Raw genomic sequence first — 72089 nt, forward strand, 5'->3', positions numbered from 1 at the left:
GACTTGCGAACATTCGACTTACGAATTTCGCTAGATACGAACTATCTGTACAGCACAGTATGATGTGATGCTATGGCATTACATCATACTGTGCAGGGACCGGACAGGCTTCTATCAAGCCTGATAGAAGCCTGTCCGGTCAGATCGCGGTTGCTGGGCAGCCAGGGGCCTTCCGAAAGGCAAAACAATCCAATTGCAGGAATACAGCTTATTGTGGAAAAACTTGCTTTTTATTTTCTTTTTGGTGCTTGAATAATACAGAGAACGCGTTTCGGTTATGAAACCTTGTTCACCTCTGACGTGTATTCCTGCAATTGGATTGTTTTGCGTTTATTCAGAGCCAGAAGTAGCCGGATGGCAACAGCTTGTGAGTATACTTGCTTGCGGAACTGAGGCTTGCAGCACATGAAGATAAGGTGGGACTTTTGTTTTTTGCCTTCCGAAAGGCCCTAGGGCTGTCTATGCAGAGCGCCTAGCAAGCCGTGCGCTCAATAGGCACTCTGCATAGGCAGCCCTGGGGCCTTTCAGGAGGTCCCCGGCTGCCTAGCAACCGCACAGCGTCCCGCGATCTCATCAGGGGACGCTGTACGGGCCCCCTGAACGTCGGGTGCAGGCTGTTTCTTACAGCGGGCACCCGGCGGCAGCAGTTCCGACGAGCCGCGCCGCTCGTCAGAACTGTTAACACTTTAAATACCGCTGTCAGAGCGGTATTTAAAGTGTTAACAGTTCCGACAAGCACCACGGCTCGTCGGAACTGCTGCCGCCGGGTGCCCGCTGTAAGAACAGCCGACACCCGATGTTGTATGGAGCGGGATCCACCCGCGATCCCCTCCATACTACCATTTGTTCGACTTGCGAACAAAACGGACTTGCGAACGGGCTCCCGGAACGGAACCTGTTCGCAAGTCGGGGACTAACTGTATTGTCCTAACGGTACTGACTAGACATGAGCGAGCATGCTCGTCCGAGCTTGATGCTCATTCGAGCTTTAGCACACTCGAAAGTACTCGGTACTCCAGCGAGCACCACGCGGTGTTCGAGAAAATTTAACCCTCTCCTCCTCACATGTTTAGTGGCTTTTTTAGCCAATGAAAATTCAGGGAAGGCTTTGGCACCTCCTGCTATGATGTGCCAACCCTGTGCATGTCTATAGCAGTGATTGGCTGGCCGGTTCAGGTGACCTAGGATCATAAAAACTCAGGTCACCTGATGCTCTCCTCACGCAGAGGCTGGATTAGCTGAGGGACAGAGATGCTGGGAATGAGGGAAAGCGTTAGTGTAGGTTACCTTAGAAGGAGCGTTTAGGCAGGGATCCATCTTCAAAGAACCCCACAGGCCTTTTTAGGACTACAACTCCACTTTAGTGCATTATCAGTTTGGCTGCTGGGACCAGTAGTGCACACAAAGCATTCACAAGCACCCCGACTGTATACTGCATATTGTCACCGGTTCTATACAGTATATTGCTACTGATGTATACAGGCTTATAGGAGCTAACAAAACTCCTCTCATTTCTCATTTTTTATTTGTTTTTGGCTGAAAGCATTTGCATAATAGGCCCCAGTGTGTGTCCTGTCGATCCGCACTATATAACAAGACTGTGCACATTTTACACTGTCTATTTTTGGCGTAAAGCATTGTAGGCAGGTAAAGGGTGAGGTTGTGGATGGAGTATATCTCCCTCCCAGGCTCTTAGTCTGGACAGGGTGGAGATCCAGTCCATAACTTCACCCTGGCTCTCGACTTAGCTGTAGGCACTGACCCCGTTACTGGGGCATAAAAGGCTGCAGGTCCATGGGGTCAGTGTCGGTCAAGCTGAGGAGGGAGCAACAGCCTGACAGCCTGAGGAGTAAATCCTCTGAGCACCCTGCCTGGTGGAGCATTTCGTTTTGTTATATCGCATGGACTTTTGTGTTACTGCTTTGTTGCCTGGAGGCATACATCAAAATAAAGACTGCTGTAAGGACTTCTGTGTCCTCGGTGTTGTTGCCGCCCCCACCCCCATGGAGAAAGACGGTTACAGCATACGCAAAATACCTCGCAGTTTGCATAGCATTTTGCCGCAGAGCATTATACAACATGATGAACTCTAGGGGTAAGGGTCGAGGATGAGGACGTGGGCGTCCGAATGAGGGTGTGGGCAGAGGCCAAGGTCCTTGGCAGTGTGAAGCGGTGCCTGCTGCTGAGGGAGAAATAGAACGCTGCGTATCTCTTCTCCCTAGCTTCATCTCACATTTTGCAGGTCCGCGTGGTAGACCATTATAAAAACCATAACAGTGTGATCAGGTGATGATGTGGATAGCGGATAACTCCTCCAGTAATTTATCCACCACCCAGTCTTCCACGCAGTCCACTCACGCTAGCCAAGGGACCAGACCTGTGAATCCTCACGCTGATCCTCCTTTCCTCGCAGCCTGGTCACTCCCGGAAAAGGAGAGATTCAGAACAGGCAGACTCTCAGGAACTGTTCTCGGGTCCCTTTCCTGAGTCGCAAACAACGGTCCATGAGCCACCTGAGGAGTTTGTCGTGACCTTTCACAGTCTCAGGGTGATGAGGGTGGGGACTTCCAAGTAGTGTCTCAAGCGGTATTTGTTGTTGTTGATGATGATGATGATGATAAGACAGTTGTCTGTCAGTTAGGTTGTTGTTAGGGCAGTAAGTCTGAGGGAGGAGCAGACTGAGGAGTCAGAGGAAGAGCAGCTGGACGATGAGGTGACTGACCTAACCTGGGTTAGTAAGCCTACTGAAGACAGCACTTTAAAGGGGGAGGCAAGTGCAGCAGCAGGACAGGTTGGAAGAGGCAGTGGGCTGGCCAGAGGGAGAAGCAGGGCCAGAGCAAGTAATCCCCCAACTGTTCCCCACAGCACCTCCTCGCAGCAAGCTCCCATGCAGAGGGCTAGGTGTTCGAAGGTTTGTAGGTTTTTCAATGAGAGCGCGGACAACCGACGAACACTACCAGCCTGACCACCACCAGCATGTGCAGGCATATGATAGCTAAGCACCCGACGAGGTGGAACGAAGGCCATTCACCGCCTGCGGGTTACACCACTGACTCCTCCCAGGACGCAGGCACGAACGTCTCCCGTCCTGCATCCACCCCTTCACCTGAACGGTCCTCCACTGCCTCCACCAATGTGTCCCAACACAGCATTCAGCTGTCCATAACACAAACATTAGAGCGCCAGCGCAAATATGCAGCCACCCACTCGCATGCACAATTGCTAAACGTGCATATCTCCAAACTGCTGAGCCTGGAGATGCTGCCATATAGGCTGGTAGAAACTGAGGCTTTCCACAACCTAATGGCGGCGGCCGTCCCTTGCTACTCGGTCCCCAGGCGCCACTATTTTTCCTGCTGTGCCGTCCCCGCCCTACACCAGCACATGTCACAGAATATCAACCGTGGCCTCACCAACACGGTTACTGGGAAGGTCCACTTAACCACCGACACGTGGACAAGTGCTGGTGGGCAGGGACACTACATCTCGCTGATGGCACATTGGGTTAACCTGGTGGAGGCTGGGACAGAGTCTGACCCTGGGTCCACTCATGTGATACCCACACCAAGGATTGCGGGTCCTACCTCGGTCATGGTTTCTCCGGCTTATTATGCCACCTCCTCCAACCCCCCTCCTCCTACTCCTCCACCTCTCAATTGCCATCTGTGAGCACATCGCCTTCAGTCGGTAGCTCGAGGCGCTGCAGCACTGCCGCGGGGAAGCGTCAACAGGCTGTGCTGAAACTCCTGAGCTTAGGTGACAAGAGGCACACCGCCCAAGAAATGTTACAGGGTTTGACAGCAGACAGATCTGTGGCTTTCGCTGCTGAACCTCCAACCAGGCATGGTCGTGTGTGACAATGGGAGTAACCTGGTGGCGGCTCTGCAGCTTGGCAGACTAACACACGTGCCATGCATAGCCCACGTGTTCAATCTGGTAGTTCAGTGCTTTCTTAAAAATTTCCCCCATTTGTCTAACCTGCTCAGCAAGGTGCGTCGTGTGTGCGCACATTTCTGATAGTCCACCACAGATGCTGCCACCCTCAGGACACTGCAACAGCACTTCCAGCTGCCAGTTCACTGACTGTTGTGCGACGTGCCCACACGCTGGAGTTCAACTTTGCACATGTTGGCCAGGGTTTACGAGCAGCGTAGAGCCATTGTTGAATACCAGCTGCAACATGCCTGTCAGAGTGGTAGCCTGCGCAATGCTTCACAGAGGAGTGGGCATGGATGTCTGACATCTCTCAGGTGTTAGGAAACTTTGAGGAGTCAACACAAATGGTTAGTGTCGATGCCGCCATTATCAGCATAACCATCCCACTGCTTTTCCTGCTGAGAAGGTCGCTGCTAAGCATTAAGGCCGACGCTTTGCAGATAGAACAGCAGATGGGGGTGACAATAAGTCGCTTGATAGCCAGACCACCCTCAGGTCTGGTTCTCAGCGCATTTTGAAGGAGGGGGAAGAGACTGCTGCCCACACTGCAGAGGGTACCCATGCTACTTCCTTCACATCTGTTCAGCGTGTATGGGCCGAAGAGGAGGAGGAGGAGAGTGAGAGTTATCTAGTGAGGACAGCGATGTGTTGCGTACTGGGACTCTGGCACACATGGCTGACTTCATGTTATGTTGCCTTTCCCGTGACCCTCGCGTTAGATGCATTCTGGCCAACACGGATTACTGGGTGTTCACCCTTCTCGACCCACGGTATAAGGAGAACCTTTCCACTCTCATTCCCAAAGAGGAAAGGAGTGCGAGAGTGATGCAATACCACAGGACCCTGGTGGAAAAGCTGATACTAAACTGCCCATCTGACAACGCTAGCGGTCAGATGGATGTAGTTCAGTGGGCCAACTAGCAGGGGAGATGGGGAAAACAGGCAGCATGTCCAGAGCAGGCAGGGGAACACTCTCCAAGGCCTTTGCCAGTTTTATGGTACCCCAACCAGACTGTGTCACCACCCCCCACTCTAGGCTGAGTAGGAGGGAACAGTGTAAAAAGATGGTGAGGGAGTACATAGCCGACCGTACCACTGTCCTCATGATCTCTCTGCTCCATACAACTATTGGGTGTCAAAGCTGGACACGTGGCACAATCTTGTGCTGTACTCTTAGGATGTGCTGGCCTGCCCTGCCCCTAGTGTGTTATCAGAGAGGGTGTTTAGTGCGGCTGGGGGAATCATCACGGATAAGCGTACCCGCCTGTCAACTAACAGCGCTGACAGGCTTACACTCATTAAGATGAACAAATTCTGGATTTCCCTAGACTTCTCTTCTCCACCGGTGGATAGCAGCGTAACATAAAGTATCTTTAAGCTTGAACTGGAGAACCATGCATCCTCTATCACCCCAAAAAAGGGGAGAACGTAGCTTGGTCTATCCTCTGATCTTTCTCCTCCTAAATCAGCATGTCAGGATGCTGAACAACCAATTCTTCAGAGGGTCAAAAGGCTCTGTTAAAACAATTTTTTTTCTGAGGGCCGCCTCCAGGTTCTCACCTCCAATTTTGAAGGGGTTCACCACTAGAATTCAGCAATTGTGCTGGTTCCAGCATCATACGCCCACAGAGTCCACAAATGTATCCCATCGCAGTGTCCAGCTATCTGACACCTAGACAGAATGAATTGTCCTGGTTTGGCCACTCTAATTTCTTCATAGTACATGCTGTCTATCCCTGGAGCATTGGTTAAAAAACCCCTCGGGGAGAGGCAGGGGCTGGGACAGGCGATAGCTTGCCTGTCAGTGGACCGCCATCTGGATCCCATTAAGCAAGTACGAGCTCTATGTTAAAAAAATATTTCAGGGGTTCACCTGTACTCTTGGTACACAAATTTTTCAGGGGTTCGCCCACACTCTGGGTAAAAAATGTTTTATTTTAGAATGGGTTGTTGAATTGTGGAGATGTGTAGAAGTACTGGCATCACGTTTGTGGCTCATGAAATTTTGTGCGGAGGTGGCACGGGATTGGAATTATGATCATATATTAATTTATCAGCAATTCTTATTAGCATTGTGGGCTATCACCCAGAATTTCAAAGGGTCGCTGCCTGGCCCTGCCAACCCTCTGCAGTGTGTGCCTCCGGTTCCTCCTTATCGCAGACATACTTATAAATAGACATGAGGGTGGTGTGGCTATCAATCGACCGTGTGGCATGAGGGCAGCTGAACACTGCGCAGGGAATATTTTGTGTGCGCTGTGGACGCAGGGTCGTGCGGGGGGGGGGTTGGGCAGCAATGCCTGCATGTAACCCAGGAGAAGAGGCAGCGGTGTCACCCGCAGGCAGTGATTGTCCTTGGTTGCAGGTAGTGTGGTGCTTAGCTAAGATGTGCCAGTGCGTGGGCCTTGCTAATGAGGGTTTGTCCCAAGTAAATTGTTAGGCGGGTGACGCCAGACTCTTGCCCCCAATTTGGCTTAATAGTGGGATCTGGGAGCCTCAGATGCAGCCATGCATGCTGCCCCTGCCCTTCCCTATCCGTTTCTGTGGTGTTTGCATGACTTTCTGATGTTTTCAGGTGTTTCACACAACCTCCCCTATGCGGAGCATCGGTCAGCTTGAAAAATGCTCGACTCTCATTGACTGCAATGAGGTTCGTTACTCGAAACGAGCTCTTGAGCATTACGAAAAGCTCAACTCGAGTAAACAGCTCCCGAGCATTTTGGTGCTCGCTCATCTCTAATACTGACTCATAGAAAGAACTTAGTATCACACTGTGAACACCGCCAAAGCAAAACCCCCTCAAAAATGGCACCTTCACTTATTTTTTTCGACATTTCACCCCACTTAAAATTTTTTACAAATTTTGCCATACATTAAATGGCGCCATTATAGAATGCAACTGCAAAAAACAAGCCCTCATAGGTCCATGTCATACGGAAAAATAAAATAGTTCTGGCTCTCGGAATGTGGGATGAAAAATATGGAAACAAAGACCTGAGAAATGGCTGGTAGTTAAAGGGTTAATGTTAAATGTTCTCAAACATGATAAATGTCTGCACAGTGAAGGAAAACCCCATTCCTTTCTTCTGACATTAGGATGAGAGTAACAAAAGGACATGGAAGCCTTTGATTCAGTCTTGTGAGGAAGTTATAAGCATCCGTCAGGGCGGCGTGATAACCGCCGGCGGCTGATGAGTCTAGGTAGTTGTGGTGATGGAAGTCCTGCCTGGGATTAGTAGTATTACCCATCATCATGACAGCAGGAAGCCACTTGGTGAGGAGCGGCGTCATCGCTCCGCTCCTCTCTGGAGCCAGGCAGTGGCTGGGAAGTCTCCACCGAGACGACTTATTGTCTGTTTCTCGGTTTCCTTGTTTTCTTTTGCTTTAAACTCCAACTGCTGTAAACAAGATGGATAAGAAAGCGCAGAGCGAATGTATCCTGTAGTCCTGCCAGACGCCAACGTCAAGAATGCCACCAGAGCACCAGAAAATAGATTTATTTAGGCCAAAGATAAATATATAAGACTATGTACAATTTAACTTAATATCAAATATAAAGCATCTTCAGGATAACAAACACTACAAACACTACCAGTCGTCCATGGTTCCAGCACTTGCATCCATTAGTGGTCCCCATGCTATGGAGTGGAGGGGACCTCTATGCGGGCCGCGCATCATCTGTATCCCAGGCCGGTGCACAGAGACCTGACAAGAGTTTTATACTTTCCAACTAAAAAGTTTTTGTAAACAGTGTAGAATTGTTGTAGAGTCGTCACAGTGAGAGTCCGAGCGTCCTCCAAGGGGTGCGGGTCGATCTAAAGGAAAAGAGCGAGCATTACTAAGGGGGTCTTATCCCATCGGCACGGCCTTCTGAGGGCCTGCTTGTAACACAGCAAAGTGGAGTCTATCCATACGATTTTAGGGTACCGGTACATGCCAATGGAAAGCGGAGCGCCGGCGTGTTTTAAGCTGTTCACCATGCCTGATAAATGATACGATGTTTTATAGTCATTCCAAATGCAGCCAGACCTTGTACCTGTTTTATTTTTCATTAAAAAAGAGTTTTGTGGGGGAAAACTATTTTTTTTACTCTACTTTGTTTATTACATTTTATTTATTTTTTTCCCATAATTTTCAGCCATTACTCCTTTCCAATCCAGTGTCAGGCATCGCCCAACACTGAGATCTCCCTGCATAGCTCCCATGTTGGGTGACACACGTTCCTAAGGCCTCGTTCACGCAAGGCTTTAGCCTATACTGCGCTAAAAATCACATGAACAGGTAGCTAAGCAGCTGCGCTTAGTCATGTGCCACTGTGTGGTGACACAAAGTCCCGATATCTCCATGAGACAATGCCACAATATCGCACAGAACATAGATGCAATATTGCTACGATATTCTCGCTGCGATATCATGTCACCCATGTGGAAACCCAGGTCCAGGCGTTGCGTATTTGCCGCACTTGGTCCTTAAGGGCTTAATTTTTTTAAATATTGCTACTAAAATCATCGTGACGGGTCATTTTTATGTCTTTCTGTTGAGTTATTCCAAGGAACCCGCAATAAATAATAGTTGGGGAGTGTGCGGCGGCAGGGAAACTAGATTGGAAAGGGTTAAAGCCCCACCTCTTCCCAGCATACGATTCCAGTGCTGATGTTAGACTAGGCTAAGGCCCTTTAGTGACCCCAGTAGTATCATGGAGGATCCTTAGGATAGGCCGTCAATATCAGCTCAGTGGGGTTGTGACTGCAAACACCCCACCGATCAGTGATTGAAGGGCTCACTGAGCTCTTCTTACCGTACAGCTCAGTCCCAGTCACTTACATAGAAGAGAGCTGAGGCTGACCCAAGCTGCCCATCAGTGTGGGTGCTGAGCGTAGGACACCACCCATCTGATATTTATGGTCTATCAATACTAGAATTTCTCCTTTAAGGCCTTTCTGCAGCAGTCTCGTCTCGGTGTGTCACGGATATTGCTGCGCACTAACATCGGCTCTGACACTCGGGAGGAGGCCGACCAGGTAGGTATGGCTCTATATGTATGTACTGTTCTGTAGCTTCAGGGGTCCACGTGGGGCCTTGTTGTCTCCATGCCGGAGACAGATCATATTGTGCCGTACCTTCTGCTATAATTCGGGATGTACGGAGGATCTTCTGTCCTGTACATGCTGGACTATTCCTACGCTGCAGGTGGAGAACACGTCAGAGTCCTGAAAAGGATGTTGTATATGTGTCCTCTGTGTCTGCAGCAATAAGCCCAATGGGCGCACAGCCTTAGTAAAGTGATGCGGAGTAAATGTAGCCCTTCAGATAGTACTAACGTGGGGCAGTCCGGTCCTTGGCCGCTCACGGAGGTTTGTAGCCGCAGCCCGGCTGATTGGCGCAGCTTTTACTCTCCTGCCCCAGGTTCCCCGTATCATTAGATTCGGTTCCCAGCACTCTGAATGTGTCATCTGAGCGATCTCCATGTTGTTCATTAACCCCTTAGTGACGCCGCCTGTTTTGGGCTTGAGGGGGCAACGATTTTTGGTGGATTTTCATTTCCATTTTTCAAACGTCATAAGTTTTTTACTTTTCCGTTGACGCCGCCATATGAGGGCTTGTTTTTTGCATGGCGATCTGTCGTTTTTATTGTTGCTGTTTTTGGGTCCGTAGACTATATTGTAAAACTTATATTAATTTTTTTATGATAGCAGGGAGAGAAAACACATCAATTCTGCTATATTTTTTTTTTTTACAGCGTTAATCATGCAGCATAAGGGCTTATTCAGACGTGACCGTATATTCACGCCGACCGATATACAGCGTCCCTCTCTGCAGGGGGAGGAGGCTAGAAGAGCCGGGAGCAGTGCACTGAGCTCTCGCCCCCTCTCCACCCCTCTGCACTATTTGCAATGAGAGAGGGCGGGGCAGTGGCGGAGCTAAGTTCTGTGACTTAGGTCCATCCCCGTCCAGCCTCCTCCCATTGTAAATAGTGCCGAGGGGTGGAGAGGGGGCGGGAGCTCAGTGCACTGCTCCCGGCTCTTCCAGCCTCCTCCCCCTGCAGAGAGGGACGCCGATATACGGTCGTCTGAATAAGCCCTGAATGACACAATACATTTTTTCTGCGGGTCGGTACGATTACAATGATACCAAAATTCTTACTTTATTTTTTGGGTAACAATGGAGGTCGTTGTCCCGATACACCCAGAGAGCCCGGCTATTGGTGACAGATAGAGCGGCATCTCTTCTGATCTCACACTATCCTCAGGGCGTAAGTGTACATCCTACTGCGCTAAATACCTCCCCGCCAGGACGTACAGTTATGCCCTGTGACAGGAAGGGGTTAGGAGCGAGTGGGGGAGACTGCCAAATATAACAGGATGAGGTAAGGTAGACCGGGGCTGGGAGTAGAGAGAAGAGAAAGCTGTGAAGAGCCAATGGGGCATGGCTCAGTGCTGCTGGTATGTAGCTTATTAAAGGGATATTCCCATGAACTACAGCTCTGGGGGCTCCACTCCAAGGATTCTCATTGATCACTAGACCGAGATCTTGAGCTTTCTGCTACAGTTAGAGGGTCTCACACAGACGGATTCTAATTCCCTCCCATTCGTGTGAGTCTGCCCAAAGGAGTTTAAATGGCTCAATAGCAAAGCATTCACAGCACCACTCTGATGAAAACCTACAGCCCTGTAGATGGTCCATGAACCGCAGCACCCGTGTGTGCCCGCCACCCCTCCCTCAATTCATCATCCGGGTATTCGGGTAAAATCCTTCAGTAGCAAAAACACTCCTCTGTCTCCCCAAAACGAAGTGTAGATGCTGCCAGCGAAGTGTGATCCCAGCATGTGGGTGTGTGCAGTGGGTACAGACCATGGCCAGTTATCATTCCAGGTTAGCGCACCTTCTTATTGACTTGTTGCAGGATGTTGCCCATGGTCCGGATGTTGCTGGAGAACCTTTGTAAAGGCACGTTTAACTTGCATTGTGAGATGAATGTTGTCACTTCTGGAACAGAATTAAGAAGTAGTGTAAATCCATGCCGAATTTCAGCTTCCTGCCGAGATGTCTGCAAGAAAACAATGGCGCTTGTCATGAATCTATATCATGTGAATACAGGGCTTTCCATTGTAGCTTTACAAGTTAATGTGATTAGGATCAGGTTGTAAGGTTGGATGGCACTGAGCGCAGGCCTGCTGGAGACATGGAGGGGGATGGCACCGAGCGCAGGCCTGCTGGAGACACCGAGGGGGGTGGCACCGAGCGCAGGCCTGCTGGAGACACGGAGGGGGATGGCACTGAGCGCAGGCCTGCTGTAGACACGAGGGGGATGGCACTGAGCGCAGGCCTGCTGGAGACATGAGGGGGATGGCACTGAGTGCAGGCCTGCTGGAGACACGAGGGGGATGGCACTGAGCGCAGGCCTGCTGTAGACACGAGGGGGATGGCACTGAGCGCAGGCCTGCTGGAGACATGAGGGGGATGGCACTGAGCGCAGGCCTGCTGGAGACACGGAGGGGGATGGCACTGAGCGCAGGCCTGCTGGAGACACGGAGGGGGATGGCACTGAGCGCAGGCCTGCTGGAAACACGGAGGGGGATGGCACTGAGCGCAGGCCTGCTGGAGACACGGAGGGGGATGGCACTGAGCGCAGGCCTGCTGGAGACACGAGGGGTAAGGGGCTACTACTCTCTTATCTAACAGACTATTTTTGTGATGCACTGCTTGGCCAGTCTTGACTTTGATGACCACGTCAAAGCCCTTCCTGTCACTGTCATCTGAGGAAGTGATCTGTTGTGGTCACCCCATCATCATCATCATCATCATCAGCATTTGTTTCTTTCCAAGGTAGTTGCATCTTTCTAGTTATCGTGTAATATTGTATGTCATTTTGGCCTGATGGATACTCACCACTATACTAACGAGGAAAAACCAGGTCTGTCAAATAGTCATGCTCCGCAGATTACCACTCAGTTGTTCGCCTTTTTGTAATAATATCATATAAAGTAAGACTGTTGCATGTTTTGGCTGCAGTCAAGAAGTGGAGCGGGGGTGATGTCAGTCCAGTCCACGTGATTGCAGCTTTGGCGCATGCGGCCTGTCTCTTTCCTGCTGCTGCAGAAGTTGCCTTAGGCCTCATGTCCACGGGGAAAATCAGGCCCGCCGCGGATTCTCCATGGAGAATCCGTAGCGGGTCCCTCCTGCGCCGCGGACATGAGGCATTAAAATAACAATTCCTCACCTCTCGCACGCTCCTGATCTTCCCTTCTTCGCGCCTTGATCTTCTCTCCGTCGCGACCGGATCTTCTTTCTTCGGCCCGGCGGATGTGCTCGACACGCCAGCTGTGTGCCGCGCGCATGCGCCGGGCACATCCGCCCGGCCGAAGAAAGAAGATCCAGCCGTGAAGAAGGAAGATCAGGCCGCGAAGGAAGGAAAATCTGCATCGCCCGGAGCAGGTGAGTGTAATTCAGGCGCGGGTCTCCCGCGGACCCGGACGGCTTCCATAGGCTTCAATAGAAACCTGCGGGAGCTGTCCCCGCGGGAGACCCGCACTAAAATGGAGCATGTCCATTTTTTTTCATGTTCCATGATTTTTAAAATTCACTTTTATTGACCATCCGCGGGTATTTATCTACCCGCGGGTGGTCAATGGAGTCTTATGGGGCCGCGGATCCGCGTGCGGGAAAAACGCTGCGGATTTTAATTCTTTTGCCAGTGGACATGAGGCCTTAGGTGTCATCTGTCAGGAATGTCTTAGTATTTTATGTCCGCCTCTGCTCTGTTTGCATCAGCATCTCCTGTGGCGTATGCGCTGATTGGTCCACAGGGAGGTGTTCCCACTGGCCAGCCAATCAGCCATCGTGGGGATGTTCTTATTCTGGAGCTGCACCCTTGTTGGTGCCAGTTATGCTTCCCGGCTGAAGTGTTTGGTGAGGCAGCGAACTTCTGTCAGCTAAGTTACTAATTTCCTTCTACATTATACTGTGTAGTATACTTAGCTTTTCCATCAGCATTGTGCATCTGCCCTATCCTTCATCTAGGGACAGGCTAGATCCACTGGGCTCTTGACATGGGGCTGCTGACCTGCTTCTAGACAGGCTTCCCCAAACCAAAGATCCCGTCTCCCTATTTCTGTTGCCATTACTTTTTGTGTTCCCCACATTTTGCTGTCACACTTGTCCATATTTGCCCATTGTGGACATTGGTTACGTCTAGGCGTGAGCGGCACTGTATTTGTGCCCTGCATCAAACCCTTTCTGAAACCATCAGAATTAGAGATCATATTTGCTGAGCATAATCAATACACACGACCCAAACTAATTACAAAGTAAGTCAAAGGTGGCAGGGCTGGCATATGTTCTATGCTTCAGCACACAAGAAGCTGAGTCACTTTGTAAGTACATCATTTATCACTAATGTCTAATGGAAAGACGGGCATATGGCAACCAATCATGGCAACCAATCACAATGCAGCTCCTCCTAAACTGCTCTACAAAAGCTGCACTATGATTGATCGCTACGACTGCCAAGTATCTCCTGACGGCAAAGTCTAGCATCTAGACAAACTATCATTAGCTACATCTGTGCCACAGCAGTGTGAGATACAAGCAGGGGGCTCATTACTGCTGCTGACATCTAGCTAAACCAAACAACGGAGCGACTGTGGGAGGGGGCAATGTGGGGCAGTGTGGGCTCGGGTTTAAGTTCAAACAGATTTTATGTAGTCCTACATCCAACTGATGTGAACAATTGCATCGTGGTAACAAAATATTCTAAACAAATAGGTATAAAGAAAGCTTCAGAGATTAGAAGATGAAGGTAAAGAAGAAATGTGGAAGAGTTAGATAAGAAGATCTCCACTGCATCTTAGGTGGGAATATCCCCTTTAAGGAGCCATTCCTTAAAGGGGTTGTCCTGCGGCAGCAAGTGGGGTTATACACTTCTGTATGGCCATATTAATGCACTTTGTAATGTACATCGTGCATTAATTATGAGCCATACAGAAGTTATACACTTACCCCCTCCGGTGCTGGCGTCCCTGTCTCCATGGCGACGACTGAAGCCTTCTTCTCCTTCCATTAGACGCGCTTGCACTGTGCGGTCTTCTGCTCTGTTCAATGGGGCCGCTCCGGCATGCTCGTGCCGCACAGGTCTTCTGCGCATGCGCAGACCAGCTCTCCAGCGCGAGCACGCCGGAGCGGCCCCATTCAACAGAACAGAAGACCAGACAGCGCAAGCGCGTCTAATCGAAGGAGAAGGCAGCTTCGGTTGGCGCCATGGAGACGAGGACGGCAGCATCGGAGGGGGTAAGTGTATAACTTCTGTATGGCCAATATTTAATGCACGATGTATATTACAAAGTGCATTAATATGGCCATACAGAAGTGTATAACCCCACTTGCTTTCGCGGGACAACCCCTTTAAGTTGATTCAATGGCCGTAATATCAACCATGCCGTCCAAGTCGCATTGAGCTTCTGAAGCCTATTGTCATCTCTGGCAATGGTCTCTTCCAATTGTCTTAAATTGTCCATGTTCTAAAGGGAGGCGCTTCTGGTTGGGGACATTGTTTGGATTCCATAACTTTGGGATGACCTGCCTCATGGCCAAAATGAAGAATCTAAGTAGACCTTTTTTTGCCCTTGATATGAAACCTGGGAAAATTAACAACAGGGCCAATTCCGGGGAGAAGGTGATCCTAGCATGAGTCAGAGCATTGTATAGCTTATTGACATCCTCCCACAAGTTCTGAATCCCAGGGAACGACCACCATAAGTGAAGGAAATTCCCTTTGTACACTAAGCACCTCCAGCATCTGTCTGATAGCTGGGGATATATCTGGGCTAATTTGAATGGTGTTTTATACCACTGAGAAACCAACTTGTAATTTATTTCCTGAAATTTTCTGGAGATGGACAACTTATGTGTCAGGATTAGGGCCTTTGTCGTATCTCCGTCTGGGATTGGTGTCCCCAGTTCCCTTTCCCAATGTGCCTTGAACCCCACTACCTCGTCTTTTGTCTGCTAGCAGGAAAGGGTGTTTGTTTTAAATGTGTGTCAAGTGGTCTTATATCTTATAGATCCGAAAATAAATCTCTGAAAGCTGCACGGCTATCCCCGATCCCGGTCTCCTCAGCACTGCATCCAGCACCTACTCACTTTCTATGTTAGAACCAACGACAGAGGAAGAAGTCTCCAGATTGTTTTCCGCTGCTCGCCTCTTACCTCCTCCGATTCCTTTCCCCAGCTGTCATTACTCACCTCACCACCATCTGCAACCTCTCCCTAACCTCTGGCACTTTCCCCTCCTCATTCAAACACTCCATCATATCCCTTCTGCTAAAACAAAACAACCCTTAACCCGACCGTTGCTGCCAATTACTGACCCATCTCAAACCTTCCCTTCATCTCCAAAAGTATCAAATGACCCAATGGCAGTATAGTCAAGAAGTGACTACTCCCTACTGATCCTCCTTGACCTGTCCGCTGCATTTGACACTGTCGACCATGACCTCCTCCTCAGTATACTTCACTCTATCGGCCTAAAGGACACTGCGCTCTCCTGGTTCTCCTCCTACCACTCTGACCATTCTTTCAGTGTCTCCTTCACTGGCTCTACCTCTCCTCCACTTCCTCTCACTGTCAGGGTCCCCCAGGGCTCAGTCATTGGTCCTCGTCTCTTCTCTATCTACAAAACCCCAATTGGAAAAACCATCTGCAAATTCGGCCTCCAATACCATCTCTATGCTGACGACACCCAGCTATACACCTCTTCCCCAGACATCTCAGCACCATGACTGCAAAATCTCACAGACTTTCTGTCTGCTGTCTTTAACCCCATGTCCTCCCTCTTTCTCAAACTTTACCTCTCAAAAACTGACCTCGTCTTTCCGCCCTTAACCAGCTGACCCCTCCAATATCTTCATATCAGCTTGATGCCATCCACAAACCCCTCTCCATGACAGAGAAAGAGGCACCGCTCAGAGAATTCATGCCTGTATTGTGGGGCTCAGGACACTATGCTTTGAACTGTCCCAATAAGTTCCAGTGCCTGCCATCAACTGGGGATCATGAACTATTACCTTCCCCTCAGAGTATTATAAGGCGAATTGTTGATCAAAACTGTCCGCATCCAGTCAGGGGCAAGACTCCAAGAGGAGTCATCTAGAAAATAAGAAGTTGCCATCACAGTACTAGCCATTCAATGATGTCTGCAGCAAGAAGAAAACCGCCCCCCTCATTGGCCGTATGACTACCCAATTCAGCTACTTCCTGGAACCTCTCTTCCGTTTTGGCGTATCTATAATCTTTCAGAACCAGAGTTGAAGGTCCTCCGGGAATATTTGCATGAAAATCTAAATAAGGGTTTATTTAGCCCTCTTCCTCAATATTCTTCATAGAGAAGAAAGACTCCAGTATTTGACCATGCATAGATTACCGTAAACTAAATAAACTTACTATTACGAATCGCTACCCTTTCCTTTATTCCCGGAACTGCTGGAGAGGCTCCATGCAGGTAAATCTTTGCCAAATTGGATCTCAGAGGAGCATATAATCTTATAAGGATCTGCCCTAGGGATGATTTGAAGACCGTTTTCAGATCAAGATATGGATACTTTGAATATCTTGTCATGCTGTTTGGCCTCTTCAATGCTCCTGCCACTTTTCAACATTTTATTAACGATGTGTTTCAAGATCTGTTGGATCAGTTTGTGGTGGCCTTCCTCGATGGCATCCCTATTTTTTCTGATAACTTGGAGAAAAATTGTAGCCACGTCCGATTGGTCTTGAAATGACTCCGTAAGAACCGTCTCTATATCAAATTAGATGAAATGTAAATTTGAGCAGTCCTGTATGCAATTTCTGGGGTATATCATCTCTCCAAACAGTTTGAATATGGATCCTAGCAAGATTAAGGCTGTTGGGGATTGGCCTGCTCCGAAAAACTTAAAAGATGTCCAACACTGTCGAATTTGCACATTTTTACAGAAAATTCATAAAGGACTTCTCAAAAAACATCTTGCCTATTACCACTCTTACAAAAAAAAAAAACCCACAAGTATTTTCATGGTCCCCAGAGATGCAGGTCACCTTCAACAGATTAAAGACACTCTTTATCTCTATACCAATACTGGTTCACCTGAACCCTGAATTTCCCTTTTTTTCCCTATCATCTCCACAACAGCACACCTGATGTCGCCTCCTCCTGATAGGACAGAACACATAGAGTGGGTTAGGGCATCCCCCCTTTCCCACCTTCCTCAGTGTTTTTCCTGTCCTGCAAGGAGGCAGGTATCCTTGAGTAGTGCTGGGAGCTGAAACTCCTAGCTGCAAGAGGAAACATATGCCGGGATCAAAGTCAGCAGGCGCTGTTCTTTCTTCCAGACCTTCACCCAGGACACTGCAGGCGCGATTCACCTGGGCCAGATTCTACCCCACCGCGGTCCAGGTGGGCTTTACGTGGGGTCTGCTGGCTGTGCTCTCTTCCCCGCTGTCGGCATAATTGCTGTAGTCCTGCATAGGGCAGGCGTGGCACTCTGTTGTTCTCCTTATCAGGGCTGCTGGGAGCGGAGACCATGTGACCGGGCGTCAGGGGGGCTTAGTGGCACGTTCAAAAAATATGAAGGAATCTGAGAGAAGCAAAACAAATAGACACCACTGTTTGGATCCTGCAGTGTCAGGACCTTTTATCCAACATATCTGCAGTACCTCATGCCATGAGTACTCCAGTATTGGACGTAACCGACTCGGCTACTACCTTGGGGGTCGTAAGTAGCCCGTTGGGTAAAAAGTTGCTGCATAAAATGTATGTGTGGAAAGTCTATGCATTTATAGGGCCTCTTTTTCCCTGTTGTCAGGGGGGAAACAAGGAAGCAACAACAAAGGCCCATTTGAAAAAATGCGTGGCTTGCATAAGGAAGCTGTCGTCCGTATATGACAAATCCCTCTGTAAATTCTGTATTGCTAAAATTATTAAGGAAGAGTCGGGCGGATTTATGAACGATATTACATCCTTGATTAGGGAAGAAGTCCACTCGACCTTGCAAGAGGCACGTCCAGCTGTGGCCTCTTCTCAGAAACGACAGAGGAAACCAATGGGTTCTCTGACTCCAAGAAAAGTTCCTTAAACTTGACCTCAGATGAACAAGCAGACCCTGCAGAATCCATTGATGAGGATGACTATAAAACATTTTTATTTAACTCCGAAGATATTGCATAGTTAATTAAGGCTACATTAATATGGAGGAGCCCAGAAAGAAACGCACAACACAGGATGAAGTATTTGGTAACCTGGTGGAGAGGCACAGGTATACTTTTCATGTTCATGTCAACGTGCAATAAATGATTAAAAAATAATTGTGCAATCCAGACAAAGGCTCTTTTTCTTCCAGGGGTATCAAGAGGTGCTACCTCTTTGCACAAGAGGTCTGTGCACACTGGTAAGAAATCCCTAGGGTAGACGTACCTGTGGCTAATGTGGCCGGGAGGCAGCCTCCAATATACTGAGGCCAGGAATAGCAACCACTTGTGTTGCCAGAACACTAAATGTGTGGCTAAACCAGTTAGGGGTACACCTACTAAACAAGACCCCTAGAGATCAGGTACTGGAGTCCCTCCCGGTCTTAAAGATGGTGACCACCTTCTTGGCCGATGCATCAGCAGGGACAATCAAGTTTTCTGCTCACATAGTGGTGCTTTCAAATTCAACTAGGAGAGTGTTATGGTGGAAGTCGTGGTCAGGGGATCTGGCATTCAAGAGCAAGCTATGTTCCCTGCCCTTCCATGGCCAATTCCTGTTCGGACCTGATTAGGACAAGATATTGGAGAAGGCCGCTGATAAAACGAAGGGGTTTCCCAAAGAAAAACCGCCAAGGAAAAAAAACGTTTTTGCACACCATTTTAGCATGCAGAGCCCTATAGGGGTAAAGGGAAGATGAATTGTTGGAGCTATCCCAAAGGGTGTAAGGGAAGAGGCTTCTTCTCTAATCCTCACCATGGGGAGGCCTCTAAGCCCAGGCCCCCACGTCATCTCTGTGGGAGCGAGACTAGGGGCCTTTACGAACTGGTGGGCCCATATCTCCGGGGATACCTGGATTCCCAGAATCCTAAAACGTTGCTATCATATAGGATTAATGTCTCGCCCGAGAGAAAGTTCACTAACAACAATAGGCTAAGTCAGTCAATCAATACAGCTTCAACAGTAGAACTACAAATAGGGGCAGTAATACCGGTTTCTCAAAAACAAGGACCAGGCCAGTCCAGTACTCCCGTCTATTTTTAGTAAAGAAACCATGCTGAAAATCACGAATGATAATAATTTGACACCTTTGAATATCCATATAAAGTACAGAAAACTCAAGATGGAGTCGATAAATACAGTTACAAAGCTAATAAAGAAGTGGGCGTTCATGGCGTCAATAGATCTAAAAGAAGCATATTTTCACGTGCCGATCCACGAGGACTCCCAAAAGTATCTAAGGTTCGCATTATGCATGAAGGGAAAGATAAGCCCTTTCCAGTTTTCCTGTCTCCCATTCGGGATATCCCCTGCTCCCCGTATCTTCACCAAAATCATGGGAGAACTAGTAGCCAGCTTGAGGGAAAATTATTCTTGATCATACCATATCTAGACAATATATTGGTAGTGGCAGACTCCAAGGAGCGTCTAGAACATCATCTGACAACAGTAATCCACTTCTTACAATATCTAGGGTGGATAATCAACTGGGAAAAAATCAGATACGACTCCCAGTCAGAAGAAGGTGTTTCTCTGAGTTCTGCTGGACACAGAAAAGCAATGCTCCTTCCTTCCCATAACAAAAGCACAGGAATTACGCTGTCTAGTCAGAATATTCCTGAAATACAAAACTTACATCATCACATCAGCAATGAGGTTGTTGGGGAAACTCATGTCATGCATCCTGGTGGTGGCGAGGGCCCAAGCCCAGTTAAAAATCCTGCAGGAAGAAATCCTGGTGTCATGGGACAGGAAACAATCAGGCAGACAGGCGGATGCATATAACCAATGCAGTAAGAGTCTCTTTGACCTGGTGGCTCTCAACTCAGAACCTTTTGCGAGGCGTTCACTGGTCACAGGATCCAGTGCAAGTGGCTGGAGAGCACATATAGGAGAACTGTATCTTCAGGGGGTATGATCTCAAGGGGTAAGATTGCAGTCCTCAAACGTCAGAGAACTTTTAGCGATCCTAAAGGCCATTCAGAAGATCGAACGGGTAGTCCGGGGCAGGTATCTGAAGATTCTATCGGTCAACACGACAGCAGTAGCCTACATCAGACGTCAGGGAGGGACAAGATGTGGGGCTCTACGGAATGTAGCAGAAAAGATCTTCCTGTGGGCAGAAAGAAATGTCTTGTCAATCTCAACAGTCCATCTAAAGGGAGTCCTAAACCGGGAGACGGACTTCTTAAGCAGACAACAAGTTCATCGAGGCAAATGGTCCCTTTCACAGGAGGTCTTCAATGCACTAACAACCAGGTGGGGAATGCCGCACACAGACCTCTTCATGACAAGGAAGAATCACAAAGTAAAAAGATTATCACCCAGTCCAGGAGACCACCCGGTGGCAGTAGATGCCCTGACACAAGACTGGGGTCAAGGACTGGTCTACGCTTTCCCCCCAATTCCATTGATTCCGAGGGTTCTTCAGAAGTTTCAGTCGCAGAAGTGCACCCTGATATTAATAGCTCCCTTTTGGCCAAGAAGGAGCTAGTTCGGGCTTCTAAAGAGTCTAAGTTGTCAGGTTCCTGTCCCACTGCCAGTACATCCAAACCTCTTAATTTAAGGTCCTCTAAGGCACCTTGACCTGACAAGCCTTCACGTATCAGCCTGAATTTTGAGAAATCCATGTTACAAGGATGAGGTTTCTCCTCAGAGGTAGTGAGCATGTTACTACTCAGTAGGAGGGAGTCGACAAACAAAATTTACCAAAAAACCTGATGCAACTTTGTAGCTTAGTGTAGGGAAAGGGAAATCAGTTTTTCCTCTCCCAACATCCCCAAAATCTTGGAGTTCCTTTAGGGGGATCTGGACAAGAATCTCTCTACCAACATCCTGAGGGTACATTCTTTGACAATAGGCTTTCAGAAAACTCCTGAAGAGTAAGATTCTTTAGGGCAGTGGCAGACCCCAGTGGAACTTAAATTGGCTCCTTAGGGGGTCTGCCGTGTCTCCGTTTGAACCCATAGATTCAATATCCATTAGAAATCTAACCATAAAAACCATATTCTTTGTGGCCATTAACTCAGTGATGAGAATAAGCGAGCTACAGGCCCTGTCCATCCGTTACCCATTTTACAGAGTGACAGATAGTAAAATAATTTCCAACTAGATCTGTCCGTCCTTCCAAAAGTCGTATCCTCCTTCCATAGATCTCAGGATATAGTTATCCCCTCGTTTTACGGTAACCCTAAAAAGGAGGAGTCTCACTTTCTAGATGTCAGAAGGGTAGTACTCAAGAAAGTACGATAATCTTTTTGTCCAAATTTTTTCCCCAAATAAAGGGAAGAAAGCAGTGAAAAACTCCATAGCTAGGTGGATTAAACTAGCTATCGCAGAATCCTACGCTGCAATAGATAGGACAGCCCCGAGAAATCTTAGAGCTCACTCGCCGAGGGCCGTGTCCACATCCTGGGTGGAGGGAGCATCCTCATCGGTAGAACAGATTTGTAGAGCAGCCATTTGTAAGAAAATGCATACACATACCAAACATTATAGATTAGAGGTCCAAGTGGACGATGATCTGACTGGTAAAGTTCTTTTGGCCGTGGTCCCACCCTAACAATTTAGTTGGTACATCTCAAGTGTGCTGTCGTGGAGGCGATAGGGAAAAGGTAGATTATATTTACCAATAATCAAGTTTTTAGGGAGTCTCCACGACAGCACCGATACAATTCCCCCCTCCCACCCCTGAAAAAAGGGAAATATGTTTTGTATTTCTGTTTTAATATCGATTTAGGTAGTTAATTTAGTTAAGGTTCCTACCCCTGGTGGTTTCGTTATAAAGCACTAAGGAAGGTGGGAAGGGGGGGGGGGGGTGCTTTAACCCTCTCAGTGTATTCCTGTCCTATCAGGAGGAGGTGATCTCAGGTGTGCTGTCGTGGAGACTCCCTAAAAACCTGATTATCGGTAAGTATAATCTACCTTTCATCGAAGTTGACGCCTCTGATTTGACAGTAGAAACTATCTTGTCACAATGAGAAGGAGATAAAATGCAGCTGCATCCTTGTGGGTTTCTATCGTATATATTGTCATCTGCAGAAAGAAACTATGACATCAGGAATAAAGAACTTTTAGCCATTAAGGTAGCCTCTGACTGGAGACATCTTCTTGAGGGAGCTTATCATCCGGTGACTGTTCTTACGAACTATAAGAATTTAGAATTTCTCCATATAGCCAAAAGATTATCAGCTAGACAAACACAATGGGACTTATTCTTTTCAAGGTTTAACATTATAGTCTCATACCAGCCTGCCTCCAGGAATGGTAAGGCCAATGCCTTGTCAAGAATTCTTGTTGAATCAGGGAAATACACTAATATGGACTTCATATTACTCTGGTTCCTAGAAATTCCTGTTGATCTTCAACCCAAAAGAACTAACAAGGTTTAAAGAAGGGTATGAAAATGATTTTTCCTCAATTTGCCTTCCAAGGAGGTTAACTTTTTGTTTAAGAGGGGGTTCTGAATACAGGGAAATACACTGTACGTTCCAGACACAGGTCGACTTAAAGTTTTAAAACAGATCCATGACACTAAACTTGCTGGTTATCTTGGGATCACAAAGACTTTGGAGCTCCTGCTTTGTTTCTTCCAGTAGCCCAAGTGCAAAGGTCATAGAAAAAATATATTGACTCCTGTGATACATGTGCATGAAATAAGATTCCCTAAGCTCGACCTTTGGGTCTGCTGCAGCCTATTCCAGTTCCATCTAGACCTTGGGGATCCATATCTATATACTTTACCACCATCCTCGTCGTGGCAGCCCGGCTTACAATGATGGATCATTGTATTTCCGCCAAAGGAATTCCAAAAACTGAGTATACTTCGGAACTGGTGACCAAGGAAATATTTAGACTACATGGAATCCCTGATGATGTATTTTCTGGGGGGTTCAGGAAGAGTTTTTGCATGGCCCTGGATATGACTATCTAGATTCTGCTTTTCACCCGCAGTCCAATGCTCAGACCAAGAGAACAAATCAGGCTTTAGAACAAGATCTCTGATGTTTCATCTCCCACCTCCAGGATGATTTGGTGGATTGTCTACCGACGCCAGAATTCACCTATAACAATGTCAAACATTATTCAACACTCAGAGTCCTTTTTTTGCGAATTATGAGCTACATCGGTTCTTCATTCCTGGCCTCCCTGTCCAGTCTCCCGTCCCCACTGTCACGCACAGACTTGTAACATTGTAGGGAGTTAAAAAGAAGTACTACGGGAGGCTCGGGGAAGTTCCAAGCAAGCCGCGAATAAACATCGCAAAGGCTTCCCTACCTTTGAGGTGGGGGATAAAGTATGGCTATCAACCAAAAATCTTAAAAACCATGTTCATTCCCCCAAGCTCGGGCAAATATTTTTGGGGCCTTTCCCAATCACAACAAAAGTAGTCCAAGTGGCATTTTGTCTGGACCTGCCTGGCGAATTGAGAATCCATCCAGTTTTTCACATATCTCTCCTCAAAACCTTTAAAGAAAATCCCTTTCCCGGAAGGACTCAACCACTCTCCTCACCAGTAGAAGTCCAAGGAGAGGAGCAATATGAAATCAAGAAGATTCTGGACTCCAGAATATATAGAAAGAAATTACTGCATGTGGTCCAATGGAAGGGATATGGCCCTGGGGAGAATTCCTGGGAGCTCGCCTCCAATGTCCATGCCCCTAAACTGACGAGAGAGTTCCATTGCAGGTATCCAGAGAAAACGGCCCCTGGGATGTCCAGAGGCCGTCCTGGAAGGAGGAGGCGAGCTCCATAAACCTGGCTTCATGTTCCTTACCCCTATAATCCAGTTCCTGTTTCCCTGTCTGGCTCTGCCCCATTCTCTTGATTAGGTACTGTAAAAGCCTGGCCCTGCCACTCCCTCAGCCTTTAAAGCAGCTCCTACCTCTACCTACTGCCTTTAAAAGAAGGTTGTCCTTTGCGTACTGATCACTGTTTTGTTCCTGACAATTACTCTGCTAAATTTTCTGTACTGCACCACCCTATCCATTTGCCAATCCCCGGCTTGCCTAACCACATTGCCTGCCTTTGCTGACTACCACCTGAGACTCCAGTCCCGTGCCAGAATCGTGATAATGAGTTTCTGTCAATAACTATAGTTAATTACCTTATCCAACTTGCACAGGACCCAACTAGAGGAAGGGCCATTTTGGATTTAATATGAGCCAATAGACCGTACAGAATAATAGAGGTGCAAGTAGGAGGGCACCTGGAAAATAGTGACAAGAACATAATAAATCTCCATTTGTCTATCAATATGGAGTCTTATCGGGGGGAGCTACAAAAAAACTAAAGTTTAGACAAAGTTCAATCAGCTTAGAGGTGTCCTAAACCATATTGACTGGGATAATGTCCTCAAAAATAAGAGTACAGACAGTAAATGAGAAATGTTTAAGAACATCCTAAATACTTACTGTGAGAGATTCATATCTTACAGGAATAAAAAGGTTAGTAGTATGAGAAAAACCGATGTGGCTTAATAAAGATGTAAGAAGAATGTAAAGCAATTTGGGCATCTGTGCTCAAGAAGGACATATGAGAGCTTGAGTGGGTACAATGGGGACAACTAAAGTAATAAACGGAATGGGTGAACTACAATACCCAGAGAGGCTATCAAAATTGTGACCATTTTGTTTGGAAAAAAGACGGGTGAGGGGCGCTCTAATAACTATAATATATCAGAGGTCAAAACAGAGATCTCTCCCATCATCTATTATACCCAGGACCGTAACAAGGGGGCGCTTCAAAAACTATGTATAATATATCAGGGGTCAGTACAGAGATCTCTTCCATCATCTGTTATACCCAGGACCGTAACAAGGGGGCGCTCTAATAAGTATGTATAGATATATCAGGGGTCAGTACAGAGATCACTCCCATCATCTGTTATACCCCAGACCGTAACAAGGGGGCGCTCTAATAACTATGTATAGATATATTAGGGGTCAGTACAGAGATCTCTCCCATCATCGATTATATGCAGGACTGTAACAAGGGGGCACTCTAATAACTATGTATAATTTATCAGGGGTCAGTACAGAGATCACTCCCATCCATCTGTTATACCCTGGACCGTAATAAGGAGGCGCTCTAATAACTATGTATAATTTATCAGGGGTCAGTAGAGAGATCTCTCTCATCATCTATTATACCCAGGAGTGTAACAAGGGGGCGCTCTAATAACTTTGTATAATATATGATGGGTCAGTACAGAGATCTCTCCCATCATCTGTTATACCCAGGACTGTAACAAGGGGGCGCTCTAATAACTATGTATAATATATGAGGGATCAGTACAGAGATCTCTCCCATCATCTGTTATACCCAGGACGGTAACAAGGGGGCACTCAGATAACTATGTATAACATATGAGGGGTCAGTACAGAGATCTCTCCCATTATCTATTATACCCAGGGCTGTAACAAGTGGGGCGCTCTAATAACTATGCATAGATACATCAGGGGGTCAGTACAGAGATCTCTTTCATCATCTATTATACACAGGACTGTAACAAGGGGGCACTCTAACCGTATATACCGGCGTATAAGACGACTTTTGAACCCCGAAAAATCTGCTCTGCAGTCGGGGGTCGTCTTATGCGCCGGTAATACAAAAAAAAAAAAAGTGTAAAAAAAAAAAATTCATTACTCACCTCCCACGGCGTTCTGTCGCGCTCCGGCAGGATGTCGCTCGCTCCGGCAGGCTGTCGCTCGCTCCTCGTCCCGGCGCAGCATAGCTTTCTGAATGCGGGGCTTGAAATCCCCGCTTCTAGAAAGCTAATACACACGCCGGCAGCCATGACAGCATTGAATGGCTGTGATTGGCTAAAGCACACGTGGCTTCAGCCAATCACACTATTCAATGACATCATTGAATGGCTGTGATTGGCTGAAGGCGCACGTGTTAGCAATCACACCCATTCAATGATGTCATTGAATAGTGTGATTGGCTGAAGCCACGTGTGCTTTAGCCAATCACAGCCATTCAATGATGTCATGGCTGCCGGCGTGTGTATTAGCTTTCTGGAAGCGGGGATTTCAAGCCCCGCATTCAGAAAGCTATGCTGCGCCGGGGACGAGGAGCGAGCGACAGCCTGCCGGAGCGAGCGACATCCCGCCGGAGCGCGACAGAACGCCGTGGGAGGTGAGTAATGAATTATTATTTTTTTCTCCACTGTATACCGGCGTATAAGGTGACAGTTGGGGGGTCGTCTTATACGCCCCGTCGCCTTATACGCCGGTATATACGGTAACTATGTATATATATATATATATATATATATATATATATATCAGGGATCAGTACAGAGATCTCTTCCATCATCTATTTATACCCAGGACTTTAGCAAAGGGGCGCTCTAATAACAATGTATAATATATTAGAGGTCAGTACAGAGGTCTCTTCCATCATCTATTATACCCAGGACTGTAACAAGGAGGCGCTCTAATAACTATGTATAGATATATCAGGGGCCAGTGCAGAGATCTCTCCCATCATCTATTATACCCAGCACTGTAACAAGGGGGCACTCTAATAACTATGTGTAATATATCAGGAGTCAGTACAGAGATCTCTTCCATCATCTATTATACCCAGGACTGTAACAAGGGGGCACTCTAATAACTATGTATTAATATATCGGGGGTCAGTACAGAGATCTCTCCCATCATCTACTATACCCAGGACTGTAACAAGGAGGCGCTCTAGTAACTATGTATAGATATATCGGGGGTCAGTACAGAGATCTCTTCCATCATCTATTATACCCAGGACTGTAATAAGGGGACGCTCTAATAACTATGTGTAATATATCAGGGGTCAGTACAGAGATCTCTTCCATCATCTATTATACCCAGGACTGTAACAAGGGGGCGCTCTAATAACTATGTATAGATATATCAGGGGTCCGTACAGAGATCTCTCCCATCATCTATTATACCCAGGACTGTAACAAGGGGGCGCTCTAATAACTATGTATAGATATATCAGGTGTCAGTACAGAGATCTCTCCCATCATCTATTATACCCAGGACTGTAACAAGAGGGGGCACTCTAATAACTATGTACAGATATATCAGGGGTCAGTACAGAGATCTCTGCCATCATCTATTATACGCAGGACTGTAACAAGGAGGCGCTCTAATAACTATGTATAGATATATCAGCGGACAGTACAGAGATCTCTCTCATCATCTATTATACCCAGGACTGTAACAAGGGGGTGCTCTAATAACTTTGTATATTAGGGGTCAGTAGAGAGATACCTCCCATCATCTATTATACCCAGGACTGTAACAAGGAGGCGCTCTCTACCTCTAGGGGAAAGAAGGTTTTAACACGACATAGAAGGCGATTCTTTAGTGTAAGAGCAGTGAGACTGTGGAACTCTCTCCTGAGGATGTGGTGATGGAGAACTCAATAAAAGAGTATAAGAGGTTTTGGACGTCTTTCATGAGTGTTACAGTATTACATTTCACAATAGTGAGTGCAGCTCTGGGGTATAATACAGGCTGTAACTCAGGAGCAGTACAGGATAAGTAATGTATGTACACAGTGACTCCACCAGCAGAATCGTGAGTGCAGCTCTGGAGTATAATACAGGATGTAACTCAGGAGCAGTACAGGATAAGTAATGTATGTACACAGTGACTCCACCAGCAGAATAGGGAGCACAGCTCTGGGGTATAATACAGGGTGTAACTCAGGAGCAGTACAGGATAAGTAATATATGTACACAGTGACTCCACCAGCAGAATAGTGAGCACAGCTCTGGGGTATAATACAAGATGTAACTCAGGATCAGTAATGGATGTACACAGTGACTGTGTAATGGGCATGACTTTTTTGCTACCGGAATTCTCCCCATCAACAGATAGGACTTGTCTTTTGCTGTCACAACGCCGTCAGCTCCATAGACTCCTATGGAAGACTATGCTAGCCAGCCAGCAAAAGGAGATGAAGGGAACTCTCTGTTGTGGTTATGAAGGAAGGGCCCCGCCACGGAGAATTTCCTTAATCCCTGTGAGGACTGCCTTCACCCCTGCGGCGGGAGACTCCCTTCATCTCCACGGTGGCGGATGCCTTGCACTGTTCTGGTGGCCGAGGGATTTTGGGGCTGGTGCATTAGTGTACTGCAAGACGCATGTAAACTCATGGAGCATAGCCACGACTTGGTAGCGGCCATTCTTCGTTCACGCAATTTAGCACTCCAATAGCACAGCTATTTGAGCGCTAAAATGACGCTCATGTGAAAGAGGCCGAAGGCCACCTTCACACTGGCAGGATTTGCTGTGGAGATTCTGCAGCGTTCACAGTACAAGCCGTGTGTAGAGGAATTAAATATCACCCTCACATAGAATGGAGAATTACAGCAACGACTTTGCAGCAGCTTTATAAAACTGCGGATTATTATTCCACAGCATGGCTACTTATGCTGCAGACTCATGCTGCGGACCTCGAAAGATAAGGGTTAATTCCGCAGCTGCTCTGCAAAACATGTGGCCAAATCCACACTATTTAGGTGCAGATTTGGCCACGGCAGAATTCCTGTGGAATTAGTGCAGTGATGCCGACATATCCCTTTACATAGTACAAGATAACGGTGTCTCATACCTGGAGCGCACGCCATTCCGCATTCAGGCTTGGTTGTGGGACGGTGACATTCCTTGAGAACTGACATGAAACATTCTATAGAGGAGAAGAAGGAGGAACCTATAACAGCCAATTCAGACATCGATTTAAATAAAGTCATACCTTTAAAGTTAAACACAGCAGAGCAAAACTAACATTTGGTGGCTCGTCTGTAGAGACAGTTGTCCCTGGCTTGCTTTTTTTGTTTTTCTGTGTTTAACCCTTGCTGAATATATAGTAACATCAGTCCCCTGATGAGCCCCTGAGATGGTGTAAAACAACGAGGGTATGCTTGTTTGGGGGACCATTTAGGTTGTTTTAGGGTCTCCACAACGGTGAGTGTGGAGCCGTCCTTTTCTGGGCAATGGCCCTGCCCTTCTCACTGGCTGTGATGAGGACAATCCAATTTTATTGTTCCCTCCACTGATTAGCTGTGGTATCTTTTGTTATTCACACTGTATTGATATTGCATATTTGCCTTGCCTACATATATTGATAAAGGTAAATTCTTCAAACTCTTGCTGGTTTCTTACGACAGGTCGTCGTGTTTTTGATAAATTGACCCTTTACTGTAGTTCACCATTGATTTTAATACTTATTATTAAGCTATGTTTTAGTTAGCTGATATCTCCCTCTCATATCTCATCTCACCCCCTCCTGTTTCAGTACAGATTGTGGCGGTTGTTTAACTACTTAACTTCCATATTGCTATTAGTGGACCTAAATCCAGCGTGCTTCTGTGTGTCCGGTGAGTCCCCTCCGGGGTCCCCTGTACCCAGCGCTCTGCAGGTGTATAATAACAACTAGATTTTGCTGCAAGACGCAGCGGTCTTGATCTTCGGGTGCTTTCACATGGGCGACTGTGACATTGGCCCAAGAAACTCAAACCCATATCACGCTCCTAAACTTACAATGTTTGCCCGCAATTGGGATGCATTTTGTGGCGTCTCTGCACTTGGGATTTTCACAAAATTGCATGTTTTTTCATAGAAAATAATTGCACTCGCATGAAACTCACATTTATATGTAGATTTTTTTTTTTTTGCCTGTCATTGGAAATAATGAAGGACTCTTAAAAAATTGCCAAAAAAATAGAACATACAGACCTCTGTGAAGTCAGCACCCCATCTTTCAAAAAAGTAAATTTTTTCATAAGTTGTGGATGCACCCCAAAGAGTTCTAGAGTTCCCAATTATTTTTAAAAATAGTTCTAGCGAATTAAGCAAAAAAAAAAAAAATCAACAAATGTATCTCTGGGTGCTAACTTCCAAAAATGATATTACTGAATCAGCGAGAACTTTGTAAATATTGGTTCTAGAGCTTTGAGCAATAAGAGTTCTCTTCAGAACTCTTGAGGTGCTACCCAGAACTCTTATAAAATCGCGGGATTTCCCAAAAAATTATTTACACATAATAGCTAAAAAATTTCAAAGTTATGTGTAAATACTCTTTGGGGAAATTCTGTGATTTTGTAAGAGTTCTGGGTAGCACCTCAAGAGAAAACTCTTAATGCTTGAGGCTCTAGAACCAATATTTACAATGTTCTCGCTGATTTTTAGATGCCGGATCTAAAAATGTGTGTAAATAAATTTTTTGGGAAATCGCGCGATTTTATAAGAGTTCTGGGTAGCACCTCAAGAGTTCTGAAGAAAACTCTTAATGCTCGAAGCTCTAGAACCCAAATGTACAAAGTTCTCGCTGATTTAGTAATATAATTTTTGGAAGTCAGCACCGCAGAGATACATTTGTTGATTTTTTTGCTTAATTCGCTAGAACTATTTTTAAAATTAATTGGGAACTCTAGAACTCTTTGGGGTGCATCCAGAACTTATGAAAAAATTAACTTTTTTGAAAGATGGGGTGCTGACTTCACAGAGGTAACATACAGTGGTTTTTGTATCGCAGACCTTCGGTCCAAGAGTCAAATTGCTCATGTGAATAAAAACCATGAAATTCGTGTGTTCTTTTCACTCGTGAGTTCCGTATGACAGTCGTACTGAGCCCATGCGTGTACCGCCCCCATGTCACTTGCAGTAGGTTCACACCCGCAGGTTCTCATGTGCTTTTCTGTGGTAGGGTTTCATTTGGAGGAGCACCACGGCCTCTTGTCCGATGGGTGCCTGGTTCACTACCTGTATTCCCTTATGTCTGACATGCCTACAGCGGCTTCGTGTTGGAGGGACTCGTCTGAATAATTACTGCAAATACAGGGTGATGAGCGATAATTTGCTGACTTGTCATTTCGTTTCAGCTCACTGGTTGATCGAAAGTCATGTGATGTAATCATGCCATTGTTCGTATTTAAACATTTGCATGGAGAATCCCTCTATGAATGGAATCTTGGTGAACAACCAATGAGCAATAAGTGCTGCATGTAAGGCGACAGCGATATCACCGCCATATTGCATCTGTGTTCTGTGCGATATCGCGATTTCGTGTTGCTACAAAGTCGTAGTGCTCTTTGTAGTGCTCTTTTGCCCAGATTTTCGATCCTTTGATTTGTTCATTGATGGCTGTGATTGGTTCATCAAGCGCTGCAGTGATTAGCTGAGCCGTGGCGCCCAAGAACCAATCAGAGCCAGAACTTCCTAGAGGTGGGGATTTTTAACCTCTAAACCAGGAACCGCTGGCTGAAAACTACAGACAAGTGTGCCGGAGCTTCAGAAGGAGACGTGCGGCGGAACGGAGAGCGTCTGTTAGGTGATGTATTGCTTTTCTTTTGTTTTTTATGGAGCTAGGGCTTATTTAAGAGCTCGAACAGCAGGATTTACTGCTATAAAATTGCATCGCACCGCTCAAAAAACACGTTTTCATGCAATGCAACACAAAGGGGGACATGGGCTACAGAACATAGCAAATCACGGCAATTCAGCATGCTGTGATTTTTTTTTTTCTTTCTTGCAATTTTGCAGCCTACAAAATATCGCTCATGTGAAAGAACCCACTGGAACCCATGGGCTTCACATACATGTGATTTGTAGCGCCTTCACATTGCGAGATTTTGTCGCCTGTGGGAAAGGCCTTCAAACAGCTATCGCACATCTGCGTCAGCGGATTTACTGAGTGACTATCTGAAGTATATTTGCTCAGTGTAAGGTGGCCTTAGCTTGCTGTAAGCCATATATGTTTAACATAGGGTACCATAGCTTGGCACATAAGGCGCTGGTAGAACCCACCCCAAGGAAGACTTTACAACATACAAACAACTCACTATCAACTTCAAGGCTGCACTCACTTCTATCAAACAGGATGAATTTGCTACTCTTAGGGATTAAGCAAATTGCTGGAGGCAATGCTCGGCGGTATGGAGCATGGCTGCGCCAGAATGAGGGGGATTTCTCCAGAGTTTCGCCAGAGCGCAGGAGTTTGAAAATTACCATGGGAAGACAGGTGCTGCCCGATCTTCCCCGTATCTAGTATTCACTACCTGCGGGGAACACAGGGCAGGTCCTATCTGTTCTCTGCCGTAGTATTCACTACCTGCGGGGAACACATAGCAGGTCCTATCTGTTCTTGGCCATAGTATTCACTACCTGCGGGGAACACAGGGCAGGTCCTATCTGTGGCTAGATCTTGGGGCTAGATCTGAGGGCTGCACTTGGAGATCACCGTTTTTCACCCTTTGACCCCATCATTCAGGAACAGCACACTGCTGCTTCGGATAGTATCTGTCAGGCGGCTGCTGATGCCACTTGGTCAGGATTACCGTAACGCAGGGTCGGTGGATGCAGAAAAAATCTTAGACTAAAAGGAGCTGAGATCAGGACTGTTACAATTTGTAACTAACGCAGTACAGGAAGGTGTAGACAGTCCTGTCGAGGAACAGACCTAAGGTCACAACAGGTGGATTTCTTGTGTAGTCAAGAAGCAGGTCAAGGGTCAGGCAGAGTGGCAAAATAATTGTGGTCAGTAAACTAGCAGAAGTCTGGAAAGTAGAAACCAGGAAATCAGGAGATCAGACATGTCAGCACCATGCACAATAGAAAACTAACCACTCAGGCCACGCTGTGCCTTACATAGACTGGAGCCAATCTGGATTGGCTGGGGGTCTGAAAGCTGGGTACACACGCTAGCCCTTTAAGAGGCAAACCAGACGCATGCACTCGCCCTTTGGTAGAAGAGACAGACAGAGTGGAGAGCTTGCATCGTCTGCCAGAAGTGACACATGGAACAAAAAACACAGCTGCGGTATCACGGTACACGCAGAAACACGTGGCAGCCGTGCTGGTGCACATTCATTATCTGAAAAAATGCAGAACTCTTGTGTATACCAGCCACGTAAAGATGCAAGGCTTCTAGTATATAGCTTCATCATAGTATATATGCCCTTTACATGGCTTGTATACACAAGAGTTCTGCATTTTCTTAGATAATAAATATGTATGAGTGTTGCTACCATGTGTTTCTGCGTGTACACAAGTCACACATGGGACATGGCACAAGCCAGGGCTGACAATAGGAGGAGATATGAGACACTGGCAGCCATAGCAGTGGCCTATCCTCAGACTAGTTCATCAACAGTTGATTGGCGGCCACCCAGGACCCCTGCGGTCAGATTCTTGCCATAAGTGTGTCGTGTATGAAACAGGAAGCACACAGCTCGGTAGACACCCCGCCATAACCTGGGTTCACATTGGAGGCCCTGTTCTCATTGAATTCCAATGCATATTGTATGGACCCCTGTGCTTCTGACACCATGCGGTTGTGCTGTATGCCATACAATATAGCATACTACCATGACAACCTCACAGCAAGCATGATATTCCCATGACTGCAGTAGCGAGATCAAGAGAATAAAATCTAAGCTTTGAAAGGCTCTACCTTTGCTGGCTCTACCTTCCCTCCTCTTCCCCTTGCTTTGGGGGCCCCCAGGGCTCAATTCTCGACCCCCTCCCCTCCTCTTCCCCTCGCTGTTAGGGTCCCCCAGGGCTCGGTCCTTAGCACCCTCCTTTTCTCCTTCTACACAGCCCCTATTGGACAGACCATCAGTAGTTTTGCCCTCCAATACCACCTCTACACTGACGACACCCAGCTATGCACCCCCTCCCATGACATCACAGCGCTGGGCCTTCAGAACGCCACTGACTGTCTGTCCGCTGTCTCTAACACTATGTCCTCTCTCTACCTAAAACTCTCTAAAACTGACCTGCTGGTGTTTCCACCCTCCACTAACCGCCCTCATCCTGACATCTCCATCTCACTGCCTTGGGGTTATATTCTACTCCGATCTCTCCTTCACCCCCTACATCCAATCTCTCCCCTGAACATGTCAGCTGCACCTCAAGAACATCGCAAGAATCTGCTCCTTTTTTACCATGAACACACTAAAAAAAACTCAGTCGCCCTCATCCACACTCGGCTCGATTATTGCATGTCACCCGCACCAGACTCTTCCACCTTCAATCACTGCACTGGCAAATACAGAATGTAATTCACACTCACTACCTTCATCCATAAAGCTCTCGACAGCACCGCGCCGCCCTACATTGCGTCCCTCATCTCAATCCACCACCCAGCCCGAGCCCTCTGCTTCGCTAATGAAATTAGATTAAGCGAACCTTTAATTTGAACCTCTCATTCCCATCTCCAAGACTTCTCAAGAGCAGCACCAGTCCTCTGGAACATGCTACCCTAAACTATCCGGGCAATCCCCGATGCACAAAACTTCTGGCGTGCCCTAAAAGCGCCCCATTTCAGAGAGGCATACCATATCCCCTAAACCAAACCCCTCTGTACTCCCCTGATAACATGCTCCCTGACCTACCGACTGCAATCCCTGCTAGCTGCAATCAACCATCTCCTGCAGTCATACCGATTAGAATTGCTCCTTTCAGAAGTGGAATTTGTCCAGTCATAAGCTGGTATTCAGATTTCTCATTGATGACCTGTCAGGGTACCCAGAGTGACATGAACCCCTTGGGGCAGAAATAATGGTGCAGACACTATTAAGGACTAGTAGTGGTGCGGATGCTCGAATGCAAGATGCATTTCTGTAACAAAACATCTTCACTTTGTTCCTGCTTTGCACACAGTTTCCTGTTCTTGGACAAGACTTAAAATCTTCATGCAACTTTTTTAAAGACTCTGACCATTGAGGTGGTGGGGGCTTGTACAACCATGTTGTCATAGGACCTAGTGGGGCAGTGTTCAAAGCAGACTGCAGTAGAAGCGCCCAGTCCACATTCATGTTATACACACAACCTCTTTTATAATGCTGCACAGCAGCCCTTATAAAGTCTCCTCCGAGGTCACATGACCGCCACAAGAAGCCTTTAAAGGTGTGACGCTTCACTAACATTCCTGTGGCTCACCATTTCTTTGTCTTCTTTAATGATGGATCTGATGTAATGATCGAGAAATGTTTGGTCGCAGAACGGCACGGAAGTAACGGGCCACACATCAATAAGTAACATCTGTAGCAGGATAAGTAAACCTGGAAAACAGCAGAGAGGAAACATGAGTCATTTCTGACAGCTCTTATGGAGTGAGAAGCAGCTTACGGCAGAGCTGAAGGTCACACAGATCCTTGGTCCTCTCTGGAGCATCCTGCTGTTTTGGGGTCATTCCATGCCAAATCTCCACAGCTCAGATTTTCATGGTACTTTGTAGGATAACAACAAAAGCCGTATAACTTTGTTACTAATTCTGGTAGAACTTTCATCTCGGCTCACAGTGACGCTAATGGAGGACATGTTTTGTTGCAAAGGGTTTTTTTTTAATGAAATATTACATTCTTTGTTTCAAGGTCACATAATGTAAGCTTTGACCTTAAATAGCTAAAAAAAAAAGTGTACATTTAATTCTTGGGTGAATAAAGTATGTAATAGAGGTAATTGCAGTCCCTCCTGGTGCAAACTTCATTTTGGAATGGTTTTGAGAACAGGAATAAAAATTTGTATGCATGAAAGTATATGTCCCATTCAATGAGATAGGCCGCCTGCAGACGAGCGGGTCGGATCCGGCGGCGAGAATCCTCGCCGCGGGACCCGACCCGAGAGCCTGCAGTGACGAGCGCGTACTCACCCGCGCCTGGCGGCTACGGCTCTTTCATGTGCCGGCTGCCACGCAGCCGGCGCATGCGCAGACCGGAGCCGGCGGCCGGGTGAGTGCGAGCCCCGCACAAAAATAGGACATGCCGCGGTTTGTTTGCCGTGCGAGATTTCACGCGGCCAAACCGCGGCTGTCTGCATAGGAGTGCGTATTGTAATGCACTCCTATGCAGACTTTCAGTGGCAGAAATCCCACGGGAAATACCGCCGCGGGATTTCCGCCCGTGTGCACTTGTTTAGGAAGTTACTTTATTATAAATATAATGCTATACATCATTTTGAGGAAAAGATACGTCAGAGTCCTCTCATCGAGGCTTCTTCTGTGCGTTGGGTGTTTATTACCTCGTGTAGGTTCACCCGGTTGCAGTCCGTGGATCAACCTTAGGCTTTTTTCCCACGAGCGTATATCGGCCCGCTGTTTTCACGGTCAGCCTATATACGCCACGATCTGATGCATTGGCCGGGCCAATATAGTGCCGGGCGTTTTTACGTCTGGCCCAAAAGATAGTCCTGGGCCAGAATACGTAGGCCGCTGCATGGGCTCCTATTCTCTCCTCCCCTCCGGCTGTTTGCAATGGGAGGGGGTGGGACGGTGGCGGCCAATATACGCTACAATCGGAGGAGTTAAAACTTGTGAACAGGCGCACAAATCTAATGTTTGTGCGCCCGTTTAGATGGTATGGGCCCTGGCGCATGTACTCCGAGGCTGCAAATGCTATTGTTCCTTCCCCTTCTTTCGCCCTCGCCAGTTCACCTCCTCCCTCCTCCCCTCCGGATGATTCCAATGGAAGTGGGCAGTACAGGGCAGAGCTAAGCACCGCCTCATCCTGCCTCCTTCCATTACCCTCTGCGGACAAGGTGGGGAGGGTGCGGGAGCTTGGCTAGAAATCACCAATAACTGTTATGAGCGACGCACACTGAGTTCTCAATGGGATACCGCTGATGGCATTCTTTCAGCTGGTTTACCGCTGACAGTTCTCCAAAAACAAAGCAGCCATTTGCATATACAAAGCAGCTGGTGTTCTCAGAGCTGTCAGCGGTGTCCCTCTCTGGAAGACCTGAGATAACTCAGACCTCAGAGTTGGATTTCAGAAAGATCTTAAAGATTTTAATGACCTCAGAAAGAGGAGAGGAAGGATCCAATGGCTGGATGTTCTTAAGGACAGAAATGTCCAAGAAGGTTGGGAAATATTGTAACATGAGATTCTCAAAGCACAATTGTTACCAATCCCTAAAAGAATGAAGAATGGGAAGCATTTAAAGAGACCCGGATGGATGAACACAGAACTTGTACACATGTTACAAAGGAAGAAAAATATGTTTATCAAATGGAAAGAGAGGGGAATATCTAAAGAAGAATATAATGCCGTCTGCAGAAACTGTAGGGCAAGTGTCAGAACATCTAAAGCTGATAATGAATTGAGGCGTGTAAATTGGGGATTGTAAGAGTGGCCAAAAGCCATAAAAAGGATTTGGGGGTCAAAAGCAAAAGAAAAGTCAAAGCTGCTATTGGATGCTTACAAAATGAAAATGGTGAATTGGTTAAGAATGATGTAGAGAATGATGAACTTTTTAATTCTTATTTTGTATCTGTTTTTTTTTTTCTCAGAAAGTAGATGTACCATCAGCTGATGTTCCCTGTGCTATTGGGGGAATACAAGAATGCAGGCTATCTGTAAGCAGAGAGATGGTGAGGGAACACTTAGCTAACTTACATGAATCCAAGTCTCAAGGTCCAGATGAATTACATCCGAGGACACTAAAGGAAGCAGCAGAGGTAATTACTGAACCACTCACCATAATCTTTGAAAAATCCTGGAGAACAGGAGAAGTCCCAGAAGATTGGAAAAGGGCAAATGTACCTATCTTCAAAAAAACAAAGAAGGTGGACCCAGGAAACTACAAGCCTGTGAGCCTGACTTCTATACCAGGAAAGATCTTTGAACAAATTTTTAAACAGCATGTATGCAAGTACTTGGATGAGAATGGAGTAATTAACCAGAGCCAGCATGGGTTTGTAACAAACAAGTCATGCCAGACGGATCTAATTTCCTTCTATGATAGTATCACTGACTGGGTTGATCAGGGAAATGCGGTGGATATAGTATATCTTGACTTTAGTAAAGCATCTGACAAAGTATCTCATACCATACTTTAAAAAAAAATTACCACATGTGAGATTGACAAGGCAACTGTTAGGTTGGTTCACAACTGGATGAGTGATCATACTCAAAGAGTGGTCATAAATGGCTGCACATCCAAGTGGAAGAATGTATCAAGTGGGGACCACAAGGCTCTGTCCTGGGCCCAGTGTTGGCCAACATTGTAATAAATGATCTGGAGGAGGGAATTGATGAGAAACTGATCAAATTTGCCAACAACACAAAGCTAGGAGGATTAGCTAACACTAGGGAAGAGAGAGTATTCAAAAAGATCTAGAAAAGCTTAAACAGTCTGCGACTAACAGAATGGTATTTACCAAGAAGAAATGCAAAGCCCTACATCTGCGCTAGAAAAATGAAAAAAGCAGATACAAAATGGGAGGAATTGTGCTAAGCAGCAGCACACATAAAAAAAGACTTGGTTATACTAATAGACCATAGACTGAACATGAGTCAACAATGTGATGCAGCAGCCAAAAAGGCAAACACGATTCTGAGATGTATTAAGAGAAGCATAGTGTTAGGAGGAGGCTCACCGCTGGGGGCATTGGTTCCCGGCGTGGGCGTGCTGGCCTTCCCGAATCCGTCGGCAGTCATGCGAGCGTCGCTGCTCGGGATTCCACCGTGCTGGTCGGCGCTCGGGCTGGTCGGCGGTGTGGACCCCTTCGCATTGGCCAGGCTTGGGGGAGGCCAGGTTTATTGCATCACCTGCTGGCCCATCATCATGGCCTGCCCCGCCTTAGGCGGGGACTCCTGTATTTAGCTCAGCTGACACTGGAGCCCAGTGCCAGTGTTTGTTTTGGTCCAGCTAACACCCGCTACAGCAGTTCTGTCTCCAGTTGTCTGATTCGGCTATTCCTTGATTCTGAGCTTGTCTTTTCCCTCGGTCTGATGTTCCTGTTTGGTTTTACCCTTTGTGTTCCTTACTCTTAGGTTTTGTGTTTTGTCAGTTGTTTGTGGTTAGTTGGTATTCTCTGTCCCATCTGTCACGGGGTCCTCCTTAATGCACAGTAGGGACCACCGCCCAGTTGTCGCTCTGTGGTTTAGCCCAGAGGGGCAAGTAGGCAGGGACAGGGGAGAGGGCTGGTGTAGGGACTTCCGTCCCCCCTGGTTCCTACCCAGTCCTGACTGAAACACTGGCCATACAATTTTCGAATTTGCATTCTCTGGCCCTAAGTAATCCCGGCTATGGAGGCTGTGTCTGCATTGGTTAACCAGGTGCAAAGTCTGACCGAGGTGGTACAAGATTTTCCGGCCCGCCTCCTGCACCAGGAGCAAGTGGTAGCTGGTGCTCCGGTGATGGTTTCCCATGGTCCTGTATCAGTATGTGAACCCAAAGCTACACTCCCTGGTTTCTTTTCTGGTGACCGAAAAGCGTTTTTCGCGTTTCGTGAAAGATGTAGATTATACTTTAGTTTGCGTCCACACTCTTCTGGGTCTGATTACCAGAAGGTGGGTATTGTTATCTCTCGATTAAGGGGTGATCCACAAAGTTGGGCCGTTTCATTGCCACCCGATTCACCCTCTCGTCACTCCGTGAATGCTTTCTTTGCAGCTTTGCGTCAGATATATGATGAACCAGACCATGCAGGCTATGCTGTGTCTAAATTGTTAAGTCTTTGGCAGGGCAAGGGTGCTGCCGAAGATTTTTGTTCTCAGTTCTGACAGTTCTGTGTTGATTCTGGATGGAATGACCGGGCCTTAAAGGATTTATTTCTCACCAGGTTGTCAAAGTCAGTTAAGGACCTGCTGTTGTCTCATCCTGAGCCTAAGACATTAGAGACTGCCATGACTTTAGCAGTTCGGGCTAATCGTCGTCTTAGGGACAGATGTAAGCCTAGATCTGGTAGTTTCTCCCCCGCACTGAAGGAGCAGGATTCCGTCCTACCCAGCAACCATACTGAAGCCATGGAACTGGGGTATATGTCACCTCCAGATCGCAAGACATTCCGCTTAAAGAACGGGCTGTGTTTCTACTGCGGCGATCCTGGACATCGGGTCGCCACCTGTGACAAGAGACAGCCGCAGGAAAACTTCCGCTCCTAGGTGATGTCCGGAGGGATCACCTAGGAGCTCAGGTACTTCCGGGTATTTCTAAGTTGCTTCTGCCTTGTTCCATTAGGTTTGGTTCTTGTCTTATTTATGGTCATGCATTTATGGACTCAGGGGCGGCTGCTAATTTTGTAAATTTGGAGTTTGTTAAGTCATTTGCATCTAAATTGCGGGAATTGATTCCTCCCATACAGGTCTCTGGAATTGACTCCACCCCATTGACTGCGGGGCTAGTTAAGAAGATTACACCCGAACTAAAGTTCTCCGTGGGAGCCCTACATACAGCGACATGTACGTTCCTAGCCATGAAGAATATATCAGTCGATATTCTTTTGGGGTTACCATGGTTACGTCTTTACAACCCCGTTATTGATTGGGCAGCCTCTGAGTTGATACAGTGGAGAGCGGGCTGTGGAGATCATTTAACATCTGTCCAACTGCATTCTTCCAATTGTGAGGTTACTGGCCTGCCTAAATACTTAAAGGAGTTCGCTGATGTATTTTCTAAGCAACTTTCAGAAGTGTTGCCCCCTCATAGGGAATGGGATTGCAAAATTGATCTTGTTTCTGGGGGTAAGATTCCCAAGGGGGGAATTTACAATGTTACAGTCCCTGAACGGGAGGCCATGAAGGAGTATGTAACTGAGAGTTTGGCCAAGGGGTATATCCGCCCCTCTGAGTCCCCTGCGGGGGCCGGGCTCTTCTTTGTGGAAAAGAAGGATGGCGGTCTCCGGCCTTGTATTGATTATCGAGCATTAAACAAGATTACGGTTAAGAATCAATACTCGCTTCTGCTGATCCCTGATCTCCTTAATCAGGTTATTGGTGCCAGATGGTTCTCTAAACTCGATCTCAGGGGAGCATACAACCTGATTAGGATTAGAGAAGGGGATGAATGGAAGACTGCATTTATTACTCCATTGGGCATTTCGATTGTTTAGTGATGCCATTTGGTTTATGCAAAGCTCCAGCTGTTTTTCAGGGCTTCATGAACGCCATATTTCATTATATTCTGGGTACTTTTGTGGTAGTGTATTTGGATGATATTTTGATTTTCTCCCCCGATTGGGAGACGCATCTGAGTCACAGTTGTTTGTGGTTAGTTGGTCTTCTCTGTCCCATTTGTCATGGGGTCCTCCTTAGTGCAGAGTAGGGACTGCCGCCCAGTTGTCGCCCTGGGGTTTAGCCCAGGGGGGCAAGTAGGCAGTGACAGGGGAGAGGGCTGGTGTAGGGACCCCCTGGTTCCTAACCAGTCCTGACACAGAGTCTAGATCACGTGAGGTCATTATCCCCCTCTACTCTTCCTTAGTCAGACCTCATCTGGAATACTGGGTCCAGTTCTGGGCACCCCACTTTATAAAAGACATAGACAAACTGGAGCAAGTTCAGAGAAGAGTCACCAAGATGGTGAGCGTTCTGCAAATCATGTCCTATGAGGAACGGTTAAAGGATCTGGGAATGTTTAGCAGAAGAGAAGGCTGAGAGGAGACTTAATAGCAGTCCACAAATATCTGAAGGGCTGTCACAGTGCAGAGGTATCAGCCCTATTCTCATCTGTACAAGGAAAGACTAGAAGCAATGGGATGAAACTGAAAGGGAGGAGACACAGATTAGATATTAGGCAGTGGGGGGGATCCATGAGTGGAACAGGTTACCACGGGAGGTGGGGAGTTCTTCAATGGAAGTGTTCAAACAAAGGCTGGACAAATATCTGTCTGGGATGATTTAGTAAATCCTGCACTGAGCAGGGGGTTGGACCTGATGATCCTGGAGGTCCCTTCCAACTCTACCAGTCAGTGATACTAACAGTGCCTGGTATTGGAACTGAGCTGTACATAAGCCATGTGATTAATGGACGTGGCATCACAGGGCTGAGAGGAAGCTGTAGCATTCACCCAAGCACCACCGCCCCTTCAACTAGCTGATTTTTGGGGTGCGAGGTGTCAGACCCACTGATTTGATATCTATTGTCAACCCTGAGGATAGATTATCAATCCATCATGGGAAAGCCCCTTAACTGTAATGCCGGGTTTTTAGTAATTACCACTAGCTTTCCCTGTTGCTTCAAACACTTCTCCAGAACTCCAAAAGAAAATAATGGGAATAAAAAATAACTTTTATTACATCAAGATTATAAATAAAAAATAAATCTTGTTATTTGTATAGCGCCGACTAATCCTGCAGCACTTTCAAGTAATTTATTATTCCCCCCAAGCTGGGTACTCATTTTACTGACCCTGGAAGGATGGAAGTCTGAGTCGACCTTGAGCCAGCTACCTGAACCACGTGGGGATCGAACCCGCAACCCTCAGGTTGTGAGCCTGAGCTTAGGACTGTATACTGCTGGCTTAGCAATGTGGAGAAATAAACAATAAAAACCAAGAGGGACCCCCTTATGCGTTTCAAGCCCACTGATCCTGACTCTTACTCATAGCTGGCTATAAGTTGGCTCGAAACACTTAACCAGGTGCCTCGTGTTTTGAGATTTCATTCCTTCACATTGTTTTAAATTGTGCTGTAATAAAAGAGATTTTATTGAAATGATTTTCTTTTGGCGTGCTGGAGAGATGGTAGACAATGTGGAAGGAGGTCCCAACACCTCCTAACACTCTACGGCTGGTTGAGAGTACGGAACAATGAACGAGCTAATAATGCCTTCTTCTGAGGTATACTGTGCTGTAGAGTCCCGGGTTGGCCAAGTGCCAGGTGGCATCAGCCCAAGAGCCTTTAATGAGCGCGGTTCCTAAATAGTCTACTATTTGTGATCTCCGGGCACTTTACATCCGCTGGCGCTGCTCTGAAAACACAATCCAGTATAATCGCCATAAAAATAAGAGAAGACACTTTGAGGAATGACAACTCTGAATGGAAGTGACGTGATCCCAGCGTGGGAATACATATATTTTGGGATTAGTAGATGTGGGAGGATTGTATGGTTTAGACAACCTGTTTCCTCTAAGGGCACATTTACACAACTGTATGAGTAACATGCTGCCCGTTGGTGACCGGCGGAGGCCGCGCGTGGCAGCGTATCTCACGCACATGGCCAATGTGACTTGTTTCTGTCATTAATTCCCTGCTTATTGGGGTGGGTGAGGGTCGGAAGACCACCTGAGTCCAACACTCGGCTATAAGGAAAGACCCATACGTGTCCCCCTGGACGTGTGATATCACTGGGGATACAAGGCACAGGACATAAAGAGGAAAGACATGGCTGGTGGCGCCTGAGAGAACTCAGTAACATCCTGAGGACCGGAGAGGCTTTCCCTCCCAACACTTGTGGTGTGTCATAAGGGGTCAGTCACAGGCGACTTTCCTGTGTGCGTTTTGTGCATCATGACATCAGACAAAACTCACGGAAATAGACCCATTAAAAACAATGGCTTCAATTTACATGAACATCTTCTCCCTTGCAGCATCGAGAACAGTGCAGTGTGTCCTATTTTGGGTGATTCTGTTCAAGAATTGCCTATTCTACCCCGAGGGAGAGAAAAATAGAAACATTTGCCCCTCGCTCACATGTAAAGTTCCTGAGAGTGCGATGTGCAGCCTCCTCGCCCCTGCTAAAAGGGTCCTAGTACTGGGACCCCCAGCAGAATGTGTAGCATATATGGCTGTTGGGTGGGGAAACCCCTTATTGCAGTGGCTTGGACAGTTGCCGGAGGTGAATAGAGCTGAACTTGTGATGACTTGTAGAAGTCCCGTCACAAGCGATCTCAGCAGGCATATCAGCGTGAATCAGCACAAGCTGCGAGAAACTGAGGCTGAAGATGGGAACGGGCCGTACAATGACAGGGCTCCTTATATACTCAGGGCCTGGGAACGGGCCGTACAATGACAGGGCTCCTTATATACTCAGGGCCTGGGAACGGGCCGTACAATGACAGGGCTCCTTATATACTCAGGGCCTGGGAACGGGCCGTACAATGACAGGGCTCCTTATATACTCAGGGCCTGGGAACGGGCCGTACAATGACAGGGCTCCTTATATACTCAGGGTCTGGGAATGGGCCGTACAATGACAGGGCTCCTTATAAAAGACATAGACAAACTGGAGCAAGTTCAGAGAAGAGTTACCGAGATGGTGAGCGGTCTGCAAATCATGTCCTATGAGGAACGGTTAAAGGATCTGGGAATGTTTAGCAGAAGAGAAGGCTGAGAGGAGACTTAATAGCTGTCTACAAATATCTGAAGGGCTGTCACAGTGCAGAGGGATCAGCCCTATTCTCATCTGTACAAGGAAAGACTAGAAGCAATGGAATGAAACTGAAAGGGAGGAGAGACCGATTAGATATTAGACAGTGAGGGGGATCAATGAGTGGAACAGGTTGCCACGGGAGGTGGGGGGGAGTTCTCCTTCTATGGAAGTCTTCAGAGGCCGGACAGACTGGGATGATTTAGTGATCCTGCACTGAGCAGGGGGTTGGACCCAATGACCCTGGAGGCCCCTCCAACTCTACCATTCTATGATTTTAAGAAGTATTTTCAGTGTAAAGAAGAACAAGGATTCCTGGAAGTGATGATATGGCCCCAGAGCCCGGAACTCACATCATCCAATCTGTTTGGGGTTACATAAAAAGACAGAAGGTTTGGAGTGAGCCGACATCCACAGAAGATCTGTGCTTAGTTCTCCAAGATGTCTGGAACATCCTATCTGCCGAATGCCTTCAAAAACTGTGTGCAAGTGTACCAAATGGAAGTGATGAAGGTGAAAGGCATTACACCAAAGATTGATAGGATTGCACTTCTCTCTTGTTCAGTCACTTTGCATTTTTTTAATTGACAAAAATAAATTATTAACCCTTCTATTTTTAAAAGCATTCTATAATGATACTGATAATGATCACATGACTCTATAATAATACTGATAATGATCACATGACACTATAATAATACTGATAATGATCACATGACTCTATAATAATACTGATAATGATCACATGACACTATAATAATACTGATAATGATCACATGACTCTATAATAATACTGATAATGATCACATGACTATAATAATACTGATAATGATCACATGACACTATAATAATACTGATAATGATCACATGACTCTATAATAATACTGATAATGATCACATGACTCTATAATAATACTGATAATGATCACATGACACTAATGATACTGATAATGATCACATGACACTATAATAATACTGATAATGATCACATGACTCTATAATAATACTGATAATGATCACATGACACTATAATAATACTGATAATGATCACATGACTATAATAATACTGATAATGATCACATGACACTATAATAATACTGATAATGATCACATGACTCTATAATAATACTGATAATGATCACATGACTCTATAATAATACTGATAATGATCACATGACTCTATAATAATACTGATAATGATCACATGACTCTATAATAATACTGATAATGATCACATGACACTAATGATACTGATAATGATCACATGACACTATAATAATACTGATAATGATCACATGACTATAATAATACTGATAATGATCACATGACACTATAATAATACTGATAATGATCACATGACACTAATGATACTGATAATGATCACATGACACTATAATAATACTGATAATGATCACATGACACTAATGATACTGATAATGATCACATGACACTATTATAATACTGATAATGATCACATGACTCTATAATAATACTGATAATGATCACATGACACTATAATAATACTGATAATGATCACATGACTCTATAATAATACTGATAATGATCACATGACACTATAATAATACTGATAATGATCACATGACTCTATAATAATACTGATAATGATCACATGACTCTATAATAATACTGATAATGATCACATGACACTATAATAATACTGATAATGATCACATGACACTAATGATACTGATAATGATCACATGACACTATAATAATACTGATAATGATCACATGACTATAATAATACTGATAATGATCACATGACACTATAATAATACTGATAATGATCACATGACACTAATAATACTGATAATGATCACATGACACTATAATAATACTGATAATGATCACATGACTCTATAATAATACTGATAATGATCACATGACACTAATGATACTGATAATGATCACATGACACTATAATAATACTGATAATGATCACATGACTCTATAATAATACTGATAATGATCACATGACTATAATAATACTGATAATGATCACATGACACTATAATAATACTGATAATGATCACATGACACTATAATAATACTGATAATGATCACATGACTCTATAATAATACTGATAATGATCACATGACACTATAATAATACTGATAATGATCACATGACACTATAATAATACTGATAATGATCACATGACTCTATAATAATACTGATAATGATCACATGACTATATAATGATACTGATAATGATCACATGACTCTATAATGATACTGATAATGATCACATGACACTAATGATACTGATAATGATCACATGACTCTATAATAATACTGATAATGATCACATGACTCTATAATAATACTGATAATGATCACATGACTCTATAATAATACTGATAATGATCACATGACACTATAATGATACTGATAATGATCACATGACTCTATAATAATACTGATAATGATCACATGACACTAATGATACTGATAATGATCACATGACACTATAATAATACTGATAATGATCACATGACTCTATAATAATACTGATAATGATCACATGACTCTAATAATACTGATAATGATCACATGACTCTAATAATACTGATAATGATCACATGACTCTATAATAATACTGATAATGATCACATGACACTATAATAATACTGATAATGATCACATGACACTAATGATACTGATAATGATCACATGACACTATAATAATACTGATAATGATCACATGACTCTATAATAATACTGATAATGATCACATGACTCTATAATAATACTGATAATGATCACATGACACTATAATAATACTGATAATGATCACATGACACTATAATAATACTGATAATGATCACATGACACTAATGATACTGATAATGATCACATGACACTATAATAATACTGATAATGATCACATGACTCTATAATAATACTGATAATGATCACATGACACTATAATAATACTGATAATGATCACATGACACTATAATAATACTGATAATGATCACATGACTCTATAATAATACTGATAATGATCACATGACTATATAATGATACTGATAATGATCACATGACTCTATAATGATACTGATAATGATCACATGACACTAATGATACTGATAATGATCACATGACTCTATAATAATACTGATAATGATCACATGACTCTATAATAATACTGATAATGATCACATGACTCTATAATAATACTGATAATGATCACATGACACTATAATGATACTGATAATGATCACATGACTCTATAATAATACTGATAATGATCACATGACTCTATAATGATACTGATAATGATCACATGACTCTATAATAATACTGATAATGATCACATGACTCTATAATGATACTGATAATGATCACATGACACTATAATGATACTGATAATGATCACATGACTATAATAATACTGATAATGATCACATGACACTATAATGATACTGATAATGATCACATGACTCTATAATAATACTGATAATGATCACATGACTCTATAATGATACTGATAATGATCACATGACTCTATAATAATACTGATAATGATCACATGACTCTATAATAATACTGATAATGATCACATGACTATATAATGATACTGATAATGATCACATGACTCTATAATGATACTGATAATGATCACATGACACTATAATGATACTGATAATGATCACATGACTCTATAATAATACTGATAATGATCACATGACACTATAATGATACTGATAATGATCACATGACTCTATAATAATACTGATAATGATCACATGACTCTATAATGATACTGATAATGATCACATGACTCTATAATAATACTGATAATGATCACATGACTCTATAATAATACTGATAATGATCACATGACTCTATAATAATACTGATAATGATCACATGACTATATAATGATACTGATAATGATCACATGACTCTATAATAATACTGATAATGATCACATGACACTATAATAATACTGATAATGATCACATGACTCTATATTATCCACTGGTAATGATCACATGACTCTATAATAATACTGATAATGATCACATGACACTATAATAATACTGATAATGATCACATGACTCTATATTATCCACTGGTAATGATCACATGACTCTATAATAATACTGATAATGATCACATGACTCTATAATAATACTGATAATGATCACATGACACTATAATAAGGGCTCCCACCCACTGGCAATTTTTTTTCCTTTGCGTTTTGCGTTTTTTCTCAAGAGCAATTAGTATTGAATGTGTTCCTGTCCACTTGCGTTTTTTTTTTCAGTCCGTTGCAATTTTTAACATAGGAACTGTCAGTTGTATATGTGTCCTTATTTTTCTCTTAATGCACCCATGAATGTCAATGGAAATTACCGAAAAAGCCGCGAAAAACGCGCGGAAAACGCTGCGTTTTTCACGCACGAAAATCGCAAATGCCAGTGGGTGGGCGCCCTAATACTGATAATGATCACATGACTATAATAATACTGATAATGGTCACATGACTCTATAATGATACTGATAATGATCACATGACTCTATATTATCCACTGGTAATGAACAATATGCATGAGGCCAGCACACTGGTGGACACATGCTAATCTCATTACTTACTATCATTGATGTTTGCCTCTCATTGCCTGTAGCATCAGACTGGTAAGAGTAGCCTGCAAGCCAGTGCATCATATATCTGTCAGTCATGCCAGCCAGTGTTTGGCATTTTATAGACCGGTCTCATGCCAAAGCTTTACACAATCATACTGTAATAATTACCTACCAGTCACACCCATATCCAAATCTTCACATGTAGGGCGCCCGCATTTTCCATCTCAGTAGATGGGGATTCACTTTCAAACAGAAAGAAGCAGAGATGATATTCCTGGGGTTTAGGTCCACGGCGGGCAGGTATCCCCTTCTCATAGCCAAGTTGTGGGGTGCAGAGGGTTTCCTTCCAGTTATGATGGTGCTTAAGTTCTTCGGAGGGTGCAAGTTCCTGGCTTTGAAGGGGGAATGCAGCGTGCAGGACAGACAGTCGCGGTTAATATTTCACCAGCAGTTGGAACTGGGAGAAAGGTACTGAGGGGATGGGATTTAGAATCCTTTTCCAATTCATATATGTGTCTGTAAGGGAGGATTTCCTGAACAAAGAAAAAACGGAGTATCCAGAAGGAAGTAGGCAATGCAGAAGTCCTCACGTCAGCTCCCCCGGGAGACCTGTCAGTCTATATATATGCAGGCATTATGGAACTCCTAGGGATGGGGGCAACATCAATGCACATCTGACCTCTCGTGAACCCGTTGTATACAGGAACAGACACTGCAGCAAAAAACCTACATGGATGGGAGAAAAGTCTGTGTGCCATACTACAGCAAGAGGTGGCCACTGCCTACATACACTGTAGCTTAATGCTGCGATGGGCAGAATATCTCCAGATACCCCCATGTATAGATCAAGAAATAACCCCAAACCTCCTCGGATGTAGTACAGACCCCAACATTTACATGTCTGGTAGCAGGTTGGACCTTCTTTGGTGTTTAGAACCCCAGCTTGTCTCGTGGACTTGAAAGCTTGGAATGGTTCTGCATGAATATCAACCCCTGCGGACAGCAGTGGGCTTTTAGTATTTGCTGTAGATTAGATGGAAATTCAACATGTTCTGACCGGCTGACAGGAAGGGGTCAGCGATTCATGCTGCTCGCGCCAAATTCTGCCCTCCCATCAGCAGCAGACATCTGGCTCCATCTGACCAGGAGATGTTTTCCCGCTGCTCAGTGATACAAGTTTTGCGCTCTTTTACCCGCTGGGGTCTTTCCGTTTATTGTAGACACAATGGCGCTGGAACTGGCCGCCTGCTGTTAGTTGTAGCACCAACATTAGATGGCAAGCGCAATATCGGGCCTTGATTCACTGCTATGGCACTCGCCCGTGTGAAGTTAGCCGAAGTGTAAGAAAAAGTGCTTACAGGCGCACTCCCTTCTCTTAAAGAGGCACGAGATGTACTGTATCATTATCAATAATACATCTAGCATACAGTAAACATGTTTCGGGGCCACTGCACCCTTTCTTCAGTATGGGGACAAGCAGTGGGGCTGGTGTGGTCTCTTTGCAGAAGACTGAAGGAAAATGTTTTTAAAATTTGGGATTTTTTTCTAAATAAACATAAAACATACCAACCAAAATTTACCAAAATGTGTCATGGGAAACAATCTCAAAGTCACTTGAATAAGTAATTGGATTCCAAGTTATAGCCACATAAAGCCAAACATGTCGGATTTGAAGAATTGGGCTTGGGTGGCCAGAAGTTAAAGGGTAAAGAGATAATTCCAGAAGGAGAGACACATGCCCTTAAGAGCTTAGAATGGGCGAGGTTGGGTAGGGGCATGGGTATGGTGGAGAGCAGGTTATGGTATGTTTTACGCTTGTCTGAAGAGTTGCGGTTTTCGGTTATGTGGGGGGGGGGGGGGGGGGAGAAATTTTGTGATGTAGAATCCAGAGAAAATATTCATGAATGTGAGGAGCGGAGAGAAGAGCCCTGCAGGTCTTGTGAAGAGCGGAGGTTATGTGTGGGGTGGTATTTGGAGATGAGGCCAGAGACGTATGGAGGGAACAGTTGTGAAGTGCTCTTTAGGTCGTGGTGTGTCTGCTGGACAGTGGGTAACGGGTGAAAGAGGGGAGAGGCGGTGGAAGAACGAAAGAAGGAATGTATTCCTTGGAAGACTCAGGATCAATTGGAGGGCTGCAAGTCTTCCCCAGGGCAAGCCACAGACGAACCATGTAGACCAGTGTTTCACAACTCCAGTCCTCAGGGACCACCAACAGGTCATGTTTTCAGGATATCCTATAGTAAGACCACCTGTGGCAATGTCTGAGGAACGACAATAATTACATCACCTGTGCAACACTGAGGAAATCCTGAAAACATGACCTGTTGGGGGTCCCTGAGGACTGGAGAGAGGAAACACTGATGTAGACCACCGTGAAAAGGCATTGCTGAAGACATGAGGAGAAGTATTTGCACATGGTCACTCCTTCATAGTTAGATGGAGTGGGGTTCTTGTTAACCCATAAGTAACCAGCCGATTTTGTGCCTTAAAGGCCAAGCAATTTTCATCATTGCATTGCAAAGGCCTTAGGCCGGTCTCACACGACCGGACTTGAATTTCGGATTCCACAGTCAGCATTCACAGGGACTTCCTGCAGTAAAACACGGGCAAAGAAAGGCAATTTTACATCTTCCTTCACAGGTGCGGATACGAATTGCGTATTCAACAAGTGGAAGAAAAATCACAGCATGCTCTATTTCCAACAGAATCCACCGACGGCCTCCTTGAACATTGTGTATGGGCTGTGGGTATCCACACAATCGCTTAGCAATGATGCGGGTATGCACAGTCCATACACAATGTTACACATACAAACTACTGCGTATGACTGCCTGCGTGCCTCTGCGGTCATACACCATTCAGTACTGTGCCATACGCAGGGTCACCGGCCAGGCTCACAGCCATAATCCACTGCGGGCCTCCTGCATGTGCAGTCCGACCTGCTGGTGTGAGCCTGGCCTAAGGCTGCCTTCACACTGATGAGGAAATTCTGTGAGATTTGCATGTTGCACAAATATGAACCCCAATCTTTTGAATGGGGTCATACAATGAGCGCTGTTTTCCTGCACGGTACTGCGATGCGATGCTGTGCAGGAGACAAATTGCTGCATGTTGTATCTACCTGCATTCTCTCACATCACTACGCCCATTGTTTTCAATGGGGCCGGCGGCAGCAGCGCACTACATGCTAGATGCACGCGATGCAATGCGAGGTCTCCCAGCAAAACCATGTGAGAAACTCTGTGATCCTTCATCACAGCTGAGACACGGCCGAGGATTGTGTCTGCCCCGAAACCATGCGACGCTGTTCTGAAATGAAAATGCCTCGCAGCCATAAGAAAATTCACATGGTGGGCAGTACAATATGGGGGCGCGATTCACGGACCCATATCACGCTCGTCAGTGTGAAGTTAGCCTTACTCTAAACCAGCAGGACCAAGGCAGTAGCTTGCATAGCTCTGGAAAATGGTGGGATGATGCCAAGGTCATGCTGCCTCAGTCCTCATATGCCTTTGAGGAACCCACATAACATACAGTTCACCCTGCAATCACCAAGTAATAACCATATGCTGCTTAATTATATTGTATGGTTTGAGTTTGTTTCTCAGGTTCCTGATAAATGGGGGTGAACCTGAGCAATTGTCCAGTTGGCAGCCCCAAACATGGGTCCTGAATGTACTGCACAGTTCTGAATTTACAGTTTTTGTCAGAAAAAAAATCAAGTACCTAGGAGTTCCATCTCAGGCAGATCTGTAAATGATGGGAGTTATGGTGATTAGGTGAACGGTCTTTTCACTGGAAGCCCTAAAAGTGGTTCCCTATAAGAGGCTCCTTGTGTGCAGTGACCTCTTCTTCCGCTTGTAGAGCTTGTTGGCCACTAGACGCCTCTACGACGCAGAGAAGAGATTTCACCCGTTACCAGAGTCTGAGAGGGGTGTATTATTTAGATGTGAGAAGCTGGATGGTCGTATCGATGAATTGTCCCCCACTGGGCCGTTCTAATCTGACTTTTGGAGGTGTTAATACCAGTGAATGGGAGCACACAAGGTGACCGGGCTCCAGACCCCGACAGACCACCGGTAGAGAGGAGCGTCTGACCAGACTGTTAAGAGGTTATAGCACCAGTGGATGGGGGCACACAAGGTGACCAGGCTCGGGACTTCCCCTACAGACCACCAGTAGAGAGGAGCATCTGACCTGACTGTTAGGAGGTGTTGGGAACAGTGGATCTCTGAGGGCATACAAGATGACTGGGCTCAGGACACCCCCTACAGACCACAACTATAGAGGAGCATCTGATCAGACTGTTAGGAGGTGTTGGGACCAGTGGATTGGGGCACACAAGGTGACTGGGCTCAGAATGCCTCTACAGACCACCAGTAGAGGGAAGTGTCTGATCAGACTGCTAGGAGGTGTTGGGACCAGTGGATGGGGGCACACAAGGTGACTGGGCTCAGGACGCCCGCCTACAGACCACCAGTAGAGAGGAGCGTCTGACCAGACTGTTAGGAGGTGTTGGGACCAGTGGATTGGGGCACACAAGGTAACTGGGCTCAGGACGCCCCCTACAGACCACCAGTAGAGAGGAGCATCTGACCAGACTGTTAGGAGGTGTTGGGACCAGTGGATGAGGACACACAAGGTGACTGGGCTCAGAATGCCTCTACAGACCACCAGTCATGAGGAGCATCTGACCAAACTGTTAGGAGGTGTTGGGACCAGTGGATGTGTAAGAGCACACAAGGTAACTGGGCTCAGGACGCCCCCTACAGACCACCAGTACAAAGAACGTCTGATCATCCGACAAGCACCAGCAGCTCTAACTGTTTTATTGTCTGCTATCCAGAGACAGGAGGCGCCATTGTTACATACTGTGTCTGTCTGAACCATTTCCAGGCGCTTTGCTAAAGGACATTTGGTCTTGCGGTACTCAATACATGTACGGCCTCTGACACCCAACATCGCCTCTGTTTGCAGTGATGTCATGGATGATAAAACTGGACACTACGGAGGGGAACCGGGTTGTATTCAGCGGTGAATCCAGGTTTAGCTTGGGCGCTGATAACGGCTGTGTTCTTGTCTGGAGACCTCGAGTTGAGCACCTCAATCCTGCCCTTGCTGTGAAGCGACACACTGCTCCCTGCTGGTGTGATGGTCTGGGGGTCATCACATACAACAGTCGGACCCCCTAGTAGTGGTACGAGGGACAATGACCGCTCTGCGATGTGTTCAGGACGTCCTGCAGCCACATGTGTTCCTCTCATGGCAGCTTCCAGTATCAGGATAATGCTCGTCCGCACACACAAGGGGGTCACAGGAAGCCCCACAACATTGTCACACTTCTGTGGCTGCCTGATCACCAGATTTATCACCAATAGAACATGTATGGGACCATCTGGGATGCCAACTGCAACAACCTATGAGTTTACATGATCTAATGGCTCAGTTACATGTGGAGTGATATGCGGCAGTATGCCATACAGAACCTGTACGCCTTAATGCCCGCCTGTATCACATCATGTATCCAAGCTAGAGGCGGTACAACAGGCTACTAGAGCCTCCATGCTCAACCACATCACATCTTGTATCCAAGCTAGAGGCGGTACAACAGGGTACTACAGCCTCCTTGCCCTCCTGTATCATATCTTGTACCACCTCTAGGTTGGATACAACAGGGTACTAGAGCTTCCATGCCCACCCGTATCATATATATATATATATATATATATATATATACACTCCTTCTAGGGGAGTGATGTTACTGACAAAGAGTGTGTAATACAGTAGAATGTTTGATCTTATAAAGCAGTCACTAAGTAGCAATAGACAATGTATGATGTGCAGTCTTGGGCCTTGTTCACACGGGCGACACGTCATTGCTGTGAGAAAATCACAGAGATATTGCTGCGGTTTCTTGCGATGATACCACAACTTTGTAGGGGGAAGTTGAAATATAAGTCCTACCCTGAAAATAAGCCGTAGCTGAAGAAAAAAATAAGTATACATCACCTTGAAGCGCTGTCGGTGCCTCTGCTACAGCTTCTCCTGGAATCACCGACACTGGTTTTCTTCTCTTCTGGCTGGGGATTGAAAAATCCCCGTCTCCTGGAAGTGGTGGCTGTGATTAGCTGACGCTTAGCCAATCACAGTCGGCACTTGATGAATGGCTGTAATTGGTTCATCGAGCGCTGGCTGCGATTGGCTAAGCGTAAGCCAATCACAGCCAACGCTTCCAAGAGGCGGGGATTTTTCAATCCTCGGCCAGAAGAGATGAAGAGAAACAGTGAAGTGGACCCAGAGAGAAGATGTGGCCGGCTTACAGCTCTTCTGTTTTTTTCCTGTAGTCGGGGCTTAGATTAGGGCTTTGACAATAGAATTTCCTACTGTCAAAGTTGTATCACACCGACGCTCTGATGCGATGGAACAGACAGGAAGGCTCCATAGGGAAGCATGGGCTACAAGACCTCACGAGTCGCAGGCTTATCGGAGGACCCGTGAGGTTTTTGTCGGGTTGTCACATCCTACAAAACATCTCCCCCATAGCAAAGCATGGGCTTCACATACATGCGAATTGTAGCAACGAAATCGAGTGACTTTGTCACCCGTGTGATGGAGGCCTTAAAGTCCCATTACATGCCCCATGTTGCAGGCTCTGTGCTAAACTAGGTCCTTTAATCCTATTCCCCTCTTCAGATATGATGTTGTATGTCATCTACCTTTGTTTTACTTCGTCTATTCTCTGTCTTTCTCCAGACAATAGTGGCGTCTGTGCCCCGCAGTTCGTTTCCAACTCAAAATACTTCTTCGGAGTGATGTGTTTACTGCAGGAAGTAATAACAATTAGTAAATGAGAGCCTCTTACTGCAGAGGATCTGATCTCAAACGTTTGGAGACAGGCAGGCCGGGATTCATGGAGAGGTGACATTGCTGAACGTGCGCTTTCACTACGTGGTCCTTTTATTGTTTTCCGCTTTCTTTCTGGAGGTGAATACAATGTCCTGAGTCATTTCAGGGCCATTCTGACACATTGTGGAGTTGTCACTCACAGGGGTGCAGTCCACAGAGGTGCACACTAGTGTCATGGGCTCGATCAGAGGCGACTGTATAACGTGCGTACGGACATGTCATAGCACTAACAAAAGATGAGCCAGGTGTCATGTAAGGTGGCAGTAATGAATAATATACAGTGCTGGGGATGTATGTGAACCCTGCCCAATGAATTCTATTTCTGCATGTTTGCATACTTGAAATTTTCAGATCAGCTGGTCTCCCTGGTCTGATGTGCAAAAGGGAAGTTGTCCCTAGTTTTGAGGACATGCACATTTACAACATTATCGTTAAACGACTGAACGAAACAACGTTTTTGCATAAAATGCTGAGCGTTAGAACGTCCAGACTATCGCTTGAAATCTCTCTGCTTCCCTTATTAGCTGAAGTAAACACTGCATATGTTTTTGGCTCACTTTGGTGTGTGTTTATGTGAGGAAACCTCGGCCGGCAGGATTTTAATTAGTGTGAAGTAAAGCCATTGTCTCCTGCCAGCAGGAGTAAACAAGTAGTCATTGTACAAACAACCACGCCTCCCCTCAAGTTGTTCAGCCTTTCAAAGACTAAAGGAAAGCCAATTAAATGAAGCGAAAAGCAATCAAACTAACGATCACTGTTATGCAGACTGAGGCTTAGTGATAAGCGATAAATGAATAGTGTGCTATGACTTCACAATCACACGTAACGATTATTGCGCAATTGCCTTCATTTGAAGAAATTGTGAGCGATAATCGTTACATGTGAATGAGTCTTCCGTCGGTCCAGTCAAGAGTCATTCCATGTCGAGTGGCAGTCAGAGGACGGCAGCGGTACATTTTATGGCGGTCAGAGGACGGCAGCGGTACATTTTATGGCGGTCAGAGGACGGCAGCGGTACATTTTATGGCGGTCAGAGGACGGCAGCGGTACATTTTATGGCGGTCAGAGGACGGCAGCGGTACATTTTATGGTGGTCAGAGGACGGCAGCGGTACATTTTATGGCGGTCAGAGGACGGCAGCGGTACATTTTATGATATACTCAATTGTAGAATTTAAACAAAAACAATCTGTAATGCAAAGACAAGAGCAGGCCCGTCCGACGGCGATGGAGAAATAAAACAGCAGTGGGAGGAAAAGCTGGAAATGGGAAAACAAGGGACCGCCTCATTAAGGGTACAAGGGGCCCTTCATGCTGCAGAATCCCCATTGTAGCCGGGCTGAAACAATCCTGCAAAGAAGGCGCACCGCAAGTTATCACACATGTCACTGCCCAGGGGGCACGGCCAGCAATTAGCTGTAGGGGGTAAGTACTTTTTCACAGTGGTGACATCGGGGGGATACATTGTATCATCTGGTGATTCCTCCTGTCATCTTTATCTTCTAGTAAAATTAATTGGATGATCTGAAACATTTATATGAAGCAAAACAACAAAAATCTAGAAATTGGGGGAAGAGCGAATACCTTCTCTTGGCGCTGTATATACCCAATTGGGATAACAGTAAAGATACAAAGGGCAATGCAATATTCTGGTTTCTGGTACGACTCAAACAAAAGGATGCACAGCCAGAAAAACACTTCACACACCAAAAATCCCATCCGAGCGATCCTTACTGAACGTGAACTACACGAACAAGCAGACTAAAACATGTAAGAGTCAGCATAGAGCAGCCAAGCCCGAGTGTAGAGCCAGAGCCAAACCTGCTCTGCGGGTGGAATATCATTAGCATAGCATGAGAGCAAAGCGTGCTGCCGCAGGGGATGTATCACAGCCATGGAACCCAAGGAATCCAGTAATGCAGCACCACAGATCATATCCATACAATGTCTGAACATTGGAGCCCAGAGAGGGGGCAGGCGCTGACTACTAAAGATCAGAGCCAACTAAACTGTGCCGGGTAGCCAGCAGTCAAGTATCCAACCCCACCAGTATCACCCACAGGCTGCTTCATCTGGGGGGGGGGGGTTGCCCATGGCTCACACATCTGGGGGGGGTGCCCATGGCTCATACATCTGGGGGGGGGTGCCCATGGCTCACACATCTGGGGGGGGGGGTGCCCATGGCTCATTCATGTGGGGGGGGGGGTGCCCATGGCTCACACATCTGGGGGGGGGGGGGGGGGGTGCCCATGGCTCACACATCTGGGGGGGGGGTGCCCATGGCTCACACATCTGGGGGGGGGGGTGCCCACAAATGTCCTTATGTAACGGCTCTGCTAAAAAAGAAGGAGAAACACAATCATACAGCACCCAAGGGTGCACAGATGAGATCATTCAGTAGCGCCACAAGGGTATACTAATATGGCTTGTTAGTTCTATTTCTGGTCACATACTACATAGGTGTTATATATCTCTAAAGTCTTTTGTGGGTTAGTACATAGCCATTACTGGTAGTATTCAGCAATCATTAATTAGGCAGGATTTATAAGCTTCATTTCATATATATAGCTACATTCATCTTAAGGTCTATATGGAGATTATATATATATATATATATATATATATATATATATATAGTAAGCAGGTAAAGGATGAGGTTGTGGATGGAGTATACCTCCCTCCCAGGCTCTTAGTCTGGACAGGGTGGCGCCCCAGTCCCCAGCTTCACCCTGCCTCTCAGGAAGCGCAGCGGCGGGCTCTGGTCCCGTTAATGGAGCATAAAAGACTGCAGCTCCAGGGAGTCAGGGCCTGACAGCCTGAGGAGCAAGCCTCTGAGCATTGGATAGTGCAAACTGCATTTGTGTGGTGTATGGACTGGGGGACCCTGCACCGTACCTCTGCGACTTTAAAGGACATTTTCTTGTTTGCTGTGTTTGAAAATAAAGACTGCCGTGAGTTTCATCTACTGTTTTTGAGTCCAGTGTGTCGCTGCCACCGCTCCCCTGGAGGACTTTACCACAATATATATCTATATATATATATATATATATATATATATATATATATATATATATATATATGCACAAACATAGAGAAAATGGCTGTGTATTATCGGTTTTACTATCCAGGCTACATTAAACAGGTGCATATGTTTTTTCACATCGTATGGGAGCAGCAGATGTGATCATACTGTAAGGGGGAGCAGCGGATGTGAGCATACTGTGAGGGGGAGCAGCGGATGTGATCATACTGTGAGGGGGAGCAGCGGATGTGATCATACTATGAGGGGGAGCAGCAGATGTGATCATACTGTGAGGGGGAGCAGCAGATGTGATCATACTGTGAGGGGGAGCAGCAGATGTGATCATACTGTGAGGGGGAGCAGCAGATGTGATCATACTGTGAGAGGGGAGCAGCAGATGTGATCATACTGTGAGGGGAGCAGCGGATGTGATCATACTGTAAGGGGAAGCAGCGGATGAGATCATACTATGTGGAGGGAGCAGCAGATGTGATCATACTATGAAGGGGGAGCAGTGGATGTGATCATACTGTGAGGAGGGAGCAGCGGATGTGATCATACTATGTGGAGGGAGCAGCGGATGTGATCATACTATGAAGGGGGAGCAGTGGATGTGATCATACTGTGAGGGGGAGCAGCAGATGTGATCATACTATGTGGAGGGAGCAGCAGATGTGATCATACTATGAAGGGGGAGCAGTGGATGTGATCATACTGTGAGGAGGGAGCAGCAGATGTGATCATACTATGTGGAGGGAGCAGCGGATGTGATCATACTGTGAGGGGGAGCAGCGGATGTGATCATACTATGAGGGGGAGCAGCAGATGTGATCATACTGTGAGGGGGAGCAGCAGATGTGATCATACTGTGTGGGGGAGCAGCAGATGTGATCATACTGTGAGAGGGGAGCAGCAGATGTGATCATACTGTGAGGGGGAGCAGCAGATGTGATCATACTGTGAGAGGGGAGCAGCAGATGTGATCATACTGTGAGAGGGGAGCAGCAGATGTGATCATACTGTGAGGGGAGCAGCGGATGTGATCATACTGTAAGGGGAAGCAGCGGATGAGATCATACTATGTGGAGGGAGCAGCAGATGTGATCATACTATGAAGGGGGAGCAGTGGATGTGATCATACTGTGAGGAGGGAGCAGCGGATGTGATCATACTGTGAAGAGGGAGCAGCGGATGTGATCATACAGTGAGGAGGGAGCAGCGGATGTGATCATACTGTGAGGAGGGAGCAGCGGATGTGATCATACTGTGAGGAGGGAGCAGCGGATGTGATCATACTGTAAGGGGGAGCAGCGCATGTTATCATACTGTAAGGGGGAGCAGCGAATGTTATCATACTGTAAGGGGGAGCAGCGAATGTGATCATACTATGAAGGGGGAGCAGCGGATGTGATCATACTATGAAGAGGGAGCAGCGGATGTGATCATACTGTGAGGAGGGAGCAGCGGATGTGATCATACTATGAAGAGGGAGCAGCGGATGTGATCATACTGTGAGGAGGGAGCAGCAGATGTGATCATACTTTAAGGGGGAGCAGCGAATGTTATACTGTGAGGAGGGAGCAGCAGATGTGATCATACTATGTGGAGGGAGCAGTGGATGTGATCATACTGTGAGGAGGGAGCAGCGGATGGGATCATACTATGTGGAGGGAGCAGCGGATGTGATCATACTATGTGGAGGGAGCAGCGGATGAGACCATACTTTGTGGAGGGAGCAGCGGATGAGATCATACTATGTGGAGGGAGCAGCAGATGTGATCATACTATGAGGAGGGAGCAGCAGATGTGATCATACTGTGAGGGGGAGCAGCGAATGTGATCATACTGTGAGGAGGGAGCAGCAGATGTGATCATACTGTGAAGGGGAGCAGAGGATGAGATCATACTATGTGGAGGGAGCAGCGGATGTCATCATACTGTGAGGAGGGAGCAGCGGATGTGATCATACTGTGAAGGGGAGCAGCGGATGAGATCATACTTTGTGGAGGGAGCAGCGGATGAGATCATACTATGTGGAGGGAGCAGCGGATGTGATCATACTGTGAGGAGGGAGCAGCGGATGTGATCATACTGTAAGGGGGAGCAGCGGATGTGATCATACTATGTGGAGGGAGCAGCGGATGTGATCATACTATGTGGAGGGAGAAGCAAATGTGATCACACTATGAAGAAGGAGCAGCGGATGTGATCATACTGTGAGGAGGGAGCAGCAGATGTGATCATACTATGTGGAGGGAGCAGCAGATGTGATCATACTATGTGGAGGGAGCAGCGGATGTGATCATACTATGTGGAGGGAGAAGCAAATGTGATCACACTATGAAGAAGGAGCAGCGGATGTGATCATACTGTGAGGAGGGAGCAGCAGATGTGATCATACTATGTGGAGGGAGCAGCAGATGTGATCATACTATGTGGAGGGAGCAGCAGATGTGATCATACTATGTGGAGGGAGAAGCAAATGTGATCATACTGTGAGGAGGGAGCAGCGGATGGGATCATACTATGTGGAGGGAGCAGCAGATATGATCATACTTTGAAGGGGAGCAGCGGATGTGATCATACTGTGAGGGGAGCAGCGGATGTGATCATACTGTGAGGAGAGAGCAGCGGATGGGATCATACTATGTGGAGGGAGCAGTGGATGTGATCATACTATAAGGGGGAGCAGCAGATGTGATCATACTGTGAGGGGGAGCAGCAGATGTGATCATACTGTAAGGGAGAGCAGAAGATGGGATCATACTGTGAGGGGGAGCAGCGGATGGGATCATACTGTGAGGGGGAGCAGCGGATGGGATCATACTCTAAGGGGGAGTAGCAGATGTGATCATACTCTAAGGGGGAGTAGCAGATGTGATCATACTGTAAGGGAGAGCAGAAGATATGATCATACTGTGAGGGGGAGCAGCAGATGTGATCATACTGTGAGGGGGAGCAGCGGATGTGATCATACTGTGAGGGGGAGCAGCGGATGTGATCATACTATGAGGGGGAGCAGCAGATGTGATCATACTGTGAGGGGGAGCAGCAAATGTTATCATACTGTAAGGGGGAGCAGCGAATGTGATCATACTATGAAGGGGGAGCAGCAGATGTGATCATACTATGAAGAGGGAGCAGCGGATGTGATCATACTGTGAGGAGGGAGCAGCGGATGTGATCATACAGTAAGGTAGAGCAGCAGATGTGATTATACTGTAAGGGGGAGCAGCGGATGTGATCATACTATGAGGGGGAGCAGCGGATGGGATCATACTATGTGGAGGGAGCAGCGGATGTGATCATACTATGTGGAGGGAGCAGCGGATGTGATCATACTATGTGGAGGGAGCAGCGGATGTGATCATACTGTGAGGAGGGAGCAGCGGATGTGATCATACAGTAAGGTAGAGCAGCAGATGTGATCATACTGTAAGGGGGAGCAGCGAATGTGATCATACTATGAAGGGGGAGCAGCGGATGTGATCATACTATGAAGAGGGAGCAGCGGATGTGATCATACTGTGAGGAGGGAGCAGCGGATGTGATCATACAGTAAGGTAGAGCAGCAGATGTGATCATACTTTAAGGGGGAGCAGCGAATGTTATACTGTGAGGAGGGAGCAGCAGATGTGGTCATACTATGTGGAGGGAGCAGCGGATGTGATCATACTGTGAGGAGGGAGCAGCGGATGGGATCATACTATGTGGAGGGAGCAGCGGATGTGATCATACTATGTGGAGGGAGCAGCGGATGTGATCATACTATGTGGAGGGAGCAGCGGATGTGATCATACTGTGAGGAGGGAGCAGCGGATGTGATCATACAGTAAGGGGGAGCAGCGGATGTGATCATACTATGAGGGGGAGCAGCGGATGGGATCATACTATGTGGAGGGAGCAGCGGATGTGATCATACTATGTGGAGGGAGCAGCGGATGTGATCATACTATGTGGAGGGAGCAGCGGATGTGATCATACTATGAAGAGGGAGCAGCGGATGTGATCATACTGTGAGGAGGGAGCAGCGGATGTGATCATACTATGAAGGGGGAGCAGCGGATGTGATCATACTATGAAGAGGGAGCAGCGGATGTGATCATACTGTGAGGAGGGAGCAGCGGATGTGATCATACAGTAAGGTAGAGCAGCAGATGTGATCATACTTTAAGGGGGAGCAGCGAATGTTATACTGTGAGGAGGGAGCAGCAGATGTGGTCATACTATGTGGAGGGAGCAGTGGATGTGATCATACTGTGAGGAGGGAGCAGCGGATGGGATCATACTATGTGGAGGGAGCAGCGGATGTGATCATACTATGTGGAGGGAGCAGCGGATGAGATCATACTTTGTGGAGGGAGCAGCGGATGAGATCATACTATGTGGAGGGAGCAGCAGATGTGATCATACTGTGAGGAGGGAGCAGCGGATGGGATCATACTGTGAGGGGGAGCAGCAGATGTGATCATACTGTGAGGGGGAGCAGCAGATGTGATCATACTATGTGGAGGGAGCAGCGGATGTGATCATACTGTGAGGAGGGAGCAGCAGATGTGATCATACTGTAAGGGGGAGCAGCAGATGTGATCATACTATGTGGAGGGAGCAGCAGATGTGATCATACTGTGAGGAGGGAGCAGCGGATGGGATCATACTGTGAGGGGGAGCAGCAGATGTGATCATACTGTGTGGAGGGAGCAGCGGATGTGATCATACTATGTGGAGGGAGCAGCGGATGTGATCATACTGTGAGGGGGAGCAGCGGATGTGATCATACTATGAAGAAGGAGCAGCGGATGTGATCATACTGTGAGGAGGGAGTAGCAGATGTGATCATACTATGTGGAGGGAGAAGCAAATGTGATCATACTATGAAGAAGAAGCAGCGGATGAGATCATACTATGAGGAGGGAGCAGCAGATGTGATCATACTGTGAGGAGGGAGCAGCGGATGGGATCATACTATGTGGAGGGAGCAGCGGATGTGATCATACTATAAGGGGGGAGCAGCAGATATGATCATACTTTGAAGGGGAGCAGCGGATGTGATCATACTGTGAAGAGAGAGCAGCGGATGGGATCATACTGTGAGGAGGGAGCAGCGGATGGGATCATACTATGTGGAGGGAGCAGCGGATGTGATCATACTATGAGGAGGGAGCAGCAGATGTGATCATACTGTGAGGAGGGAGCAGCGGATGGGATCATACTATGTGGAGGGAGCAGCGGATGTGATCATACTATAAGGGGGAGCAGCAGATATGATCATACTGTGAAGGGGAGCAGCGGATGTGATCATACTGTAAGGGGGAGCAGCGGATTAGATCATACTATGTGGAGGGAGCAGCGGATGGGATCATACTTTGTGGAGGGAGCAGCGGATGTGATCATACTGTAAGGGGGAGCAGCAGATGTGATCATACTGTAAGGGGGAGCAGCAGATGAGATCATACTATGTGGAGGGAGCAGCAGATGTGATCATACTGTGAGGAGGGAGCAGCGGATGGGATCATACTATGTGGAGGGAGCAGCAGATGTGATCATATTGTGAGGAGGGAGCAGCGGATGTGATCATACTGTGAGGAGGGAGCAGCAGATGTGATCATACTATGTGGAGGGAGAAGCAAATGTGATCATACTGTGAGGGGGAGCAGCAGATGTGATCATACTGTAAGGGGGAGCAGCGGATGAGATCATACTATGTGGAGGGAGAAGCAAATGTGATCATACTATGTGGAGGGAGCAGTGGATGTGATCATACTATGTGGAGGGAGCAGCGGATGTGATCATACTGTAAGGGGGAGCAGCAGATGTGATCATACTGTAAGGGGTAGCAGCAGATGTGATCATACTATGTGGAGGGAGAAGCAAATGTGATCATACTGTAAGGGGGAGCAGCGGATGTGATCATACTGTAAGGGGGAGCAGCGGATGAGATCATACTATGTGGAGGGAGCAGCAGATGTGATCATACTGTTTGGGGGGGAGCAGCAGATGTGATCATACTGTGAGGGGGAGCAGCGGATGAGATCTTACTATGTGGAGGGAGCAGCAGATGTGATCATACTATGTGGAGGGAGCAGTGGATGTGATCATACTATAAGGGGGAGCAGCAGATATGATCATACTGTGAAGGGGAGCAGCGGATGTGATCATACTGTAAGGGGGAGCAGCGGATGAGATCATACTATGTGGAGGGAGCAGCGGATGTGATCATACTGTAAGGGGGAGCAGCAGATGTGGTCATACTATGAGGAGGGAGCAGCGGATGTGATCATTCTGTGAAGGGGGTGCAGTGGAATAATAATAATCGCTTACATAGACAGGGGGAATACAGAAGGCCAAAAGTGCAAACATTACAGAACCACGGTTACATATAATAATCAGTTGATGGAAACAATAGGGGTGCGGGTCCTGCTCCAACGAGCTTACATACTACGAATACCATAGTGGGGTGATACAGAAGGTAAAGGGCTGGAGATGTGCGCGGTATGGCGAGGTGGAGAGTGAGGGGTGATATACACATAGACAATGGTCAGACATTTAGCCGTGTGATGGCAGGATCGGTATGACTGCAGGGGCAGTTCATGGTGGCTAGCAGGGATTGCAGTCAGTAGGTCAGGGAGCATGTTATCAGGCGAAGTGCAGAGGGGTTTGGTTTAGGGCAGGAGTGTCAAACTCATTTTCACGGAGTGCCACATCAGTCTGATGGTTGTCTTCAAAGTGCCGACTGTAATTGGAAGGCCTCCTGTTCACGGGTGATTTCCAATGCATTACCCGCAGTGATAATCGAGCCGTGGGTATCGCAGTGAACACTTTCTATAGCGTTGCTATGGAAAGCGCACCTACGGCGTCCATGAGTGGAGAATCATAGCAATTCTCTGCTCGCGGGATCTAAATCGCGGCATACCACGATTTGCTGAGGTGAGCCTATCTTTCAGAACTGAAAGCTAAGTGACCCCCACAGTGGCCTCAACAGTAATAGTGACCCCTACAGATGCCTCAACAGTAAAGGTGACCCCCACAGAGGCTTCAGCAGTAATAGTGACCCCCACAGAGGCATCAGCAGTAATAGTGACCCCCACAGAGGCTTCAGCAGTAATAGTGACCCCCACAGAGGCATCAGCAGTAATAGTGACCCCCACAGAGGCTTCAGCAGTAATACTGCCCCCCACAGAGACCTCCGCAGCAATACTGACCCCCCCCCCCACAGTGGCCACAGCAGTAATACTGATAGTATCCCCTATATCAGTAGTAATAGAGCCCCCTGAAATCCATATACTTACCCTCTCCTCCTCCTCCTTGTGTAAGTGCCGCTGATCCTCTGCTCACTGTTTCTGGCACTGATTGCCGATGCACACTGTGATGTCAGTGTGCATGTCCGGATGCCTCCTCCCTTCTACTCTCGCGGAACCAGGGGAGGGGGGAGTACAATCCTGGGTGCACACGGATGTCACAGTGGCGCCTGGGATCTGCGCTGCTTACTAAATACTGGCAGGGGAGCCGCGGCCTCCCAGCTGGTATTCACTGCTGTGGCCGGCCATGCTCACGCGCCACGTTGAATAAGCTGGCGGGCCGGATTCGGCCCGTTGGGCCTTGTGTTTTACACATGCGGTTTAGGGAATGCGGTATGCCTCCCTGAAGAGGTTTTGTTTTTAGAGCACGCCTGAAGTTCTGCGAGTCCTGGATTGCTCGGGTAGCCTTTGGTAGTGCGTTCCAGAGGACCGGTGCTGCTCTGGAGAAGTCTTGGAGGCGGGAATGAGAGCTTCGAATTAGAGGGGCTCTCAGTCTAGTTTCGTTAGCAGAGCGGAGAGCCCGGGCTGGGTGATGGATTGAGATGAAGGATACAATGTGCGGCAGTGCTGCGTTGTGGAGGGCTTTGTGGATGAGGGATACAATATAGGGGAGCGCTGCGCTGTGGAGGGCTTTGTGGATGAGGGATACAATATAGGGGGGCGCTGCGCTGTGGAGGGCTTTGTGGATGAGGGATACAATATAGGGGGCGCTGCACTGTGGATGAGGGATACAATATAGGGGGCGCTGCACTGTGGAGGGCTTTGTGGATGAGGGTAGTCAGTTTAAATTGAATTCTGTATTTAACGGGCAGCCAGTGCAGTGACCGGCACAGGGCAGAGGCGTCCGAGTAGCGGTTGGACAGGAAGATGAGCCGGGCTGCCGCATTCAGGATGGATTGGAGGGGGTAGAGTCTGGTGCGGGGGAGGCTGATCAGCAACGAGTTGTAATAATCGAGCCAAGAGTGGATGAGGGCGACAGTAAGCGTTTTTAGCGAGTCCACAGTGAGAAAAGAGCGGATTCCTGTGATGTTCTTGAGGTGCAGCTGACATGTTCGGGCCAGAGATTGGATGTAGGGGGTAAAGGAGAGATCAGAGTCGAATATGACCCCAAGGCAGCGGGCGTGCTGGGAGTTATGGTGCCACACACTGAGATGGAGATGTCAGGAGGAGGGCGGTTAGTGGAGGGCGGAAATACCAGTAAATCAGTTTTAGAGAGGTTTAATTTTAGGTAGAAAGAGGACATGGTGTTAGAGACAGTGGACAGTCGGTGGCGTTCTAGAGGACCGGCGCTGTGATTGTCGTTGACGTAGAGGTGCTATTGGAGGCCAAATCTCCTGATGGTTTGTCCAATAGGGTCTGTGTAGATGAAGAAGGGGAGGGGGCCGAGGACTGAGCCCTGGGGGACCCCAACAGCAAGGGGAAGAGGAGGGGAGGTAGAGCCAGCAAAGGAGAAGCAGAAGGAGTGGTCGGATAGGTAGGAGAAAGTGATCATACTATGTGGAGGGAGCAGCAGATGTGATCATACTATAAGGGGAAGCAGCGGATGTGATTATACTGTGAGAGGGGAGCAGCGGATGTGATTATACTGTGAGAGGGGAGCAGCGGACGTCATCATACTATGAAGCGGGAACAGCAGATGTGATCATGTTGTGTGGGGTGAGCAGTGGAAATGATCATACTGTAAGGGGTGAACAGTGGAAGTTATCATACTATGCAAAGGGAGCAGCGGATGTGATAATACTGTGAGGGGGAGCAGCGGATGTGATAATACTGTGAGGGGGAACAGTGGAGTGATCATACTGTGACGGAGAGTACTGGAAGTGCTCATACAATAAGGAGGGAGCAGCGAATATAATCATACTGCGAGGGGGAGCAGCAGATGTGATAATACTGTGAGAGGGAGCAGCGGATGTGATCATACTGTGAGGGGGAGCAGCGGATGTGATCATACTGTGAGGGGGAGGAGTGGAAGTGATCATACTGTGACGGAGAGTTCTGGAAGTGGTCATACAATAAGGAGGGAGCAGCGAATATAATCATACCGTGAGGGGGACCAGCGGATGTGATAATACTGTGAGAGGGAGCAGCGGATGTGATAATACTGTGAGAGGGAGCAGCGGATGTGATCATACTGTGAGAGGGAGCAGCGGATGTGATCATACTGTGAGGGGGAGCAGCGGATGTGATCATACTGTGAGGGGGAGCAGCGGATGTGATCATACTGTGAGGGGGAGGAGTGGAAGTTTTCATTCTATGAGGAGGGACCAGCAGATGGGATCATACTGTGAGGGGGGAGCAGCAGGTGTAATCATACTGTGAGGGGGAGCAGCGGATGTGATCTTACTGTGAGGAGGGATTGTTGGATTATAAAATGTAAGTTTTTTTAAATTATAGCATTATTTATATATCAATATATATATAAAGGTGAAAGCCCTCACTGACTGACTGACTGACTGGCCACTTAATTCTCTAGCTTCCCGATGTTGTACAGACATGAAATTTGGCATGACCATTCTTTAGGTCCTAAATAGGAAAAGGGGCCACAACTTGATTATTCCATGCTAAATGCAAAATTATTGGCACCCCTATGTAATGTAACCTCCCTGTGTCGTAGAAGCGTGAGATTTTAAGGTTCTAAATGAGAAAGGTGGGAGGGGCGGCACATTCTGCAGAGGGACATCGGTACATGCAGCCTGAGGAGAATCTAACGCTCCTCCATGTGTATACAGATTTTATTCCTCCGTTCCTCTAAAGTATCCTTGACTTCATAAAATTTTCTATGCAAACAACACCTACACACCTGTATCAAATTAACTCAGGCGAGGCGGATATATCAGCTAGTGTATTTTAATTTGCTGAATAAAATGTATTTAGCTCCTAGATTTCTTAGTTTAGGAGCCAACTACTTCTAGGTAATGTTTTAAATCTGCAGCTCAATACCAACAGGCCTCAGGACAGCTAATCTCTATCTGGGCACTTGCGACTACAACGCTAGGCCACACTGACTCAACATTGACTCCCCAAGTCAATGATGCCTCGCTACATAGTACAACTTTGCTCCCCAGATTCCAAGTTAGTGCTATTCGGCTCCTGCTGCAAAGTCCCTGCTGGTGATAATAGAAAGGTGATATATTACACAAGTCATTGCAGCTCACTATGTACAAGGCCTCGTATCTGCAAGGGGGGTGACGTTTAACATTGTCCCCCTTACCCTCCTATTTAGCTAATGTACTGCATGTGCCTTATAATATTGTATGTTGATCACTTTAAGGGGGCGGAGCCGGGCTGCTGGCCACATCCAGAAAAAAGCACGCAACATTTCTCCTTGTTAAATACCAGGATGGTATTTAACAAGGAGAAATACAAAGTCCTACACCTGGGCAAGAAAAATGAAGAAAGCAGATACAGAATGGGAGGAATTGGGCTAAGCAGCAGCACATGTGAGAAAGACTTGGGTATACTAATAGATCATAGACTGAACATGAGTCAACAATGTGATGCAGCAGCCAAAAAGGCAAACACAATTCTGGGATGTAGTAAGAGAAGCATAGAGTCTAGATAACGTGAGGTCATTATCCCCCTCTACTCCTCCTTAGTCAGACCTCATCTGGAATACTGGGTCCAGTTCTGGACACCTCACTTTAACCCATTTACGACCAGCCACTGTATATATACGGCGGCTGGTGCTGGGCTTAAAGGACCACCGATCGTAAAAATACGGCGGTGCTCTAAGCCTCCTGTCTCTGCAATCAGTCAGAGGCAGGTACAGGTTATCAGCTGTTAGTGACAGCTGATAACCTGGAGCAGAAGGCAGGAGGGGTTTTTAACCCTTCCTGCCTTCTGCTTCCCCGATATCCAGTGCTCAATGAACACTGTCGGGGCAAAGTGAAAGTAAGAAGTTCTTTCACTACGGGAGCCTCGGGGGGTCATGTGACCTCCCGGGATTCCCTGCTATGCAGAGCTGGAGGGTCAGACTTAGACCCTGGCAGCTCTGCAAGTGACTAATGTCACCACAGGGGTTGCTATCCCCTGCAACTGGGGATCCTATGGACGCCCCAGCTACAGTGGGAAAATGTCAAATAAAGTTAAAAAAAAAAAAAGTGAGTGTCCCCCAGAGATCTTATATGACGTCATGGGGGACATAGATAGTAAAAAACACAATTACACACATAAGTAAAACAAAACAACAGAATAAAACAACAAAACATACATAAAAAAGAGAATAACACAAAGCAGACGCCAACAAAAACCGTCAACGTATGCGCCCTATAAACCAAAACCATACATACTATATATCAAAACGTCCGAAATAAATAGAGGAACCCATTTCCATACTTTATTTTAGTGTAAATATAAAAATAATTTTTTAAAAACTATAAATGTTAAAAAAAATCATTTTTTTTAGCATTTTACCCCCAATGAAACTAAAAAACGGAAAAAAAAAGTCAGTGAAAAAGATATTAAAAAAATAGTCCTATATGTCACGGGGAAAAAAATGCAGCGAAAATAATTTTGGTAGCTAAAGGAAAAAAAATAGAGCAGTAAAACCGCCACATGGGTAAAATCCCTAAAAAGTGTCTGGTCCTTAAGGTACAAAACAACCTGGTCCTTAAGGGGTTAAAAAAGACATCGACAAACTGGAGCAAGTTCAGAGAAGAGTTACCAAGATGGTGAGCGGTCTGCAAATCATGTCCTATGAGAAACGGTTAAAGGGTCTGGAAATGTTTAGCAGAAGAGAAGGCTAAGAGGAGACTTAATAGTGGTCTACAAATATCTGAAGGGCCGTCACAGTGCAGAGGGATCAGCCCTATTGTCATCTGTACAAGGAAAGACTAGAAGCAATGGGATGAAACTGAAAGGGAGGAGACACAGATTAGATGTTAAACAGTGAGGGGGATCAATGAGTGGAACAGGATACCACAGGAGGTGGGGAGTTCTCCTACAATAGAAGTGTTCAAATAAAGGCTGGACAGACATCTGTCTGGGATGATTTAGTGATTCTGCACTGAGCAGGGGGTCGGACCGATGACCCCGGAGGACCAAGTGACACTGGAGGTCCCTTCCAACTCTACCAGTCTATGATCCTGGTATTTGGAGAGAGCCACTATCCAGAAGAGGTGAGATGCATCTAACAGTTTTACGGCAACACCAGCTGCTCTACAAGGGGCTGATGGTCTTTATTAACACCGTGGCAACTGGTACTTGAGAGGCTGAACACTACTGGCAACCAGATTAAGCAGTTTACAGCCTTTCAGCTACACTCCTGTAGATTGCTAGTAGAGATGAGCGAACGTACTCGTCCGAGCTTGATATTCGTTCGAGTATTAGCGTGTTCGAGATGCTCGTTACTCGTAACGAGTACCACGCGATGTTCGAGTTACTTTCACTTTCATCTCTGAGACGTTAGCGCGCTTTTCTGGCCAATAGAAAGACAGGGAAGGCATTACAACTTCTCCCTGCGACGTTCAAGCCCTATAGCACCCCCCTGCAGTGAGTGGCTGGCAAGATCAGGTGTCACCCGAGTATATAAATCGGCCCCTCCCGCGGCTCGCCACAGATGCATTCTGACAGAGATCAGGGACAGTGCTGCTGGTGCCGGAGCTGCTGTAGGGAGAGTGTTAGGAGTTATTTTAGGCTTCAAGAACCCCAACGGTCCTTCTTAGGGCCACATCTGACCGTGTGCAGTACTGTTGAGGCTGCTTTTTGCAGTGTTGCATTTTTTTATTTTTTTTTTGCATATCGGCCGTGCAGAGCATGGCGTCCGCAGTCTGCAGTCATTATACAGAGTATAGGGCCAGTACTGGTGAGGCAGGGAAAGAGATATTCAGGCTATATAGGCAGTGGGCTTTTTCCAAAAAATTGGGGAAAAATACTATATTTGGGCTGCCTGTGACCGTCTTCAGTTTACTGCGTGTCTGCTGGGGGTAGTAGTCCTAATTAATACGCAGCTAAGCGTTACAGCAGGTTGGCGCAAAATTGTTTCCTGGATCTGCTGTCTCTGTTAC

General features: G+C 46.5%; 1 protein-coding gene across 2 annotated transcripts; it reads right to left on the minus strand.

Annotated features, from left to right (window-relative positions):
- Window positions 1–7427: 7427 nt before the first annotated feature.
- On the minus strand, window positions 7428–49322 carry LOC136610924 (erythropoietin-like). 2 transcript variants are annotated; one of them, XM_066590115.1, is made up of 5 exons: window positions 49032–49322; window positions 35095–35216; window positions 28766–28840; window positions 10820–10984; window positions 7428–7751 (listed from the first exon to the last, which is right to left on the minus strand). In XM_066590115.1, exons 1-5 carry the CDS (start codon window positions 49042–49044, stop codon window positions 7611–7613), a joined length of 516 nt encoding a protein of 171 aa, XP_066446212.1. In that variant the 5' UTR covers window positions 49045–49322; the 3' UTR covers window positions 7428–7610. The 2 variants fall into 2 exon arrangements, with proteins under 2 accessions (XP_066446212.1, XP_066446213.1); XM_066590116.1 differs by lacking the exon at window positions 28766–28840.
- Between the last annotated feature and the right edge of the window lie 22767 nt (window positions 49323–72089).

The sequence above is a fragment of the Eleutherodactylus coqui genome, chromosome 2, assembly GCF_035609145.1.
Source record: "Eleutherodactylus coqui strain aEleCoq1 chromosome 2, aEleCoq1.hap1, whole genome shotgun sequence".
Classification (NCBI taxonomy): Eukaryota; Metazoa; Chordata; class Amphibia; order Anura; family Eleutherodactylidae; genus Eleutherodactylus; species Eleutherodactylus coqui.

Excerpts from the sequence above, each read along its gene's own strand:
- LOC136610924 (XM_066590115.1), bottom strand. Across the intron at positions 28,841-35,094 it reads TTAAAGAAGACAAAGAAATG|AATGTTTCATGTCAGTTCTC; the intron begins GTGAGCCACAGG and ends TCTCCTCTATAG. Across the intron at positions 10,985-28,765 it reads CGGAATGGCGTGCGCTCCAG|ACATCTCGGCAGGAAGCTGA; the intron begins GTATGAGACACC and ends GTTTTCTTGCAG.